A 72,089-nucleotide genomic window follows, 5' to 3' on the forward strand; every position below is an offset into this window, starting at 1 on the left:
TTGGACTCATTGTTACCAGGATAATACTTCTATATAGTTACCAACCTGGCTCTGGAATGAACAATGGGCAATGACAAATGAACTAATTATCACCAGGACTATTCTTGAGCTTTGGCTTTTGTAATTTTTATTTTTGAAATTTTGTAAATAGTTATGATTGTTCACTTGTGAATTTGTTTATTATTTGTTTCCTTAGTCTGGGAGTACTGAATTTCACTAGGGGGGAATGTGGCACCCTAGGAGTCCGGTTGCCACAGTGGCATTGCCTCCCTCACAGGGAGTAATACCATGCCTGGAGGTAAAGAGGGGTCCCTTTACCAGGTGTCAGTAGGAGAGAAGTAGAGCAGAACCTGGAGAGTGGAGCTGTGATTAAACTCGCCCCAGAGCCAGGGCCGGATTTAAGAGGTGGATGGCCCAGTGCCCATTTTAGAGGGAGGCCCATTTTTCAAGGTGTTGCAATATGTAATGCAAAAACACAAAATGAAACGAATGCAAGTTTATTTACAAAAATCATTTATGCAGAGTAATTCAGGTAAAAACATTCATTTTTTACAATCCAGGCACTTTCCTTGATTTTCGTGCTGCAAAATCACTAATGATTAGTAATGAGCGGATATACTTGTTACTCGAGATTTCTTGAGCATTTTTTAGGGCTCGGAGATTTAGTTTTTCTTGCCGCAGCTGAATGATTTACGTCTGTTAGCCAGCTTGATTACATGTGGGAATTCCCTAGCAACCAGGCAACCCCCACATGTACTTATGCTGGCTAACAGATGTAAATCATTCAGCTGCGGCAAGAAAAACTAAATCTCCGAGCACAAAAAAACTCGGAGGACCCCCGAGCATGCTCGAGAAATCTCGAGTAACGAGTATATTCGCTCATCACTACTAATGACGTCACTAAATGCCAATTCATGCAGTATATCTGACTCGATGCTCATGATAGCCAAATTTACAAGTCGTTCCTGCTTCACGGATGTCCTTAATCGGTTTTCAACTAATTTGAGTTTTGGGAAGGAACGCTCACCACTGCACTTTGTTACCATCAAAATTAGATATATCCTTAGAGCTATCTCAATATTTGGGAAAGTGTCCGGCACACCCTTTTCCATGATAAGCTTTTACATGAAAAGTTCAGTGCTGATATCTTTTGGCTCCTCGTCTGTGAATAAATTGGCAAATGTTACAAACTGACACAGTACATCAATAAATGTAATGTCCAAGTCATCTGAATAAGACCTGACGAGTTGCTCTGCTGTGGCTTTAAGCTCGTCTGATGGAGCATCCCCTACACAACAGCGTTGTTTATACTCCATTACTATAGATATTTTGTTTTAATTTTGTCAACATATATGTAGTGAATCAGCATATGAATAGCGGACAATCCAACTATGGATAAGCTATATGCCTGGAGTTTTAAACAGCTTTATTGTCATATGTATGTACTCCTCTCATCGGGCTTAGGTGTGCTCATATTCATCATCTCTAATACTATGCATGTTCGACTTTTGTCTGCTGCTGGTCCCTACATTTATGTGGGCACATTATACAGTCATTTGTTATTTTATCTTTGTGCTGTATTTTGTATTAATCATGCATTTATCCTTATTTAGGTGTTCCACTCGCTATATATGTCTGTCTGGCCATTATCGGTATTTCATCCTTTATGATGCACGTTCCCTTTCCATTTGTCCCTTGGCCTGTTTTCTCCATCCCTCTGCTCGGTATCTCAGGCGCTTGCGCAATGCGACTCATTATTGAGCCGTGCTTGCGCAGGCACCACACATCTCCATGGAGATCGCTGACACTTCCGGTTTGCCCCTCTCCACACACGGCCGACGCGCGCTTTCCTGTCTCCGCCTCCTGCTCCTCGGCGACGCAGCTGTTTGCACACCGGATGACATCTGTTGGTATATAAACGTAAGTTAACCATTATAGCACCCACTTCCCCTGACGAAGTCGCTGCAGCGGCGATACGCGTGGGGCTTTCCCTACTCACCCTATCTTGTCCTTATGCTGGACATTTCAGGCATGGACATCTGCTTGGGACCTTGTGGCTTGATCCTGTGCGGGTTTTAGCTTATCCCTCCTTTGACTCAGCTGAGTATTTTTGGCGCTATGTTACCTCCACGGTTCTTATCGGGATCATATTTCGCCATCTTAGCTATACTTTATATTAGAACAGTGCTATGTGTTTCATACAGATGTCTATAGCACGGGCTTGATATACCTCAGGTTATCCAGGTTCCATTAGGGAGCTCTTTAACCCTGCTGTTCTGTTGGTCAAAAATGACTGACTTTGAACTTCAATATTCTTTAAAATATTCAAGATGCGGCTCTGAAACCCGTGGCCGACTGACCCATCCTCATTTAAGTCAATCAACCACAAGTTTCAGAACCGCATCTTGAACACCCCAAAAAATACCAAAGTTCAAAATAGGTCTCCCCAGACCGAACAGAACAGCAGGGTTAAGTATAGCGTACCTAACTGTGGATTATTGTATCCATGTGGGTTTTGATCACAGCTGGGGCAATTTTGGGGTATTATATTCATTGCTAACCCGACCTATTATGTTCTATATGTTATATTGCCATATGGATCTATATCCTGCAGATACATTTGTATAGGGGTGATTTGTACACAGTGTTGTGTTGTGTTTTAATATGTTCTGTTGTGGTGTTTAAATAAACGTTTTTGCATTTTTCTATGATACATGGTTGTGCGGGCCTTCCTGTAGTCCAATCTTTTCTTTGCTTTGTTTGGTCATTTACATGATTGGACTTGGCTCTGCACACTTTAGATTTATATTTATATACAGCTAGAGTGCACCCTTCTCTATACCTTATGTCCAGACTCTAGCCCTGTGTTCCAGGGCACTTTTCTTAGGGTTGCACACACCTATTTGGGTGGTGCTGTTGTTAATTATATTGTTATATTTTTTTGTTATTTCTCATCCTTGTGTGCATTCTGTTGGTTGTCGCTATGGATTGGGAGGCTAGGGAGGCGGCCTTGTTGGCTAAATCCTCCAGTATGTTTGGGGCTTCTGTGGTTCCTACAGCTAAAATAGATAATGGTTTCTCTGCACTCTGTTCTGATTTGACCAGGGCTCACAAGACATGTGTTAGGCTCTGGTGGAACATGAGGAGTCTAGATGAATATATTAGGTCAGGCTATGTTCCTAGGGGGCTCCGTATATCTATCTTCCCGGCTTGGGAACCCTCTGACACTTTTCAACAGCTGTAAGAACAAGGTTTAACACGATGTTCAACTATTTTGATGAACCTGTTACTCGATCATGATAGGTTGTTGTTTGCCTCCACAAAAACTACAATTAAGGAATTAGAAACGAAACTAGCTACCTTTGAGGAAGGACAAGTTTTGGCTTTCAAAAATAAACTTAAGGACACTAGGTTCTGTAGAAGGACGTAGATCTGGGGATTTATTATGATGGAATATAGGCTGAACTCGATGGACAAATGTCTTTTTTCGGCCTTACTAACTATGTTACTATGTTACTATGTTACTATTGATAAATATGAAATCGAAGTGACCCAGCGTAAATGTAAAAAGTTCCAAAGGGACAAGACTGATTTTGAGCAGAAGATGGCCTACAAATGGAGGCATACGGGCAATGCCCGCCGCCCAAGGGTTCCCAGGGGTAACTCTCCACCACTGGCCACTGCTTCCTCCCACAGAGAAGGGAATTCCAGCGATTTTTTGTTCTCCACCGGGAGCGAGGTGGATCACAGACCCGACGAGGGGGAATGTTGTGAATTCTGTGGCTGAGTTCACTTCTGTGGTCACAAGTGGTATTGCAGTCTCTGGGCTTCCTCCCTCAGGTGTTTTGGTGAGCTCGTTGGCTGCCTTGCTATTTAGCTCCACCTGAGTCTGTCTTCCTTGCTCCTTGTCTATGTTCCAGTGTTGGATCTGAGCTACTGCATCTTTCCTTGGGCCTGCTGCTCTGCTAGATAAGTGCTTCTAGTTTGTTTACTGTTTTTTCTGTCCAGCTTGCTATTATCTTTTGCTGGAAGCTCTGAGAAGCAAGGGGGTGCACCGCCGTGCTGTTAGTTCGGCACGGTGGGTCTTTTTGCCCCTTTGCGTGGTTTTCGTTTTAGGGTTTTTTGTAGACTGCATAGTTCTCTTTGCTATCCTCGCTCTGTCTAGAATATCGGGCCTCACTTTGCTGAATCTATTTCATTCCTACGTTTGTCTTTTCATCTTGCTAACAGTCATTATATGTGGGGGGCTGCCTATTCCTTTGGGGTATTTCTCTGAGGTAAGTCAGGCTTGTATTTCTATCTTCAGGCTAGTCAGCTCCTCAGGCAGTGCCGAGTTGCATAGGTAGTTGATAGGCGCAATCCACTGCTGCTTCCAGTTGTGTGAGGATAGATCAGGTACTGCAGTCTACAGAGATTCCACGTCTCAGAGCTCGTCCTATTGTTTTTGGTTATTGCCAGATCTCTGTATGTGCGCTGATTACTGCACGCTGTGTTGCCTGATTGCCAGCCATAACAGTACAAGGAGCCATCCAATGATTTCCAATAGAGGGAAAAAAGAAATCCTGACATCATTTTTTTTTCTTAGCTCTGTCTTCAGTCTTTTTTTTCCCCTAGACATTAGAGTGCTTCAGGACACAGCTGTGGACATGGATATTCAGGCTCTGTGCTCCTCAATGGATAATCTCGTTGTAAATGTACAAAAGATTCAAGATACTATTGATCAGAAATCGATGCTAGAACCAAGAATTCCGATTCCTGATTTGTTTTTTGGTGACAGAACTAAGTTCCTGAGCTTCAGAAATAATTGTAAGCTATTTTTGGCCTTGAAACCTCATTCTTCTGGTAATCCTATTCAACAGGTTTTGATTATTATTTCTTTTTTGCGCGGCGACCCACAGGACTGGGCATTTTCTCTTGCACCAGGAGATTCTGCATTGAGTAATGTTGATGCATTTTTCCAGGCGCTGGGATTGCTTTACGATGAGCCTAATTCAGTGGATCAAGCTGAGAAAAATCTGCTGGCTTTATGCCAGGGTCAGGATGATGTAGAAGTATATTGTCAGAAATTTAGGAAATGGTCAGTACTCACTCTGTGGAATGAATCTGCACTAGCGGCTTTGTTCAGAAAGGGTCTCTCTGAAGCTCTTAAGGATGTAATGGTGGGATTTCCTATGCCTGCTGGTTTGAATGAGTCTATGTCCTTGGCCATTCAGATCGGTCGTCGCTTGCGCGAGCGTAAATCTGTGCACCATCTGGCGGTATTGTCTGAGAGTAAGCCTGAGCCTATGCAGTGCGACAGGACTATGACTAAAGTAGAACGGCACGAACACAGACGTCTGAACAGACTGTGTTTCTATTGTGGTGATTCTACTCATGCTATTTCTAATTGTCCTAAACGCACTAGGCGGTTCGATAGCTCTGCCGTTATTGGTACTGTACAGTCCAAATTCCTTTTGTCCATTACCTTAATGTGCTCTTTGTCATCATATTCTGTCATGGCGTTTGTGGATTCAGGCGCTGCCCTGAATCTGATGGATTTGGATTATGCTAAACGTTGTGGATTTTTCTTGGAGCCTTTGCAGTGTCCTATTCCGTTGAGAGGAATTGATGCTACACCTTTGGCCAAGAATAAGCCTCAGTACTGGGCCCAGCTGACCATGTGCATGGCTCCTGCACATCAGGAAGTTATTCGCTTTTTGGTACTGCATAATTTGCATGATGTGGTCGTGTTGGGGTTGCCATGGCTACAAACCCATAATCCAGTATTGGATTGGAACTCTATGTCGGTAACCAGCTGGGGTTGTCAGGGAGTACATGGTGATGTTCCATTTTTGTCTATTTCGTCATCCATTCCTTCTGACATCCCAGAGTTCTTGTCGGACTTTCAGGATGTATTTGAAGAGTCCAAGTCTGATGCCCTACCTCCGCATAGGAATTGTGATTGTGCTATCGATTTGATTCCTGGTAGTAAATTCCCTAAGGGTCGTTTATTTAATTTGTCCGTACCTGAACACACCGCTATGCGCAGTTATGTGAAGGAGTCCCTGGAGAAGGGACATATTCGCCCATCGTCGTCACCATTGGGAGCAGGGTTCTTTTTTGTAGCCAAGAAGGATGGTTCGCTAAGACCGTGTATTGATTACCGCCTTCTTAATAAGATCACTGTTAAGTTTCAGTATCCCTTGCCATTGATTTCTGACTTGTTTGCTCGGATTAAGGGGGCTAGTTGGTTTACTAAGATTGATCTTCGTGGTGCGTATAATCTGGTGAGAATCAGGCAGGGAGATGAATGGAAAACGGCATTTAATACGCCCGAGGGTCATTTTGAGTATCTGGTGATGCCGTTCGGACTTGCCAATGCTCCATCTGTTTTTCAGTCTTTTATGCATGACATTTTCCGTGAGTATCTGGATAAATTCTTGATTGTTTACTTGGATGACATTTTGATCTTCTCAGATGATTGGGAGTCTCATGTGAAGCAAGTCAGAATGGTTTTCCAGGTACTGCGTGCTAATTCCTTGTTCGTGAAGGGATCAAAGTGTCTCTTCGGTGTGCAGAAAGTTTCATTTTTGGGGTTCATCTTTTCCCCTTCTACTATCGAGATGGATCCGGTTAAGGTTCAGGCCATCCAGGATTGGACTCAGCCGACATCTCTAAAAAGTCTGCAGAAATTCCTGGGCTTTGCTAATTTTTATCGTCGCTTCATCTGTAATTTTTCTAGCATTGCCAGACCATTGACCGATTTGACCAAGAAGGGTGCTGATTTGGTTAATTGGTCTTCTGCTGCTGTGGAAGCTTTTCAGGAGTTGAAGCGTCGTTTTTGCTGTGCCCCTGTGTTGTGTCAACCTGATGTTTCTCTTCCGTTCCAGGTCGAGGTTGATGCTTCTGAGATTGGTGCAGGGGCGGTTTTGTCACAGAGAGGTTCTGGTTGCTCAGTGTTCAAACCATGTGCTTTCTTTTCCAGGAAATTTTCTGCTGCTGAGCGTAATTATGATGTGGGCAACCGAGAGTTGCTGGCCATGAAGTGGGCATTCGAGGAGTGGCGTCATTGGCTTGAGGGTGCTAAGCATCGCGTGGTGGTTTTGACTGATCATAAGAACCTTACTTATCTTGAGTCTGCCAAGCGCTTGAATCCTAGACAGGCCCGTTGGTCGTTATTTTTTGCTCGTTTTGATTTTGTGATTTCATACCTTCCGGGCTCTAAAAATGTGAAGGCGGATGCTCTGTCTAGGAGTTTTGTGCCCGACTCTCCGGGGTTATCTGAGCCGGCGAGTATCCTCAAGGAAGGAGTCATTGTGTCTGCCATCTCCCCTGATTTGCGGAGAGTGTTGCAGAAATTTCAGGCTAATAAACCTGATCGTTGTCCGGCCGAGAAACTGTTCGTCCCTGATAGGTGGACTAGTAAAGTTATCTCTGAACTTCATTGTTCGGTGCTGGCCGGTCATCCAGGAATCTTTGGTACCAGGGAGTTGGTTGCTAGATCCTTCTGGTGGCCATCTCTGTCACGGGATGTGCGTGCTTTTGTGCAGTCCTGTGGAATTTGTGCTAGGGCTAAGCCCTGCTGTTCACGTGCCAGTGGGTTGCTTTTGCCCTTGCCGATCCCGAAGAGGCCTTGGACACATATTTCGATGGATTTCATTTCTGACCTTCCCGTTTCTCAAAAAATGTCGGTCATTTGGGTGGTCTGTGATCGCTTTTCTAAAATGGTCCATCTGGTGCCCTTGGTTAAATTGCCTTCCTCCTCTGATTTGGTGCCTTTGTTCTTCCAGCATGTGGTTCGTTTACATGGCATTCCTGAGAATATTGTTTCTGACAGAGGTTCCCAGTTTGTCTCGAGGTTCTGGCGAGCCTTTTGTGGTAGGATGGGCATTGACCTATCTTTTTCCTCGGCCTTCCATCCTCAGACTAATGGCCAGACCGAACGAACCAATCAGACCTTGGAAACATATCTGAGATGTTTTGTTTCCGCTGACCAGGATGATTGGGTGTCATTTTTGCCGTTGGCTGAGTTCGCCCTTAATAATCGGGCCAGCTCGGCTACCTTGGTCTCTCCATTTTTCTGCAATTCTGGGTTCCATCCTCGTTTCTCTTCAGGACAGGTTGAGTCTTCGGACTGTCCTGGTGTGGATTATGTGGTGGACAGGTTGCAGCAGATGTGGACTCAGGTAGTGGACAATTTGACCTTGTCCCAGGAGAAGGCTCAGCTTTTCGCTAATCGCAGACGCCGTGTGGGACCCCGACTTCGTGTTGGGGATCTGGTTTGGTTATCTTCTCGTCATATTCCTATGAAGGTTTCCTCTCCTAAATTTAAACCTCGTTTTATTGGTCCGTATAGGATTTCTGAGATTCTCAATCCGGTGTCTTTTCGTCTGACCCTCCCAGACTCCTTTTCCATACATAATGTATTCCATAGGTCGTTGTTGAGGAGATACGTGGCACCTATGGTTCCATCTGTGGAGCCTCCTGCCCCTGTTTTGGTGGAGGGGGAATTGGAGTATATTGTGGAGAAGATTTTGGATTCTCGTGTCTCTAGACGGAAACTCCAGTATCTGGTCAAATGGAAGGGTTATGCTCAGGAAGATAATTCCTGGGTTTTTGCCTCTGATGTCCATGCCCCAGATCTTGTTCGTGCCTTTCATGTGGCTCATCCTGGTCGGCCTGGGGGTTCTGGTGAGGGTTCGGTGACCCCTCCTCAAGGGGGGGGTACTGTTGTGAATTCTGTGGCTGAGTTCACTTCTGTGGTCACAAGTGGTATTGCAGTCTCTGGGCTTCCTCCCTCAGGTGTTTTGGTGAGCTCGTTGGCTGCCTTGCTATTTAGCTCCACCTGAGTCTGTCTTCCTTGCTCCTTGTCTATGTTCCAGTGTTGGATCTGAGCTACTGCATCTTTCCTTGGGCCTGCTGCTCTGCTAGATAAGTGCTTCTAGTTTGTTTACTGTTTTTTCTGTCCAGCTTGCTATTATCTTTTGCTGGAAGCTCTGAGAAGCAAGGGGGTGCACCGCCGTGCTGTTAGTTCGGCACGGTGGGTCTTTTTGCCCCTTTGCGTGGTTTTCGTTTTAGGGTTTTTTGTAGACTGCATAGTTCTCTTTGCTATCCTCGCTCTGTCTAGAATATCGGGCCTCACTTTGCTGAATCTATTTCATTCCTACGTTTGTCTTTTCATCTTGCTAACAGTCATTATATGTGGGGGGCTGCCTATTCCTTTGGGGTATTTCTCTGAGGTAAGTCAAGCTTGTATTTCTATCTTCAGGCTAGTCAGCTCCTCAGGCAGTGCCGAGTTGCATAGGTAGTTGATAGGCGCAATCCACTGCTGCTTCCAGTTGTGTGAGGATAGATCAGGTACTGCAGTCTACAGAGATTCCACGTCTCAGAGCTCGTCCTATTGTTTTTGGTTATTGCCAGATCTCTGTATGTGCGCTGATTACTGCACGCTGTGTTGCCTGATTGCCAGCCATAACAGGGGAAAGCGTAAGAAATGTAAAGAGAAGATTGACACAGCACAAAGGTCACACATCCCCCTTCCGTCACAATTATTCCACCAGGCAGAAGTAGAAGATTCGGGGGCTTCCTATCAAGGTGTACCAGACCATGACGCCGGACCCCTGGCATTACAGGTAGTAAATCTTTCTGATTATAATCTTACACCGGTTGAGCTGTCAGTCCTTCAGAGGGGCTTATCGTTTGTCCCCACACATTTGGCGGATAAATTTACCCTTATAAAGGACCTTTATCTTTTTTGCAGAAAGCTTACCTTCCAGGTCATGTACAGGAGGCCCGATGTCCTACAGACAATGCCTATGGACGAACGTCGTACTTTTCAGGATTTGCTGGAATTATTGGAAGAAAACGAATCTGGATTGAATAGATGGAGGTTTCCACACAGGAACAAATCGCTCAAAACACCATATTTTTCCTTGGTGCCCACCATAAAAATATTCTTGAAGTTGTCAAGCGGGATATCCAGTCTATGCCTATCCGGGTAAGTGGCCCTTCTAATTTAAATGTGGAGGAGAAGCGGGCTTTAACAGCTTTACAAAATAACAGAGAATTTACCATCAAGGAGGCAGACAAAGGGGGCAACGTGGTGTTGTGGTCTACTCAACTCTATGAGGCTGAAGCCAAGAGACAGCTTAACAACACCCAATACTATCAAAAGCTTCCGTCTGACCCCACTTCTCCTTTTCTTTCCAAATATGAACGACTTCTCTGTAGGGCCCTACAGTTTTCCAGAATCACCCCACAAGAAAAACAGTATTTGTGGGTAGCAAACCCGGTTACGGCAACATTCTACATGCTGCCGAAAATACACAAAGACAGCAAGAGACCCCCCGGTAGACCTATCGTCTCCAGTGTCGGCAGCATGTGTGAAAGGGCGGGTGAGTACTTGGACTTTTTCCTTCAATCCATTGCCTCGTCCCTCCCTTCATTTGTCCGTGACTCCTCGCATTTTATTGACATATGTGGTCAGATTGAACTCCCTGGGAATTTTCTCCTAGTAACATGTGATATAGAGTCACTTTATTCTAACATTGGACATAGAGAGGGGACGGAGGTGGTTGCTCACTTTTTGAATAAGAACAGCTCTACAGATAGGGGACATGATTCTTTCCTGCTTGACTTATTGACATTTGTCCTACACCATAATTTTTTTCTTTTTGATAGGGTGTACTATCTACAGCGATCAGGCGTGGTGATGGGTGCGAAATGTGCACCAGCCTATGCGAACACCTTTCTTGGCTGGTGGGAAGAGAAATTTGTTTATCTGTTACCATCATTCGCTGCCCACGTCCACGCCTGGTTTCGCTTTATAGATGATATTTTCATCCTTTGAAATGGAACTGAGGAGGATTGTATTGATTTCTTTAATAATTTAAACTCCAATCCCTATAACATCTACCTCACCTATTCCTTTTCTGCCAGCAAAATCACCTTTTTGGACCTGAGGATTTTTCCACATGGGTACGGTCTGGCGACGAGCCTATTCCGAAAGCCGACAGCAACGAATGCACTCCTGGAATTCTCTAGCTTCCATCCCTGGCATACAAAGGTGGGTGTTCCCACAGGACAGTTTTTACGTGTAAGGCGTAATTGTACTCGCGACTGTGATTTCTCGATCCAGGCTCGGGATCTGTCTGATCGCTTCCACCAGAGGGGTTACCCGAAACGTGTCATCTCTACGGCCTATCAAAGAGCGAGAAGTCAGGATCAGAGATCACTCTTGTCCTCCAGGAGACAGTGTCAGGAGACACAAACCAGATTCATCACTGACTTTAATAGTAGCTGGAAACAGGTCAGTGACATTCTATCCAAACATTGGCAGATCCTTCGAGTAGACTTGCAAACAGCGGAGATTACAAGCGAGAGACCCCTCATGACAGCCAGGCGAGCACCAAATTTAAGGGACCTTCTCACTAGGAGCCATTTTAACAGACCAATGGTGAGATTGAATAGGGGTGTTATTCTCAGGGGCTCATTTCCATGTGGGGATTGTAACATTTGTCCCCACATGGCTTTGATGCGGGATTTCTTTGTTCACCCCACCCGCTCCAGTAGACATCCCCTTAAGGCTTACATTAATTGTAAGTCTAGGGATGTAATTTATGCCCTTATCTGTCCTTGCAAAATGTTATACGTTGGACAGTCCTCACAAGAACTAAGGAAACGGGTCCAGAAGCACATTTCAACGATACATCTAGCGGCTTCGGACTCAAGAAAGGGCAAGGCTCTCACCCCGGTGTCTGAACATTTTTTAGTACATCATGGTGGCTCCTCTGCTAATCTTCAGGTAGTGGGCCTGCAAAAGCTTGCTCCTAATGAAAGAGGAGGGGACAGATGCAAGATCCTTTTACAAATAGAATCCAGATGGATTATTCAACTGCAAACAGTAGCTCCCCTTGAACTGAATGAGGAGCTTCTCTTTACGGGGTTCCTGGGCTGTTGATTCACCAATGGAATGTTTTTTATTTGTTCCCTATTACATACTTTTTTGATATTTATATCATTTAACATATTTTTTACATTGTTTCTCTAGCCTTTATGACGTTGTGATTCGCCCATACGGACATCATATTGACCCCTTCACGGCCTGGAAATTAGGATGGACTAGCAATGGACCTCAATTTTGAACTTGTGGATATAGATGAAGGGCCAACGGTCATCCGGAAATTTATTTCCTTATTCCACAATGAGGACTTAGTCTGTCCACTTGGACACTATATGGCCTAGTGATAGGCTGTAGAATGGACCTTTTTTTGGCCTTCTCTGTACATGACCTGGTGGACACATACTTTCTCTGGTATTGCCATGGAATATGGAGGATCTGACGAAGAACCTTTTGGGACTGGGAATCACGGCTATTTTAGCCTTACCGTATATTTCTTTCAGCGGGCATGTGATGGTGATGGAGCATCCCCTACACGACAGAGTTGTTTATACTCCATTACTATAGATATTTTGTTTTCATTTTTGTCAACATATTTGTAGTGAATCAGCATATAAATAGCAGACAATCCAACTATGGATAAGCTATATGTCTGGAGTTTTAAACAGCTTTATTGTCATATGTATGTACTCCTCTCATCGGGCTTAGGTGTGCTCATAGTCATCATCTCTAATACTATGCATGTTCGACTTTTGTCTGCTGCTGGTCCCTACATTTATGTGGGCACATTATACAGTCATTTGTTATTTTATCTTTGTGCTGTATTTTGTATTAATCATGCAGTTATCCTTATTTAGGTGTTCTACTCGCTATATATGTCTGTCTGGCCATTATCGGTATTTCATCCTTTATGATGCACGTTCCCTTTCCATTTGTCCCTTGGCCTGTTTTCTCCGTCCCTCTGCTCGGTATCTCAGGTGCTTGCGCAATGCGACTCATTATTGAGCCGTGTTTGCGCAGGCGCCACACATCTCCTTGGAGATCGCTGACACTTCCGGTTTGCCCCTCTCCACACACGGCCGGCGCGTGCTTTCCTGTCTCCGCCTCCTGCTTCTCGGCGACGCAGCTGTTTGCACACCGGATGACATCTGTTGGTATATAAACGTAAGTTAACCATCATAGCACCCACTTCCCCTGACGAAGCCGCTGCAGCAGCGATACGCGTGGGGCTTTCCCTACTCACCCTATCTTGTCCTTATGCTGGACATTTCAGGCATGGACATCTGCTTGGGACCTTGTGGCTTGATCCTGTGCAGGTTTTAGCTTATCCCTCCTTTGACTCAGCTGAGTATTTTTGGCGCTATGTTACCTCCACGGTTCTTATAGGGATCATATTTCGCCATCTTAGCTATACTTTATATTAGAACAGTGCTATGTGTTTCATACAGATGTCTATAGCAGGGGCTTGATATACCTCAGGTTATCCAGGTTCCATTAGGGAGCTCTTTAAGTATAGCGTACCTAACTGTGGATTATTGTATCCATGTGGGTTTTGATCACAGCTGGGGCAATTTTGGGGTATTATATTCATTGCTAACCCGACCTATTATGTTCTATATGTTATATTGCCATATGGATCTATATCCTGCAGATACATTTGTATAGGGGTGATTTGTACACAGTGTTGTGTTTTAAGTGTTTTTATATGTTCTGTTTTGGTGTTTAACCCCTTAGTGACCGAGCCAAATTTTTGAAATCTGACCAGTGTCACTTTATGTGGTAATAACTCTGCAATGCTTCAACAAATCCCAGTGATTTTGAGATTGTTTTTTCGTGACACATTATACTTTATGATAATGGTAAATTTAGTTCAACATTTTTTGTGTTTATTTATAAAAAATATAAAAAATTTGAGAAAAAGTTAAAAAATTAGCAATTTTCTAAATTTGAATGATTATCCCTTTAATCCAGATAGTCATACCACAGCAAACCATTAATAAATAACATTTCCCACATGTCTGCTTTACATCAGGACCATTTGTAAAATGTTATTTTATTTTGTTAGCATTTTAGGAGGTTTAAAAATGTAGCAGCAATTTTTCATTTTTTCAAAGAAATTTACCACATTTATTTTTTTAGGGACTTATCCATGTTTGAAGTGACTTTAGGGGTCCCATATATTGGGAAACCCCCAAACGTGATACCATTTTAAAAACAGCACCCCTAAACATATTGAAAACTGCTGTCAAGTAGTTTATTAACCCTTCAGGTGCTTTACAGGAATTAATGCAAAGTGACATGACAGAAATGAAAATGTGTATTTTTACCACCTAAATGTTGCTAACTTCTAAACAGATTACTATAGCCGTCAGACTCTAAGGCCGCTATTTGGTCATGAATTGCCATCGCAAACATCAAGACCACAAAATCATGATCTAAGTGCACCAATTGGGATAAAGAAGAAGCCCCCACACTCTGTTAACCATTTATAATGAAGTAGTCACTATTGACAGCAGCATCTAAGGGGTTAAACAGATTTGGACGGTGCAAATACTGATCATGGCTGATACAGCAAGTTGTCAGCTATAGTGTACAACCAACAGATGCTGGATTGTCATCTGTATGGGGAGGCCATTCTCTTATATGTCAGGTCAGTTAAAAGGCGTATTGGCGGTCATTAAGGGGTTAAATAAACGTTTTTGCATTTTTCTATGATACATGGTTGTGCGGGCCTTCCTGTAGTCCCATCTTTTCTTTGCTTTGTTAAGCTCGTCTGAAGACAATTCTTTCAGATGGCTAACTAAAAAAGCTACAATTGCTTGATATATCTTTATATGCTTGAAGACATTGGTCAAGAGAAGCGATAAACTGATGAATGATAGGTAAGAAAGTTTCTGTTCTGTATTTTTCAGAAGGGCTGAGTTGTACTTCTTCAGTATGGCCATAATCCAATGGATTGAGATACACGTTTCGGCCCTTGTGTCGAGTTATCATCTGAACATACTCAGATGAACCAGACAGCTCATCGCCTTGCTTCTCATAAATTTTGAAGGAGTCACGCTTTGTTGCAACATAGATTTTAAGCTGGTCAGTGACACCACAGCAGATTTGTACTAGTAGCATCTGTTCTTTGCAGGATATCATTCCAGAAGGTGGTGTTAATACCAATTTCAAGCTGATTCATTTGTCTTAACAGTCCTTCTGCTTCACACCGCTGGGCTGTATATGGCTATGTGCACACGTTGCGGATTGGTGTGCGGATTTTTCAGCCCTTTTTTGCAAAATCCGCATGTAAACCGCACTGACGATTACCCGCAGATTTACCGCGGTTTTTGTGCAGTTTTTGTGTGGATTACACCTGCGGCTTTACACCTGCGGATTCCTTTTGAGGAGCAGGTGTAAATCGCTGCAGAACCTGCACAAATAATTGACATGCTGCGGAAAAAACAATGCTGCGTTTCCAAGTGTTTTTTTCTGCAGCATGTGCACTGCGGATTTTGTTTTCCATACGTTTATATGGTACTGTACAAAGCTTGGAAAACAGTTGCAGCAAAATCAGCAACGTGTGCATATAGCCTATATATGAGGGGCTGCTGCTGGGCTGTGTATATATATATATATATGTATATGAGGGGCTGCTGCTGGGCTGTATATATATGAGGGGCTGATGCCTGGCTGTATGCATCAGAGGCTCTTTACCTGTATATATCAGCGGCTGTTGCTGTGCTGGCTGTATATAGAATAGAGGCTGAGGGGCTGTATAAAGTGTATACACATCACTATACTGTAAAGAGGTCCACACTACATACAGTGCCTTGCGAAAGTATTCGGCTCCCTGAAACTTTTCAACCTTTTCCCACATATCATGCATCAAACATAACGATACCAAATGTAAATTTTTGGTGAAGAATCAACAACAAGTGGAACACAATTGTGAAGTTGAACGAGATTTATTGGTTATTTTAAATTTTTGTGGAAATTCAAAAACTAAAAAGTGGGGTGTGCAATATTATTCGGCCCCTTTAACTTAATACTTTCTTGCGCCACCTTTTGCTGCGATTACAGCTGCAAGTCGCTTGGGGTATGTCTCTATCAGTTTTGTACATCGAGAGACTGAAATTCTTGCCCATTCTTCCTTGGCAAACAGCTCGAGCTCAGTGAGGTTTGATGGAGATCGTTTGTGAACAGCAGTTTTCAGCTCTTTCCACAGATTCTCGATTGGACTGAGATCTGGACTTTGACTTGGCCATTCTAACACCTGGATGCGTTTATTTGTGAACCATTCCATTGTAGTTTTTGGTTTATGTTTGGGATCATTGTCTTGTTTGAAGACAAATCTCCATCCCAGTCTCAGGTCTTTTGCAGACTCCAGCAGGTTTTCTTCAAGAATGGTCCAGTATTTGGCTCCATCCATTTTCCCATCAATTTTAACCATCTTCCCTGTCCCTGCTGAAGAAAAGCAGGCCCAAACCATGATGCTGCCACCACCATGTTTGACAGTGGGGATGGTGTGTTCAGGGTGATGAGCTGTGTTGCCTTTACGCCAAACATATCGTTTGGCATTGTTGGCAAAAAGTTCGATTTTGGTTTCATCTGACCAGACCACCCTCTTCCACATGTTTGGTGTGTCTCCCAGGCGGCTTGTTGCATACTTTAAACAACACTTTTTATGGATATCTTTGAGAAATGGCCTTCTTCTTGCCACTCTTCCATAAAGGCCAGATTTGTGCAGTGAATGACTGATTGTTGTCCTATGAACAGACTGTCCCACCTCAGCTGTAGATCTCTGCAGTTCATTCAGAGTGATCATGGGCCTCTTGGCTGCATCTCTGATCAGTCTTCTCCTTGTTTGAGATGAAAGTTTAGAGGGACAGCCGAGTCTTGGTAGATTTGCAGTTGTATGATACTCCTTCCATTTCAATATGATCGCTTGCACAGTGCTCCTTGTGATGTTTAAAGTTTTGGAAATCATTTTGTATCCAAATCCGTCTTTAAACTTCTCCACAATAGTATCACGGACCTGCCTGTTATGTTCCTTGGTCTTCATGATGCTCTCTCTCTTCTGACTGAAGATCCAGAGTGAAGTCCTGCCGCGCTCCGCTGTGGAGAATCTGCTTCTCACGCCGACAATGTGGTTCCGCCTCTTTCCTCGAAGGTAGCTGAACAAACTCTCATCTGATCTAATCTGAGGGAATGATCATAAAGCTGAATAGTTACCCCCTAGAAGATTCTGTTGGGATCGGATCGGAGGCTGTCACATGCCATAAGCTAAGCATTAGGTACAGGGAGGGTACTAAGGAAAGTCTGGCTGAGCTAGTCAGGTCAGTGGATGCTGACGCAGGTCAGGTGCCATGACTCTGCCGCTCTGCGCCAGCCACTGAGATGTAGGACCATAGCCAGGTCCCTACACTTTCAATAGTTTCTCTTTTGTTAAATGTTCCTTATCATTAGAAACGGTTCCCAGAAAAGAGACGTGTATTTTACATGTTTTGAGATATTTATCCCTATATTGATGGGAGGCCCCCGCTTGGTGGGTGGCCCAGGGCCTGGGCCCCTTGGGCCCCCCTAAATCCAGGCCTGCCCAGAGCTGAGCATTAGGAACCAGATACCGGAGTCTGTGGCAGCTAAATCCAGAGGGCAGGGGACTGCAGATCTCGTGGCCTGATCTAATACCCAGCGGCACAGCAGCATACAAGAGCCTGGAGTTGAAACAAAGGAGCAGCACCTGTGATAGGCTCGACCTGCTTGCCATGCCGGCAACGGTTAGGTTTTTTTTTAAATGGAGAGACAGTTAGCAGCAGGAGGGTGAGCTGTTAGGGAGCAAGGGAAAAGGAAGGACAGCGCAGAAGGAAGGCCTCCGTACCTACCTGGCCACATGTATACAAAAATTGCTTTCAGGCTGTCCGGCTCACCATTACGATCTGCTATCAGTACCCTGGTCTGTACAATCAACCATCAAGTAAAGGAAAAGAAAACTACAGCCCTTGTGTCATTCAGTGATCTCTTGCACCCTGAGTCCTGCACCACAAGGTACACGAAGCCTGACATAAACATGACCAGTAGCCCAGGGCCTTGCTCCACCTGTGGGGAGCAGAACCATACCAGCTGCGTCACCATCAGCCTCAACGGTCTCCTTTGGCAGCATCGGCCATCCGTTGCTGAACACCACAGGTGGCATCACATTAAATCCCATATACATATTCCCCATTTTACGGCACAGCCAGGGCCACAAAGTCGGGTCACGGCCCTGTGACTTCTCCAAAGAACTGTCTGACCTGGTTCCAAGTACCACACGGCCCTGGTGGGCATGTCAAACCAGTTCCAAGTACTCCACAGCCCTGGTGGGCATGTCAGTATTGCTATTCATATTTCATATATTTCACAGTGACATGCTTTAGCACTACAGTGTGCAACTTTTTTTGTTTAACCCCTTAGTGACAGAGCCAATTTGGTACTTAATGACCAGGCCAATTTTTGCAATTCTGACCACTGTCACTTTATGAGGTTATAACTCTGGAACGCTTCAACGGATCCCGCTGATTCTGAGATTGTTTTTTCGTGACATATTGTACTTCATGTTAGTGGTAACATTTCTTCGATATTACTTGCGATTATTTATGAAAAAAACGGAAATATGGCGAAAATTTTTAAAATTTTGCAATTTTCAAACTTTGTATTTTTATGCCCTTAAATCAGAGAGATATGTCATAAAAAATAGTTAATAAATAACATTTCCCACATGTCTACTTTACATCAGCACAATTTTGGAAACAAAATTTTTTTTTGTTAGGGAGTTATAAGGGTTAAAAGTTGACCAGCAATTTCTCATTTTTACAACACCATTTTTTTTAGGGACCACATCACATTTGAAGTCATTTTGAGGGGTCTATATGATAGAAAATAATGAAGTGTGACACCATTCTAAAAACTACACCCCTCAAGGTTCTCAAAACCACATTCAAGAAGTTTATTAACCCTTTACGTGCTTCACAGGAACTGAAACAATGTGGAAGGAAAAAATGAACATTTAACTTTTTTTTGCAAACATCTTAATTCAGAACCATTTTTTTTATTTTCACAAGTGTAAAAACAGAAATGTAACCATAAATTTTGTTATGCAATTTCTCCTGAATACGCCAATACCCCATATGTGGGGGTAAACCACTGTTAGGGCGCACCGCAGAACTTAGAAGTGAAGGAGCGCCGTTTGACTTTTTCAATGCAGAATTGGCTGGAATTGAGATCGGACGCCATGTCACGTTTAGAGAGCCCCTGATGTGCCTAAACAGTGGAAACCCCCCACAAGTGACACCATTTTGGAAACTAGACCCCTTAAGGAACTTATCTAGATGTGTGGCGAGCACTTTGAACCCCCAAGTGCTTCACAGAAGTTTATAACGTAGAGCCGTGAAAATAAAAAAATCGCTTTTGTTTACACAAAAATGATCTTTTTGCCCACAAATTCTTATTTTCACAAGGGTAACAGGAGAAATTAGACCACAAAAGTTGTTGTGCGATTTCTCCTGAATACGTCGATACCCCATATGTGAGGGTAAACCACTGTTTGGGCGCACCGCAGAGCTTGGAAGTGAAGGAGCGCCGTTTTACTTTTTCAATGTAGAATTGGCTGGAATTGAGATTGGACGCCATGTCGCGTTTGGAGATCCCCTGATGTGCCTAAACAGTGGAAACCCCCCACAAGTGACACCATTTTGGAAACTAGACCCCTTAAGGAACTTATCTAGATGTGTGGCGAGCACTTTGAACCCCCATGTGCTTCACAGAAGTTTATAACGTAGAGCCGTGAAAAAAAAAAATCGCATTTTTTCTACAAAAATGATCTTTTTGCCCACAAATTTTTATTTTCACAAGGGTAACAGGAGAAATTAGACCACAAAAGTTGTTGTGCAATTTCTCCTGAGTACGCTGATACCCAATATGTGGGGGTAAACCACTGTTAGGGCGCACCGCAGAGCTTGGAAGAGAAGGAGTGCCGTTTTACTTTTTCAATGTAGAATTGGCTGGAATTGAGATCGGACGCCATGTCGCGTTTGGAGAGCCCCTGATGTGCATAAACAGTAGAAATCCCCCACAAGTGACCCCATTTTGGAAACTAGACCCCCCATGGAACTTATCTAGATGTGTGGTGAGAACCTTGAATGCCCAAGTGCTTCACAGAAGTTTATAATGCAGAGCCGTGAAAATAAAAATTATTTTTTTTTTCCACAAAAAAGATATTGTAGCCCCCAAGTTTTTATTTTTACAAGGGTAACAAGAGAAATTGGACCCCAGAAGTTGTTGTCCAATTTGTCTTGAGTATGCTGGTACCCCACATGTGGGGGTAAACCACTGTTTGGGCGCACGGCAGAGCTCGGAAAGAAGGAGCGCCGTTTTGGAATGCAGACTTTGATAGAATGGTCTGCGGGTATTATGTTGCATTTGCAGAGCCCCTGATGTACCTAACCAGTAGAAACCCTCCACAAGTGACCCCATTTTGGAAACTAGACCCCCCAAGGAACTTATCTAGATGTGTGGTGAGAACTTTGAATGCCCAAGTGCTTCACAGAAGTTTAGAATGCAGAGTCGTGAAAATAAAAGATATTTTTTTTTTCACAAAAAAGATTTTGTAGCCCCCAAGTTTTTATTTTCACAAGGGTAACAGGATAAATTGGACTGCAATAGTTGTTGTCCAATTTTTCCCGAGTACGCTGATGTGCCATATGTGGGGGTAAACCACTGTTTGGGCGCACGGCAGAGCTCGGAAGGGAAGGAGCGCCTTTTTGGAATGCAGACTTTGATAGAATGGTCTGTGGGCATTATGTTGCGATTGCAGAGCCCCTGATATACCTAAACTGTAGTAACCCCCCACAAGTGACCCCATTTTGGAAACTAGACCCCCCAAGGAACTTATCTAGATGTGTGGTGAGAACTTTGAATGCCCAAGTGCTTCACAGAAGTTTAGAATGCAGAGTCGTGAAAATAAAAAATATTTTTTTTTTCACAAAAAAGATTTTGTAGCCCCCAAGTTTTTATTTTCACAAGGGTAACAAGAGAAATTGGACCCCAGAAGTTGTTGTCCAATTTATCCCGAGTACGCTGATGCCCCATATGTGGGGGTAACCCACTGTTTGGGCGCACGGCAGAGCTCAGAAGGGAGGGAGCACCATTTGACTTTTTGAGCGCAAAATTGGCTGTCGTGTTTGGAGACCCCCTGATGTACCTAAACAGTGGAAACCCCCCAATTCTAGCTCCAACCCCTAACCCTAATCCCAACCTGATCCATAATCCTAATCACTAACCCTAACCATAATCACAACCCTTACCCCAAAACAACCCTAATATCAACCCTAACCATAACCCTAATCAAAACCCTAAATCCAACACACCCCTAATCCTAATCTCAACCCTAACCTCAAACCTAACCCTAATCCCAATACACCCCTAATCACAACCCTAACCTTAACCCTAATCCCAAACCTAACCCTAATCCCAAGCGTAACCCTAATGCCAACCCTAACCCTAATACCAACCCTAATCCAAACCCTAAACCTAATCCCAGCTCTAACCCTAACTTTTGCCCCAACCCTAGCCCTAACTTTAGCCCCAACCCTAACCCTAGCCCTAAGGCTACTTTCACACTTGCGTTGTTTGGCATTCCGTCGCAATCCGTCGTTTTGGACAAGAAACGGATCCTGCAAATGTGCCCGCAGGATGCGTTTTTTGCCCATAGTATTGCCGACGGATCGTGACGGATGGCCACACGTCGCGTCCGTCGTGCACTGGATCAGTTGTGTTTTGGCGGAGCGTCAGCACAAAAAAACGTTCAATGAAACGTTTTTTTGTACGTCGCATCCGCCATTTCTGACCGCGCATGCGTGGCCGTAACTCCGCCCCCTCCTCCCCAGGACATAGATTGGGCAGCGGATGCGTTGAAAAACTACAGCTGCTGCCCACGTTGTGCACAATTTTCACAACGTGCGTCGGTATGTCGGGCCGACGCATTGCGACGGCCCCGTACCGACGTAAGTGTGAAAGAAGCCTAACCCTAAATTTAGCCCCAACCCTAACCCTAAATTTAGCCCCAACCCTAACCCTAAATTTAGCCCCAACCCTAACCCTAACCTAACCCTACCCCTAACCCTAACCTAACCCTACCCCTAACCTAACCCTAGCCGTAACCCTACCCCTAACCCTAACCTAACCCTACCCCTAACCTAACCCTAGCCGTAACCCTACCCCTAACCTAACCCTAGCCCTAACCCTACCCCTACCCTAACCCTAACCCTACCCCTAACCCTACCCCTACCCCTAACCCTAACCCTACCCCTAACCCTACCCCTAACCTAACCCTAGCCCTAACCCTAACCCTACCCCTACCCTACCCCTAACCCTACCCCTAACCCTAACCCTACCCCTAACCCTAACCCTACCCCTAACCCTAATTTTAGCCCTAACCGCTGTTCTCCTGCCGGCCGGCAGATGGAGACAGATGGCGGGCGCACTGGGCATGCGTCCGCCATGTTCTTCTGCCGGCGGCCAGGAGGAGCAGCAAGAGGATCCAGGGACCTAGGTGAGTATGCTAGGGTCCCCGAATCCCCCTATTTCTCTGTCCTCTGATGTGCGATCACATCAGAGGACAGAGAATTACACTTTACTTTTTTTTTTTTTTTTTTTTTTTTGCGGTCGCCGGTAAACAGTTAATTACCGGCGATCGCAAAACAGGGGTCGCTAAAACCGACCCCCGATCATGCTCTTTGGGGTCTCGGCTACCCCAGGCAGCCGAGACCCCAAAGATTCTCCCGGTGCCGGCCGGCGGGCGCACTGCGCATGCGCCCGCCATTTTGAAGATGGCGGCGCCCACCGGGAGACACGAGGAGCATCGGGGGAGCTAGGTGAGTATTGGGGGGCCACCTGGGACCCCTTTTCTCTGTCCTCCGATGTGCGATCACATCGGAGGACAGAGAAATTAAAAAGAGATCGCTTTTTTTTTTTTTTTTTTTGCGATCGCCGGTAAACGGTTAATTACCGGCGATCGCAAATGCGGGGAGGGTTAAAAACCCCCCGAATCATGTTCTCTGGGGTCTCGGCTACCCTCGGCAGCCGAGACCCCAGAGAAAATCGGCCTGTGGGGGGCGCTATACACTTTTTCCACAGCGCCGTTAATTAACGGCGCTGTGGTTTAAGTACCCTTAGCGGCCGCCGTTAAAAAGCGTATCGGCGGTCGCTAAGGGGTTAAAAGAAAATTTTTGTGAAAGAAAAGTAAATGTTTATTTTTCCTTCCACATTCCAAAAATTCTTGTGAAGCACTTGAAGGGTTAATAAACTTCTTGAGTACCTTAAGGGGTGCAGTTTTTAGAATGGTGTCACTTTTGGGTATTTTCTGTTATATAGGCTCCTTAAAGTCTCTTCAAATGTGATGTGGTCCCTAAAAAAAGATTTAGCTAATTTTGTAGTAAAAATGAGAAATCGCTGTTCAAATTTGAATCCTTATAACTTCCTACAAAAAAAGTTTAAAAAATTGGGCTGATGTAAAGTAGACATTTGGGAAATGTTATTTATTAACTATTTTGTGCAATCTGACTCTCTGATTTAACCCCTTAAGCCCCGAGGGTGGTTTGCACGTTAATGACCGGGCCAATTTTTACAATTCTGACCACTGTCCCTTTATGAGGTTATAACTCTGGAACGCTTCAACTGATCCCAGTGATTCTGAAACTATTTTCTCAGGACATATTGTACTTCATGATAGTAGTAAAAATTCTTTGATAGTACCTGCCTTTGTTTGTGAAAAAAACGTAAATTTGGCGAAAATTATGAAAATTTTGCAATTTTCCAACTTTGAATATTTATGCAATTAAATCAAAAAGATATTTCACACAAAATACTTAATAAGTAACATTTTCCACATGTTTACTTTCCATCAGCACAATTTTGGAACCCAAATTTTTTTTGTTAGGGAGTTATAAGGGTTAAAAGTTGACCAGCAATTTCTCATTTTTACAACACCATTTTTTTTTAGGGACCACATCTCATTTGAAGTCATTTTGAGGGGTCTATATGATAGAAAATACCCAAGTGTGACACCATTCTAAAAACTGCACCACTCAAGGTGCTCAAAACCATGATCAAGAAGTTTATTAACCCTTCTGGTGCTTCACAGGAATTTTTGGAATGTTTAAATAAAAATGAACATTTAACTTTTTTTCACAAAAAATTTACTTCAGCTCCAATTTGTTTTATTTTACCAAGGGTAAAAGGAGAAATGGACCCCAAAAGCTGTTGTACAATTTGTCCTGAGTACACCGATACCCCATATGTGGGGGTAAACTACTGTTTGGGTGCATGACAGAGCTCGGAAGCGAAGGAGCGCCGTTTGACTTTTCAATGCAAAATTGACAGGAATTGAGATGGGACACCATGTTGCGTTTGGAGAGCCACTGATGTGCCTAAACATTGAAACCCCCCACAAGTGACACCATTTTGGAAAGTAGACCCCCTAAGGAACTTATCTAGAGGTGTGGTGAGCACTTTGACCCACCAAGTGTTTCACAGAAGTTTATAATGCAGAACCGTAAAAATAAAAAATCATATTTTTTCACAAAAATTATCTTTTCGCCCCCAATTTTTTATTTTCCCAAGGGTAAGAGAAGAAATTGGACCCCAAAAGTTGTTGTACAATTTGTCCTGAGTACGCTGATACCCCATATGTTGGGGTAAACCCCTGTTTGGGCACACGGGAGAGCTCGTAAGGGAAGGAGCACTGTTTTACTTTTTCAACGCAGAATTGGCTGGAATTGAGATCGGACACCATGTCGCGTTTGGAGAGCCCCTGATGTGCCTAAACAGTGGAAACACCTCAATTATAACTGAAACCCTTATCCAAACACACCCCTAACCCTAATCCCAACAGTAACCCTAACCACACCTCTAACCCTGACACACCCCTAACCCTAATCCCCCCACAAGTGACACCATTTTGGAAAGTAGACCCCCTAAGGAATTTATCTAGATGTGTTTTGAGCGCTTTGACCCACCAAGGGCTTCACAGAAGTTTATAATGCAGAGCCGTAAAAATAAAACAAAAATTTTTTCCCACAAAAATTATCTTTTAGCCCCCAGTTTTGTATTTTCCCGAGGGTAAAAAAAGAAATTCGACCCCAAAAGTTGTTGTCCAATTTGTCCTGAGTGCGCTGATACCCCATATATGGGGGGAACCACTGTTTGGCCGCATGGGAGGGCTCAGAAGGGAAGGAGCGCCATTTGGAATGCAGACTTAGATGGAATGGTCTGCAGGTGTCACATTGCGTTTGCAGAGCCCCTAATGTACCTAAACAGTAGAAACCCCCCACAAGTGACACCATTTTGGAAAGTAGACCCCCTAAGGAACTCATCTAGATGTGTTGTGAGAGCTTTGAACCCCCAAGTGTTTCACTACAGTTTGTAACGCAGAGCCGTAAAAATAAAAATAAAAATTTTCCCCAAAAAATTATTTTTTAGCCCCCAGTTTTGTATTTTCCCGAGGGTAAGAGGAGAAATTCGACCGCAAAAGTTGTTGTCCAATTTGTCCTGAGTGCGCTGATACCCCATATGTGGGGGGGAACCACTGTTTGGCCGCATGGGAGGGCTCGGAAGGGAAGGAGCGCCATTTGGAATGCAGACTTAGATGGAATGGTCTGCAGGTGTCACATTGTGTTTGCAGAGCCCCTAATGTACCTAAACAGTAGAAACCCCCCACAAGTGACCCCATATTGGAACTAGACCCCCCAGGGAACTCATCTAGATGTGTTGTGAGAACTTTGAACCCCCAAGTGTTTCACTACAGTTTATAACGCAGAGCCTTGAAAATAAAAAATCTTTTTTTTCCCACAAAAAATATTTTTTAGCCCCCAGTTTTGTATTTTCCCAAGGATAACAGGAGAAATTGGACCCCAAAAGTTGTTGTCCTATTTGTCCTGAGTACGCTGATACCCCATATGTTGGGGTAAACCCCTGTTTGGGCACACGGGAGAGCTCGGAAGGGAAGGAGCACTGTTTTACTTTTTCAACGCAGAATTGGCTGGAATTGAGATCGGACGCCATGTCGCGTTTGGAGAGCCCCTGATGTGCCTAAACAGTGGAAACCCCTCAGTTATAACTGAAACCCTAATCCAAACACACCCCTAACCCTAATCCCAACAGTAACCCTAACCACACCTCTAACCCTGACACACCCCTAACCCTAATCCCAACCCTATTCCCAACTGTAAATGTAATCTAAACCCTATCCGTAACTTTAGCCCCAACCCTAACCCTAACTTTAGCCCCAACCCTAACTGTGGCCCTAACCCCAGCCCTAGCCCTAACCCTAGCCCTAACCCTAGCCCTAACCCTAGCCCTAGCCCTAACCCTAGCCCTAACCCTAGCCCTAACCCTAGCCCTAGCCCTAACCCTAGCCCTAACCCTAACCCTAGCCCTAACCCTAGCCCTAACCCTAACCCTAGCCCTAACCCTAGCCCTAACCCTAACCCTAGCCCTAACTCTAGCCCTAACCCTAGCCCTAACCCTAACCCTAGCCCTAACTCTAGCCCTAACCCTAGCCCTAACCCTAATGGGAAAATGGAAATAAATACATTTTTTAAATTTTTCCCTAACTAGGGGGGTGATGAAGGGGGGTTTGATTTACTTTTATAGCGGGTTTTTTTAGCAGATTTTTATGATTGGCAGCCGTCACACACTGAAAGACGCTTTTTATTGCAAAAAATATTTTTTGCGTTACCACATTTTGAGAGCTATAATTTTTACATATTTTGGTCCACAGAGTCATGTGAGGTCTTGTTTTTTGCGGGACGAGTTGATGTTTTTATTGGTAACATTTTCGGGCACATGACATTTTTAGATCGCTTTTTATTATGATTTTTGTGAGGCAGAATGACCAAAAACCAGCTATTCATGAATTTCTTTTGGGGGAGGCGTTTATACCGTTCCGCGTTTGGTAAAATTGATAAAGCAGTTTTATTCTTCGGGTCAGTACGATTACAGCGATACCTCATTTAAATCTTTTTTTATGTTTTGGCGCTTTTATACGATAAAAACTATTTTATAGAAAAAAATAATTATTTTTGCATCGCTTTATTCTCAGGACTATAACTTTTTTATTTTTTCGCTGATGATGCTGTGTGGCAGCTCGTTTTTTGCGGGACAAGATGACGCTTTCAGTGGTACCATGGTTATTTATATCTGTCTTTTTGATCGAGTGTTATTCTACTTTTTGTTCGGCGGTATGATAATAAAGCGTTGTTTTTTGCCTCGTTTTTTTTTTTTTCCTTACGGTGTTTATGTGTACTTTTATTGTTTTTTTTATTTAGATAAAGAAATGTATTTATGGGAATAATATATTTTTTTTTTCATTATTTAGGAATTTTTTTTGGATTTTTTTTTACACATTTGGAAAAAATTTTTTAAACTTTTTTTCTTTGTCCCAGGGGGGTACAGTACAGATTGGTGATCTGCCAGTTTGCACAGCATTCTGACAGATCACCGATCTGTCTGAGAGCAGTGCAGCGTTACCAAGTGCCTGCTCTGAGCAGGCACTTGGTAAGCCACCTCCCTCCCTGCAGGACCCGGATGCCGCGGCCATCTTGGATCTGGGTCCAGCAAGGAGGAAGGAGGTAGGAGACCCTCGCAGCAACGCGATCACATCGCGTTGCTGCGGGGGGCTCAGGGAAGTCCGCAGGGAGCCCCCTCCCTGCGCGATGCTTCCCTATACCGCCGGCACATCGCGATCATGTTTGATCGCGGTGTGTCGGGGGTTAATGTGCCGGGGGCGGTCCGTGACCGCTCCTGGCACATAGTGCCGGATGTCAGCTGCGATAGGCAGCTGACACCTGGCCGCGATCGGCCGCGCTCCCCCCGTGAGCGCGGCCGATCGCCTATGACGTACTATCCCGTCGGTTGGAATTAAAGCCCACCCCACCTCGACGGGATAGTACGTCATATGGGATTAAGGGGTTAAGGGCATAAAAACTAAAAGTTTGAAAATGTAGACATTTTATAAATTTTGGCCAAATATCCGTTTTTTTCACAAATAAACGCAAGTCATATCAAAGAAATGTTACCAATAACATAAAGTACAATATGTCACAAGAAAACCATCTCAGAATCAGGGGGATCCATTGAAGCTTTCCAGAGTTATGGCCTCATAAAGTAACAGTGGTCAGAATTGTAAAAATTGTCCTCGTCAGGAAGGTGAAAACAGGCTTCGGGTTAAAGGGGGGGTTAAGAAGCATGCACCTCTTAATGAATTAGGACCATTTGACTTCAACACTCCCCCTTATCAAGACCTGCCTGAAAATTGCCCTTCTTAATTAATCAGTCTTCTCCACATTCTGATGCAGAATCTATGAATATTCCAATATAAATTCTATGTAAAAAAAAAAAAAAGCTACAAAACTGATTCTGACAGCTCTAACCCAGCACTAAGTGCCAGGAGTGGTCCTGCACAGCTCCTGGCACTTTAACCACATAAATGCTGCAATTGAACTCGATCGCAGTATTCCGGGAGCTGGCAGAGGGATGACAGCCCCTCTGCCCTGGTATCCTTGACCCTGCGGTGTGACCCAGGGTCCCGATCATTGTCATGGTGACCTGATGTCATGACGGTCACCAGATCTAGGAAAGGTGCTTGATCATGCGTAGTGTATGATGAGCAACTTTCTCTGTCTTTAAAGAGCTGACAATTTGAATAGTATGGGGATGCTGCTGCATCCCCATTCTGTACAAGTGTTTAGACTGCAAAAAATGATAATCCCATAGTGGGACAAAGTAAAAAAGTTGTAAAAAAAACCTTTAAAAACAACTTTAAAAAAATCAAAAGATATTGTATTTACAAATAAATATTTGGATGAAAAAATATAAAAACAATAAAAGTACACATATTTGGTATCGCCAAGTCCAAAAGGTCCCGACCTATAAAACTGTCCCACTAGTTAACCTCTTTAATGAACACCGTAAAAAAATAAATAAAAAGCAAGCCAAGAAACAATGCTTTTTAATATACTGCCAAACAAAAAGTGAAATAAAACATGATATATTCCCACTGATCAGAAATAATCTTGTTTTTAACTTTTTTCATGTTGTTTGATTTCTGCTATGTGATGAACTTTGACACTATCATGTGCCCGGTTTGACATGCTTTTTTCAAAAAAGCCCGCAAACCTACTCTGAGAGTTGTTATAGGTTATGTCCTAATGAACAGGTCATGTATATGACTTTGAAACGCGTTGACTTGAAAATGTGATCAATAAAGCTTTTTCAAAATACAGTGGAGAAAAAAAGTATTTAGTCAGCCACCAACTGTGCAAGTTCTCCCACTTATGAAGATAAGAGAGGCCTGTAATTGACAGCATAGGTAGACCACTAGGGTTGAGCGAAACGGGTCGAACATTTTCAAAAGTCACCGACTTTAGGCGAAGTCGAGTTTCATGAAACCCGATCCGACCCCTGTGCGTTGTCGGCCATGCGGTACGCGACTTTCGTGCCAAAGTCGCGTTTCAATGACGCGAAAAGCGCCATTTCTCAGCCAATGAAGGTGAACGCAGAGTGTGGGCAGCGTGATGACATAGGTCCTGGTTCCCACCATCTTAGAGAAGGGCATTGCAGTGATTGGCTTGCTGTCTGAGGCGTCACAGGGGCTATAAAGAGGCGTTCCCGCCGACCGCCATCTTACTGCTGCTGATCTGAGCTTAGGGAGAGGTTGCTGCCGCTTCGTCAGAAGCAGGGATAGCGTTAGGCAGGGTCCATTAACCACCAAACTGCTTGTGCTGTAGCGATTTCCACTGCCCAACACCACCTTCGGTGTGCAGGGACAGTGGAAGCTACATTTTTTTTTTCTCAGCGCTGTAGCTCATTGGGCTGCCCTAGAAGGCTCCCTGATAGCTGCATTGCTGTGTGTACGCCGCTGTGCAAAACAACTGCTTTTTTCAAAGCACAAATCCTCTTGTTCCTTCCTTTCTGCACAGCTATCTTTTTTGTTTGTCCACACTTTTTATTTAATTTGTGCATCAGTCCACTCCTTATTGCTGCCTGCCATACCTGGCTGAGATTACTGCAGGGAGATAGTAATTGTAGGACAGTCCCTGTTTTTTTTTTTTTTTTTTTGTGGGAGATTAAGATTGGCATTTCTGCTAGAGTGCCATCCCTGTGTGTGCCATCTCTCAGTCAGTGGGCCATAGAAAGCCTATTTATTTTTTTGCTTGATTTGGGTTATAAAATCTACCTGAAAAAATCACTACATCAATCAGTGGGAGAAAAATATTGGCCTCAGGGCTTGTGTGCCACTCCTGACTCCTGTGTGTGCCATCTCTCAGTCAGTGGGCCATAGAAAGCCTATTTATTTTTTTGCTTGATTTGGGTTCTAAAATCTACCTGAAAAAATCACTACATCAATCAGTGGGAGAAAAATATTGGCCTCAGGGCTTGTGTGCCACTCCTGACTCCTGTGTGTGCCATCTCTCAGTCAGTGGGCCATAGAAAGCCTATTTATTTTTTTGCTTGATTTGGGTTCTAAAATCTACCTGAAAAAATCACTACATCAATCAGTGGGAGAAAAATATTGGCCTCAGGGCTTGTGTGCCACTCCTGACTCCTGTGTGTGCCATCTCTCAGTCAGTGGGCCATAGAAAGCCTATTTATTTTCTTGCTTGATTTGGGTTATAAAATCTACCTGAAAAAATCACTACATCAATCAGTGGGAGAAAAATATTGGCCTCAGGGCTTGTGTGCCACTCCTGACTCCTGTGTGTGCCATCTCTCAGTCAATGGGCCATAGAAAGCCTATTAATTTTTTTGCTTGATTTGGGTTCTAAAATCTACCTGAAAAAATCACTACATCAATTAGTGGGAGAAAAATATTGGCCTCAGGGCTTGTGTGCCACTCCTGACTCCTGTGTGTGCCATCTCTCAGTCAGTGGGCCATAGAAAGCCTATTTATTTTTTTGCTTGATTTGGGTTCTAAAATCTACCTGAAAAAATCACTACATCAATCAGTGGGAGAAAAATATTGGCCTCAGGGCTTGTGTGCCACTCCTGACTCCTGTGTGTGCCATCTGTCACTCAGTGGGGCATAGAAAGCCTTTTTTTATTTGGTTTCTAAATTGTCATTGAAAAAATCATTTTATTTTATTTGGTTTCTAAATTATTCCTGAAAAAATCATTTTATTTTATTTTGTTTATAAAGTCTCCCTGAAAAAAAAAATAGGTGGGAGATTAATATTGCCCTTTCTGCTTGTGTGCCAGTCTTGACTCCTGGGTGTGCCATCTCTCTCTCTCTCTCAAATTGTGGGCCATAGAAAGCCTATTAATTTTTTTGCTTGATTTGGGTTCTAAAATCTACCTGAAAAAATCTCTACATCAATCAGTGGGAGAAAAATATTGGCCTCTGGGCTTGTGGGCCACTCCCGACTCCTGTGTGTGCCATCTGTCACTCAGTGGGGCATAGAAAGCCTTTTTTCATTTGGTTTCTAAATTGTCATTGAAAAAATCATTTTATTTTATTTGGTTTCTAAATTATTCCTGAAAAAATCATTTTATTTTATTTTGTTTATAAAGTCTCCCTGAAAAAAAAAAAATAGGTGGGAGATTAATATTGCCCTTTCTGCTTGTGTGCCAGTCTTGACTCCTGGGTGTGCTATCTCTCCCTCTCTCTCTCAAATTGTGGGCCATAGAAAGCCTATAAATTTTTTTGCTTGATTTGGGTTCTAAAATCTACCTGAAAAAATCACTACATCAATCAGTGGGAGAAAAATATTGGCCTCAGGGCTTGTGTGCCACTCCTGACTCCTGTGTGTGCCATCTGTCACTCAGTGGGGCATAGAAAGCCTTTTTTTTTTTTTTTTTTTTTGGTTTCTAAATTGTCATTGAAAAAATCATTTTATTTTATTTGGTTTCTAAATTATTCCTGAAAAAATCATTTTATTTTATTTTGTTTATAAAGTCTCCCTGAAAAAAAAAAATAAAAAAATTGGGAGATTTATATTGACATTTGTGCTTGAGTGACAGTCCTGCGTGTGTGGCATCTCTGTGATTTGGTGCCACAGAAAACAGAGTGTGTAACATTGTGCCTGATTTTCCTTGTGGTCTCACCAACCTGTAAAGGGATATTGAAATCAAACTGAAGTTATAGCTCACCGTGTAAGTTGTTTGACAGCAATAAATAAAGTTACTTTGGTTAAGTTTTTAAAACAATGAGGAAGTCTGGTGCAAGAGGTCGTGGCCGTGGGCGTTCATTGTCAGCTGGTAATGATGGTAGTGGTAGTGGAGCATCAGGTGGTCGTGGGAAAAAAAATATTTCACCTAAGTCTGGAGCTGTGGAGCCAGGTTCGTCGTCTGGCTACACAAGGCCTCGAACGCTCTCTTTTCTGGGAGTAGGAAAACCGCTTTTAAAGCCGGAGCAGCAACAGCAAGTTTTGGCTTACCTTGCAGACTCAGCCTCTAGCTCTTTTGCCTCCTCTTCTGAAACTGGTAAATGTAAAAGCAGCGCGTCGTTTGTGGATGTTCACGGTCAGGGACAAGTCGCTTCCTTGTCCTCTTCAGCAAAAACAACAAGAGAGAAGGATGCAGCAGGCGACACAACGAGTTACTCCATGGAGCTCTTTACACATACCGTCCCTGGCTTAGAAAGTGAAACAGTTAACAGGCCATGCCCATTACAAGTAGATTCTGACATGGAGTGCACTGATGCACAGCCACAGCCAGACTACTATGCTGGTCCTTTGACTCAGACCACAACATTGCCCTCTCAGGGTACTGATCCACAATCAGACCCTGATGAGACTATGTTGCCCCATCACGAACGCTATACCACCGACCGACACGGTGACACAGACGAAGTTGCACACAAGGTAGAAGAGGAGGTAATAGATGACCCTGTTGTTGACCCCGATTGGCAGCCATTGGGGGAACAGGGTGCAGGCGGCAGTAGTTCTGAAGCGGAGGAGGAGGGGCCGCAGCAGTCATCAACATCGCAACAGGTTCCATCTGCCGGGCCCGTATCTGGCCCAAAACGCGTGGCAAAGCAAAAAACTGTTGGAGGACAGCGTGTCCATCCGGTTAAAGCTCAGTCTGCAATTCCTGAAAAGGGATCCGATGCTAGGAAGAGTGCAGTCTGGCATTTTTTTAAACAACATCCAATTGAGCAGCGCAAAGTCATCTGTCAAAAATGTTCAACTAGCTTAAGCAGAGGTCAGAATCTGAAAAGTCTCAATACAAGTTGCATGCATAGACATTTAACCACCATGCATTTGCAAGCCTGGACTAGCTACCAAACATCCCTTAAGGTTGTAGCACCCTCGGCCAATGAAGCTAGTCAGCAACGCAACATCCCTTCCGTCACTGTAAGGCCACCATTTTCCGCACCACCGGCTGTATCTGAGCAGGTTTCTTTGCCAGGCCAAAGCAGTCAGGGTCAGGGAATCACCAGTTTCGTAGTAGGAAACACTGCATGTAGGGCACCGGCGGAAACAATACCGTCTCCAACCGTCTCTCATTCTGCCATGTCCACCGGCACACCCGCTAGTTCCACGATCTCCAGCTCTCCAGTCCAGCTCACCCTACATGAGACTCTGGTTAGAAAAAGGAAGTACTTATCCTCGCATCCGCGTACACAGGGTTTGAACGCCCACATAGCTAGACTAATCTCGTTAGAGATGATGCCCTGCCGGTTAGTTGAAAGCGAAGCTTTCAAAGCCCTGATGGAGTACGCTGAACCACGCTACGAGCTACCCAGTCGACACTTTTTTTTCCAGAAAAGCCATCCCAGCCCTGCACCAGCATGTTAAACAGCGCATCGTCCATGCACTCAGGCAATCTGTGAGTACAAAGGTGCACCTGACTACAGATGCATGGACCAGTAGGCATGGCCAGGGACGTTACGTGTCCATCACGGCACACTGGGTGAATGTGGTGGATGCAGGGTCCACAGGGGACAGCAATTTCGGGATAGTTGTGCCTAGCCCACGGTCTAGGAAACAGTTGGCTGTAGGCGTTCGCACCCCCTCCTCCTCGTCCTCCTGCAGAAGCGAGAGCTCTTCCACAGACCGCAGTCGCCAAACCACTCCATCGTCAGCTGTCACTGTTGCACACCAGTTGTCCCATTATGGGGCAGCTATTGGCAAGCGTCAGCAGGCTGTATTGGCTATGAAGTGTTTGGGCGACAACAGACACACCGCGGAAGTTCTGTCCGAGTTCTTGCAGGAAGGAGCGCAGTCGTGGCTGGGCACAGTAGATCTTGAGGCAGGCAAGGTAGTGAGTGATAATGGAAGGAATTTCATGGCTGCCATCTCCCTTTCCCAACTGAAACACATTCCTTGCCTGGCTCACACCTTAAACCTGGTGGTGCAGTGCTTATTGAAAACTTATCCTGGTTTCTCCGACCTGCTCCTCAAAGTGCGTGGACTTTGCTCACATATCCGCCGTTCGCCTGTACACTCCAGCCGTATGCAGACCTATCAGCGGTCTTTGAACCTTCCCCAGCATCGCCTAATCATAGACGTTGCAACAAGGTGGAACTCAACACTGCACATGCTTCAGAGACTGTGCGAACAGAGGCGGGCTGTTATGTTTTTGTGGGAGGATACACATACACGGGCAGGCAGTAGGATGGCAGACATGGAGTTGTCGGGTGTGCAGTGGTCGAAGATACAAGACATGTGTCAAGTCCTTCAGTGTTTTGAGGAATGCACACGGCTGGTTAGTGCAGACAACCCCATAATAAGCATGAGCATCCCCCTAATGCGTCTGCTGATGCAAAGTTTGACGCACATAAAGGATCAGGCGTCTGCACCAGAGGAAGAGGAAAGCCTTGATGACAGTCAGCCATTGTCTGGTCAGGGCAGTGTACAGGACGAGGTAGCAGGCGAAGAGGAGGTGGAGGACGAGGAGGATGATGTGGATGAGTATATTTTTAATGAGAAAGCTTTCCCGGGGGCACTGGAAATTGGTGGCGTGGCAAAGGCCGGGTTCTGGTTTTTTGAGGGACACAAGTGACGTAGATTTGCCTGCAACTGCACCTCAACCAAGCACAACCGCAGATTTGACAACTGGAACTTTGGCCCACATGGCGGATTATGCCTTGCGTATCCTCATAAGGGACACACGCATTACTAAAATGATGAACGATGACGATTACTGGTTGGCCTGCCTCCTTGATCCTCGATATAAAGGCAAATTGCAAAATATTATGCCACATGAGAACTTGGAACTATTATTAGCAACAAAACAATCAACTCTTGTTGACCGTTTGCTTCAGGCATTCCCAGCACACAGCGCCCGTGATCGTTCTCACACGAGCTCCAGGGGGCAGCAGACCAGGAGTGTTAGGGGTGCACACATCAGAAGTGGCATTGGACAGAGGGGTTTTCTGACCAGGTTGTGGAGTGATTTTGCTATGACCGCAGACAGGATAGGTACTGCTGCATCAATTGAAAGTGACAGGAGAAAACATTTGTCCAGTATGGTAACAAACTATTTTTCATCCCTTATCGATGTTCTCCCTCAACCCTCATTCCCATTTGATTACTGGGCATCAAAATTAGACACCTGGCCAGAATTGGCTGAATATGCATTGCAGGAGCTTGCTTGCCCGGCAGCTAGTGTCCTATCAGAAAGAGTATTCAGTGCTGCAGGTTCAATATTAACCGAAAAAAGGACTCATCTGGCTACACAAAATGTTGATGGTCTAACATTCATTAAAATGAACCACAACTGGATTTCGAATTCTTTTGCCCCACCTTGCCCGGGCGACACCTAGCTTTCCTATGAAAAGCTCTTGCCTGTGGACTACTGTGAATGATTTTTCAAATGTCTTAATTTGCAGCAGCTGATTGTCCAGCATACGACATGTTTACACCTCCCTAAATGGCCAAACTCCCCACACGAGGCCGTGGTATCGCGACTTGTCGCAAGCACCCGTGAGAGTGCTGTTTGTCTGAAGAGGTGGGTGTGCCCGCTTTTGGTCGACAGCACTGCCACTGGGTCCCTCATAGTACACTAAACTGTCTCTGGCGGTGGTGGTGCGCACCCAACGTCAGACACACTGTTGTAACATGAGGGGCCCTGGGCCTCTACCGCCGTCCACAAGAGAGTTCACCCACCCCCAGGTCAAACATTGCTCTGCCACTTCCACAATTATCTCTCACACTTCCACCAATGTTTAGACTATGCGCTGACATCCTTCCATTCCTGCCACTGACAATACCATTGTGTTGACATGTATAATGGTACTTAACATAGTCAGGGGCAGTGTCCTCTATTTACCAAAGTAAAAACTTTGCGCCAAATTAGTAGGTCAGAAACAACGCAGAGGATCCCACCCCTGTACCTAAATATTGCACCCTTTAGTGTTTTCGCTGGATTTTAATGTGAGACATTCACATTTATGTATTGTTTTGGACTACTAACTGGCAGACACTCATTACAATCATCCTCCGCTGACCAGGCCACTGCTGGCCGTGTTCACCTGGAACCAATTTAAAATTGCCTACAGCCATATGTTATTATGTTTGGCCTTTGATGCCTGTCTGCGGTCACTCCTTCCACTAGGCCTCCACTGACCACACCACTGCTGCCCGTGTACCCCTGGAACCAATTTAAAATTGCCTACAGCCAGCCCAATTTTTTTATGTTAGGCCTTCGAAGCCTGTCTGCGGTCCGTTCTTTCTACTACTACTACACTGACCAGGCCACTGATGCCCGTGTTCCCCTGGAACCAATTTAAAATTGCCTACAGCCATCTGTTATTATGTTAGGCCTTCGATGCCTGTCTGCGGTCACTCCTTCCACTAGGCCTCCACTGACCACACCACTGCTGCCCGTGTTCCCCTGGAACCAATTTAAAATTGCCTACAGCTATCTGTTATTATGTTTGGCCTTTGATGCCTGTCTGCGGTCACTCCTTCCACTAGGCCTCCACTGACCACACCACTGCTGCCCGTGTACCCCTGGAACCAATTTAAAATTGCCTACAGCCAGCCCAATTTTTTTATGTTAGGCCTTCGAAGCCTGTCTGCGGTCCGTTCTTTCTACTACTACTACACTGACCAGGCCACTGCTGCCCGTGTTCCCCTGGAACCAATTTAAAATTGCCTACAGCCATTTGTTATTATGTTAGGCCTTCGATGCCTGTCTGCGGTCACTCATTCCACTAGGCCTCCACTGACCACACCACTGCTGCCCGTGTTCCCCTGGAACCAATTTAAAATTGCCTACAGCCATATGTTATTATGTTTGGCCTTTGATGCCTGTCTGCGGTCACTCCTTCCACTAGGCCTCCACTGACCACACCACTGCTGCCCGTGTACCCCTGGAACCAATTTAAAATTGCCTACAGCCAGCCCAATTTTTTTATGTTAGGCCTTCGAAGCCTGTCTGCGGTCCGTTCTTTCTACTACTACTACACTGACCAGGCCACTGCTGCCCGTGTTCCCCTGGAACCAATTTAAAATTGCCTACAGCCATTTGTTATTATGTTAGGCCTTCGATGCCTGTCTGCGGTCACTCATTCCACTAGGCCTCCACTGACCACACCACTGCTGCCCGTGTTCCCCTGGAACCAATTTAAAATTGCCTACAGCCATATGTTATTATGTTTGGCCTTTGATGCCTGTCTGCGGTCACTCCTTCCACTAGGCCTCCACTGACCACACCACTGCTGCCCGTGTACCCCTGGAACCAATTTAAAATTGCCTACAGCCAGCCCAATTTTTTTATGTTAGGCCTTCGAAGCCTGTCTGCGGTCCGTTCTTTCAACTACTACTACACTGACCAGGCCACTGCTGCCCGTGTTCCCCTGGAACCAATTTAAAATTGCCTACAGCCATCTGTTATTATGTTAGGCCTTCGATGCCTGTTTCTAGTCACTCCTTCCACTAGGCCTCCACTGACCACACCACTGCTGCCGTGTACCCCTGGAACCAATTTAAAATTGCCTACAGCCAGCCCAATTTTTTTATGTTAGGCCTTCGAAGCCTGTCTGTGGTCCGTTCTTTCTACTACTACTACACTGACCAGGCCACTGCTGCCCGTGTTCCCCTGGAACCAATTTAAAATTGCCTACAGCCATCTGTTATTATGTTAGGCCTTCGATGCCTGTCTGCGGTCACTCCTTCCACTAGGCCTCCACTGACCACACCACTGCTGCCCGTGTTCCCCTGGAACCAAATTAAAATTGCCTACAGCCATCTGTTATTATGTTTGGCCTTTGATGCCTGTCTGCGGTCACTCCTTCCACTAGGCCTCCACTGACCACACCACTGCTGCCCGTGTACCCCTGGAACCAATTTAAAATTGCCTACAGCCAGCCCAATTTTTTTATGTTAGGCCTTCGAAGCCTGTCTGCGGTCCGTTCTTTCTACTACTACTACACTGACCAGGCCACTGCTGCCCGTGTTCCCCTGGAACCAATTTAAAATTGCCTACAGCCATCTGTTATTATGTTAGGCCTTCGATGCCTGTCTGCGGTCACTCCTTCCACTAGGCCTCCACTGACCACACCACTGCTGCCCGTGTTCCCCTGGAACCAATTTAAAATTGCCTACAGCCATCTGTTATTATGTTAGGCCTTCGAAGCCTGTCTGCGGTCCTTCCTTCCAATAGTTCTCCACTGACCAGACCAATGCTGGCCGTGTACCCCTGGAACCCAGCTGAAAGTGCATGGAGCCTCCTTTTTTTCTTTGTTTTATATTTAGAAAGCCCAGATGAACTACGCTGTACCACGGTTCAAGCTACCCAGTCGACATTTCTTTTGCGAGAAAAGCCATCCCAGCCCTCCAGCGGCATGAAAAAGTTTGCATTGTCATAGCACTCAGGCAATCAAACAGTAGAAAGGTGCACCTGACAAGAGACGCATGGACCAGTAGGCATGTCCACAAAAAGTTACGTGTCCATTACGGCGCACTGGGTTAATGTGTTGGATGCATGGTCCACAGGGGACAGCCTACAAAGTCTGTCTGCAGTCCCTAATTCAAATTTTCCTCCGCTGACCACACCACTGCTGCCCGTGTACCCCTGGAACCAATTTTACAGTGTCTACAGCCTAATTTTGTTATGTTAGGCCTACTACGCCTGTCTGCGGTCCCTCCTTCCAATACTCGTCCACTGACCAGACCACTGCTGCCCGTGGACCCCTGGAACCTATTTTTAATTGCATAGAGCATCCTTTTTTTAATAGTAGGCGTACAAAGTCTGTCTGCGGTCCACTATTGAAATTGTCCTCCACTGCCCAGAGCAATGCTGCCTGTGTACCCCTGTAACTTTTTTAAGCTGCAGTGAGCCACATTTTTGGGTTAAGTCCTACTACCTGTGTCTGTCTGCGCCACTCAATTCAGCTGTGTTCCTTTGAAAAAAGCTGAGCGTCAATAGTCTTGTTTTCAGCCTCTAGGAATTTTAAAACTGCATTGGGGGTACAACTTTGGTAGGGTCTACTAACGGTGTCTGCCTCCCCAAGGTGTGCCCCAGGTTTCGTCCACATTGCTTCGGTCTTCCGACTCTCGTTTACTAGTTGTAGAAAACTACACTGCATTAGGCCTACAAATTGGGTATGGGGTGTAGAGAGATGGTGTGTTACACTCCAAGGTGTTCTCCAGGTTGCCTTTCCTGAGCTTCTATCTTCAGGGTCTCGTTTAGTAGTTGTTGGAAACTACACTGCATTAGGCCTACAAATTGGGTATGGGGTGTAGAGAGATGGTGTGTTCCACTCCAAGGTGTTCCCCAGGTTTCCTCGCCATTGCTTCGATCTTCATGCTCTCGTTTAGTAGTTGTTGGAAACTGCACTGCATTAGGCCTGCAAATTGGGTATGGGGTGTAGAGAGATGGTGTGTTCCACTCCAAGGTGTTCCCCAGGTTTCCTCGCCAATGCGTCGATCTTCTTGCTCTCGTTTAGTAGTTGTTGGAAACTACACTGCATTAGGCCTACAAATTGGGTATGGGGTGTAGAGAGATGGTGTGTTCCACTCCAAGGTGTTCCCCAGGTTTCCTCGCCAATGCTTCGATCTTCATGCTCTCGTTTAGTAGTTGTTGGAAACTACACTGCATTAGGCCTACAAAATGGGTATGGGGTGTAGAGAGATGGTGTGTTCCACTCCAAGGTGTTCCCCAGGTTTCCTCTCCATTGCTTCGATCTTCATGCTCTCGTTTAGTAGTTGTTGGAAACTACACTGCATTAGGCCTACAAATTGGGTATGGGGTGTAGAGAGATGGTGTGTTCCACTCCAAGGTGTTCCCCAGGTTTTCTCGCCAATGCTTCGATCTTCATGCTCTCGTTTAGTAGTTGTTGGAAACTACACTGCATTAGGCCTACAAATTGGGTATGGGGTGTAGAGAGATGGTGTGTTCCACTCCAAGGTGTTCCCCAGGTTTCCTCGCCAATGCTTCGATCTTCATGCTCTCATTTAGTAGTTGTTGGAAACTACACTGCATTAGGCCTACAAAATGGGTATGGGGTGTAGAGAGATGGTGTGTTCCACTCCAAGCTGTTCCACAGGTTTCCTCTCCATTGCTTCGATCTTCATGCTCTCGTTTAGTAGTTGTTGGAAACTACACTGCATTAGGCCTACAAATTGGGTATGGGGTGTAGAGAGATGGTGTGTTCCACTCCAAGGTGTTCCCCAGGTTTCCTCGCCAATGCTTCGATCTTCATGCTCTCGTTTAGTAGTTGTTGGAAACTACACTGCTTTAGGCCTACAAATTGGGTATGGGGTGTAGAGAGATGGTGTGTTCCACTCCAAGGTGTTCCCCAGGTTTCCTCGCCAATGCTTCGATCTTCATGCTCTCGTTTAGTAGTTGTTGGAAACTACACTGCATTAGGCTTACAAAATGGGTATGGGGTGTAGAGAGATGGTGTGTTCCACTCCAAGGTGTTCCCCAGGTTTCCTCTCCATTGCTTCGATCTTCATGCTCTTGTTTAGTAGTTGTTGGAAACTACACAGCATTAGGCCTACAAATTGGGTATGGGGTGTAGAGAGATGGTGTGTTCCACTCCAAGGTGTTCCCCAGGTTTCCTCGCCAATGCTTCGATCTTCATGCTCTCGTTTAGTAGTTGTTGGAAACTACACTGCATTAGGCCTACAAATTGGGTATGGGGTGTAGAGAGATGGTGTGTTCCACTCCAAGGTGTTCCCCAGGTTTCCTCGCCAATGCTTCGATCTTCATGCTCTCGTTTAGTAGTTGTTGGAAACTACACTGCATTAGGCCTACAAAATGGGTATGGGGTGTAGAGAGATGGTGTGTTCCACTCCAAGGTGTTCCCCAGGTTTCCTCTCCATTGCTTCGATCTTCATGCTCTCGTTTAGTAGTTGTTGGAAACTACACTGCATTAGGCCTACAAATTAGGTATGGGGTGTAGAGAGATGGTGTGTTCCACTCCAAGGTGTTCTCCAGGTTTCCTCTCCATTGCTTCGATCTTCATGCTCTCGTTTAGTAGTTGTTGGAAACTACACTGCATTAGGCCTACAAATTGGGTATGGGGTGTAGAGAGATGGTGTGTTCCACTCCAAGGTGTTCCCCAGGTTTCCTCGCCAATGCTTCGATCTTCATGCTCTCGTTTAGTAGTTGTTGGAAACTACACTGCATTAGGCCTACAAAATGGGTATGGGGTGTAGAGAGATGGTGTGTTCCACTCCAAGGTGTTCCCCAGGTTTCCTCTCCATTGCTTCGATCTTCATGCTCTCGTTTAGTAGTTGTTGGAAACTGCACTGCATTAGGCCTACAAATTGGGTATGGGGTGTAGAGAGATGGTGTTTTCCACTCCAAGGTGTTCCCCAGGTTTCCTCGCCAATGCTTCGATCTTCATGCTCTCGTTTAGTAGTTGTTGGAAACTACACTGCATTAGGCCTACAAATTGGGTATGGGGTGTAGAGAGATGGTGTGTTCCACTCCAAGGTGTTCCCCAGGTTTCCTCGCCAATGCTTCGATCTTCATGCTCTCGTTTAGTAGTTGTTGGAAACTACACTGCATTAGGCCGACAAATTGGGTATGGGGTGTAGAGAGATGATGTGTTCCACTCCAAGGTGTTCCCCAGGTTTCCTCTCCATTGCTTCGATCTTCATGCTCTCGCTTAGTAGTTGTTGGAAACTACACTGCATTAGGCCTACAAATTGGGTATGGGGTGTAGAGAGATGGTGTGTTCCACTCCAAGGTGTTCCCCAGGTTTCCTCGACAATGCTTCGATCTTCATGCTCTCGTTTAGTAGTTGTTGGAAACTACACTGCATTAGGCCTACAAATTGGGTATGGGGTGTAGAGAGATGGTGTGTTCCACTCCAAGGTGTTCCCCAGGTTTCCTCGCCAATGCTTCGATCTTCATGCTCTCGTTTAGTAGTTGTTGGAAACTACACTGCATTAGGCCTACAAAATGGGTATGGGGTGTAGAGAGATGGTGTGTTCCACTCCAAAGTGTTCCCCAGGTTTCCTCTCCATTGCTTCGATCTTCATGCTCTCGTTTAGTAGTTGTTGGAAACTACACTGCATTAGGCCTACAAATTGGGTATGGGGTGTAGAGAGATGGTGTGTTCCACTCCAAGGTGTTCCAAAGGTTTCCTCGCCAATGCTTCGATCTTCATGCTCTCGTTTAGTAGTTGTTGGAAACTACACTGCATTAGGCCTACAAAATGGGTATGGGGTGTAGAGAGATGGTGTGTTCCACTCCAAGGTGTTCCCCAGGTTTCCTCTCCATTGCTTCGATCTTCATGCTCTCGTTTAGTACTTGTTGGAAACTAAGCTGCATTAGGCCTACAAATTGGGTATGACGTGTAGAGAGATGGTGTGTTCCACTCCAAGGTGTTCCCCAGGTTTCCTCGCCATTGCTTCGATCTTCATGCTCTCGTTTAGTAGTTGTTGGAAACTACACTGCATTAGGCCTACAAACTGGGTATGGGGTGTAGAGAGATGGTGTGTTACACTCCAAGGTGTTCTCCAGGTTGCCTTTCCTGAACTTCTATCTTCAGGCTCTTGTTAAATAGTGGTTAAATGGAACAACTGCATTTGGCGTACTAGTGGGTTTGGGGCCTACAAACAGTGTCTGCCGCTCCTTGCTGTTCTCCTCCACTGAACAAAGCTGTGCCGCCTGTTTACTACGGTTGCCAATTTTGAACTGCATTTCGACTACTTACTGATTTGGGCCTACTCTCCGTGTCAGCCTCTCATTCCAGTTGTCCTCCACTGCAATGCCCCCTGGTTAGTCCTGTGTTACCAATTTTGAACTGCATTTAGCCCACTTTATTCTTTGGGCCTATATCTGTGCTTCCTCCTCATCCTGCCCATTGCCCAGCCAGTGATAGATGAGTCTGCTGGTACATTGACCCATAACGCAAAATTCCCTGTGCACGCTACACAGCAAGATTGTGACCCTGCTGAAAGTCAGGTTCCTCTTCCCGCATACCATACCACCTTACACGGGGACAAAGAGGAAGGTGCAGATGAAAGTGCAGGTTCCTTCATCAGGTGGGGGGAGGAATACTAGTTGGCGACGTCACTGGCACAGGGCCTCTCATAGTACGCAAAAGTGTTGCTGCCGGTGGGAGGCGCCCCCGCCGTGCAAACACACCGCTGTACTTTGAGGGGCCCTGTGCCAGTGCCAATGCCAACTAGTGGCCCCCCCCTGCTTGCTCAGGATCACAGCACTTGCAAAGTTGAAATACTTACCTCTCCCTGCTCCACTGCCGTGACGTGTTCCAGATTTCCTGGGCTCACTAATTACTTGAACCAGCCCTACCCCCCACAACTTTAGCCAAATGACCCCCAATTTCAAATGCCTTCAAATTATTATAAGCTAAATTACGATTGACAAGCTTCAGTAACAAGAATGGATGTTTTTGCCATTAAAATGGGCAGTGTAGATGTTTTCCTGGCCTCCACTCACTGCCGACTATGCTCCCCCATTGACTTGCATTGGGTTTCGTGTTTCGGGCGATACCCGACTTTTCGCGATAATCGGCCGATTCCACTCGACTCGACTTCTAAGATAGTCGGGTTTCGCGAAACATGGCTCGACTCCAAAAAGGTCAAGGTCGCTCAACCCTATTGACCACAACTATGAGAGGCAAAATGAGAAAAAAAAATCCAGAAAATCACATTGTCTGATTTGGCAAGATTTATTTTGCAAATTATGGTGGAAAATAAGAATTTGGCCATTATCAAAATTTCATCTCAATATTTTGCTATATATCCTTTGTTTTTAATGACAAAGGTCAAATGTTTTCTGTAAGTCTTCACAAGCTTGGCACCCACAGTTGGTGGTATGTTGGCCCATTCCTCCTTGCATATCTCCTCTAGAGCAGTGATGTTTTAGCCTGTCGCTGGGCAACATGGACTTTCAACTCCATCCAAAGGTTTTCTATGGGTTTGAGATCTGGAGAGTGGCTAGGCCACTTCAGGACCTTCAAATGCTTCTTATGAAGCCAATTCTTCATTGCCTGGTGGTGTGCTTGGGATTATTATCATGTTGAAAGACCCATCCACCTTTCATTGCCAATGCCCTTGCTGATGGAAGGAGGTTTGCACTCAAAATCTCACGATTAGTGTTGAGCGATACCGTCCGATACTTGAAAGTATCGGTATCGGATAGTATCGGCCGATACCCAAAAAGTATCGGATATCGCCGATACCGATATCCGATACCAATACAAGTCAATGGGACACCAAGTATCGGAAGGTATCATGATGGTTCCCAGGGTCTGAAGATGAGGAAACTCTCCTTCAGGCCCTGGGATCCATATTAATGTGTAAAATAAAGAATTAAAATAAAAAATATTGATATATTCACCTCTCCGGCGGCCCCTGGACATCACCGCGGGTAACCGGCAGGCTTCTTTGTTTAAAATGAGCGCGTTTAGGACCTGAGAATGACGTCGCGGCTTCTGATTGGTCGCGTGCCACTCATGTGACCGCCACGCGACCAATCAGAAGCCGCGACGTCATTCGCAGGTCCTAAATTCCTAGAATGAGGAGTTTAGTGCCTGAGAATGACGTTGCGGCTTGTGATTGGTCGCGTGGCGGTCACATGAGCGGCACGCAACCAATCAGAAGCCGCGATGTCATTCTCAGGTCCTAAACGTGCTCATTTTAAACAAAGAAGCCTGCCGGTTACCAGCGGTGATGTCCAGGGGCCGCCGGAGAGGTGAATTTATCAATATTTTTTATTTTAATTCTTTATTTTACACATCACTATGGATCCGATACCAATTCCCGATACCACAAAAGTATCGGAACTCGGTATCGGAATTCCGATACCGCAAGTATCGGCCGATACCCGATACTTGCGGTATCGGAATGCTCAACACTACTCCCGATACATGGCCCCATTCATTCTTTCATGTACAGGGATCAGTCGTCCTGGTCCCTTTGCAGAGGAACAGCCCCAAAGCATGATGTTTCCACCCCCATGCTTCACAGTAGGAATGGTGTTCTTTGGATACAACTCAGCATTCTGTTTCCTCCAAATATGACGAGTTTTGTTTCCACCTAATAGTTCTACTTTGGTTTCATCAGACAATATGAAATTATCCCAATACTCTTCTGAATAATCCAAATACTCTCTAGCAAACTTCAGACCCAGACAGGGACTGGCTTAAGCAGGGGGACACGTCAGGCACTGCAGGATCTGAGTCCCTGGTGGTGTAGTTTGCTACTGATGGTAGCCTTTTTTATGATAGTCCCAGCTCTATTCAGGTCAACCCCCATGTGGTTCTGGGATTTTTGCTCCTCATTCTTGGGATCATTTTGACCCCACAGGGTGAGGTCTTGTGTGGAGCCTAGATCATGGGAGGTGATCAGTGGTCTTGTATGTCTTCCATTTTCTTTTTATTGCTCTCACAGTTGATTTCATCAAACAAAGCTGCTTGCCTATTGCAGATTCAGTCTTCTCAGCCTGGTGCAGGGCTACAATTTTGTCTCTGGTGTCCTTCGACAGCTCTTTGGTCTTCACCATAGTGGAGTTTGGAGTGTGACTGTTTGAGGTTGTGAACAGGTGTCTTTTATATTGATAACAAGTTCAAACAGGTGCCATTACTACAGGTAATGAGAGGAGGACAGAGGAGCCTCTTAACCCCTTTCTGACCTCGGATGGGATAGTACGTCCGAGGTCAGAACCCCCGCGGTCAGAACCCTCGCTTTGATGCGGGCTCCAGCGGTGAACCCACATCAAAGCCGGGACATGTCATCTGTTTTGTACAGCTGACATGTGCCCGCAATAACGGCGGGTAGAATTGCGATCCGCCCACCACTATTAACTAGTTAAATGTCACTATCAAACGCTGACAGCGGCATTTAACTAGTGCTTCCGGTCATCTGGCCAGAAATGTGCGCATCGCTGACCCCGTCACATGATTGGGGGTCAGCGATGCATCAGAATGACAACCAGAGGTCTATTAAAGACCTATATGGTTGTTGATGCCAGATTGCTGTGAGCGCCACCCTGTGGTCGCCGCTCATAGCAATGCAGTAAATCTACTACATAGGAGCAATCTGAGCATCGCTCCTATGTAGCAGATGCGATTAGGCTACTCCAGCTTCTATTAAAAAATATGAAAAAAATAAAAAATATATAAAAGTTTAAATCACCCCCCTTTTTGCCCCATTCAAAATAAAACAATAAAAAAAATCTAATATACACATATTTGGTATCACTGCTTTCAGAATTGCCCGATCTATTAATGAAAAAAAGGATTAACCTGATCGCTAAACGGCGTAGTGGTAAAAAAATTAGAAATGCCAGAATTATGCTTTTTTGGTCACTGCGACATTGCATTAAAATGCAATAACAGGCAATCAAAACAATGTATCTGCACCAATATGGTATCATTAAAAACACCAGCTCGGCACGCAAAAAATAAGCCCTCAACCGACCCCAGATCACGAAAAATGGAGATTTTTTTTTTTAGCAAAGTTTGGATTTTTTTTTCACCACTTAGATAAAAAATAACCTAGTCATGTTAGGTGTCTATGAACTCGCACTGACCTGGAGAATCATAATGGCAGGTCAGTTTTAGCATTTAGTGAACCTAGCAAAAAAGCCAAACAAAAAACAAATGTGGCAATACACTTTTTTGCAATTTCACCGCACTTGGAATTTTTTCCCCGTTTTCTAGTACACAACATGGTAAAACCAATGATGTCGTTCAAAAGTACAACTTATCCAGCAAAAAATAATCAACTCCGTACACTTTGCACACACGGCTCCGTTCCGTACACCTCGTACACACACGGCTCCGCTCTGTACACCTTGCACACACGGCTCCGATCCATACACCTCGTACACACACGGCTCCAACCCATACACCTCGTCCACACATGGCTCCACTCCGTACACCTTGCACACACGGCTCTGCTATGTACACCTCATACACACACGGCTCCACTCCGTACACCTCGTACACACCCGGCTCCGCTCCGTACACCTCATACACACCCAGCTCCGCTCCGTACACCTCATACACACACGGCTCCACTCCGTAACCTCGCACACACCCGGCTCCGCTCCGTACACCTCATACACACCCGACTCCGCCCTGTACACATCATACACACACGGCTCCGCTCTGTACACCTCATACACATACGGCTCAGCTCAGTACACTTTCTACACACCCGGCTCCGTTCCGCACACCTTATACACACACGGCTCCGCTCCATGCACCTCGTACACACACGGCTCTGCTACATCCACACTGTAAACCCTTCCTGACTCCACACATAAGCTTACCCCCATCCTGCACCATGACAGCACAGCAAAGTCCTGCAATACACGGAGGCCCTTGATCATGTGACTCCTCCCCTCCTGTGACCTCATTACAGGTCCCGTGCGCAAAGAGCAGCAGCAACCATACATGTGGTGTGCAGCTCTTTACTCTGTGGGTGGAGGGATGTGGCTCTGCAGTGCGGGACCACGGGGAACTCTAAAAATTGGGACTGCCCCGCGGGATAAGGGATGGTTGGGAGGTGTGGTACCAGATCGCGGCTCTGAATCTCCCCGGTTCGGGGAACCGGCTGCTTTTTTAACAAGCAGTTCCATCTAACGGGGGAGAACTAGCCAAATCAGACAAGGTGATTTTCTGGATTTGTTTTCTCATTTTAACTCTCATAGTTGTGGTCTACCTATGATGTCAATTACAGGCCTCTCTTATCTTTTTAAGTGGGAGAAATTGCACAATTGGTGGCTGACTAAATACTTTTTTCCCCACTGTATATCGATTATCTGACTACATTCGTCTGCAAATCTGTACGTTTCTGTCCCTTTGGATCTGTGTGTTGCACTGACTGATGTATGCTGACCATGTTGCATGAATGCAAATCTACCAGGTGAGCAGTTTCCTTTTCTGCATTATTGTGATGTTTTACCAGTTAAAACCCTATTACGCTCTATTTGTTCTCCAAGTTTTTCCACGTTTTCCAGTCGGTCATGGCACCTGCAAACCATAACAGTAAAATCTGGCGCTCCTTGCCTTCTGAGCTGTGCACAGTGCCTGAAAAATATTTCCCGATTACATGTTGTGTATTGGCGCACTCAGGAAAAAATGGACCTCAGTTTATTGTAAAAAAAATTCCAATTAGCCCTTCTGTGAATTAATTGGGGAGTGCAGTTTGTAAATTGAGTTGACATGTAGGGGGCTTCTGTTGTTCTGGCTTCTCATGGGGTCTGCTACTGTGACATGGCAGCCTCAAAGCATTCCAGCAAAATCTGTCTTTTTTGTCTGAAGATTTAAAATGGATTGGTCCTTCAAGAGTCCAGTAAGAGAAAAGTAACTAAATTTTAGTCAACTTTATGCAACACAGGTTATCAAGGTGCTGAACACATTGTAGCATCATGTATGGAATGCAAAGCATAGCAGTAATTGAAAAACAGCTTTGATCATCAATTAAGAATTCATGGACCATTGCAAAAGCCATTCAATCATTTATATATAGTAGAGTACAAGCACAATAAGGTTTAGGCATAATAACAGACGCGGATTCTTTACTGTAAGAGCAGTGAGACTATGGAACTCTCTGCCGTACGATGTTGTAATGAGTGATTCATTACTTAAATTTAAGAGGGGACTGGATGCCTTTCTTGAAAAGTATAATGTTACAGGGTATATACTCTAGATTCCTTGATAGGGCGTTGATCCAGGGAACTAGTCTGATTGCCGTATGTGGAGTCGGGAAGGAATTTTTTCCCCAAAGTGGAGCTTACTATTTGCCACATGGGGTTTTTTTGCCTTCCTCTGGATCAACATGTTAGGGCATGTTAGGTTAGGCTATGGGTTGAACTAGATGGACTTAAAGTCTTCCTTCAACCTTAATAACTATGTAACTATGTTATATTTCTCTGAGCACTATGTAGCAACCTGATAAATACCTATGTTCATTACATTGAATACTTCAATACTTTTCATTTAATACAGAAATATAGAATAGCAATCATTTTATTCGCTACATAGTATTCAGTCAATATCGCAATAGGGAACAGGGGCATAGCTACAGAAGTATAGGGCACACCAGGACCATGTTATCAGATGGGGCCCCAACTGGTCCGTCTGCCGCATAAAATGCCACTATAAAGGCCTCATACTTGTTTGGGACTTGTAAAAGATTTTCCACTGGAAAATTGATGCCTTTACTAAGAAGTTAAGCATAAAAAACACAGCATTTTTAGAAGCTAATGACCAGAATCCTTCATACAACTAAAACTTGGCAAATTGATCACCACCTGTCTGATAGTCACATAAGCTGCCCATACACCCTAGGTAACTGTCAGCTAAATGCTTATTTGGCTGACAGCTATTGCTTCAGACTCCCCCATACACATGCTCACTCAGGAGAGCACCCATATGTTATCTATGAAGAGAAGAGTATAAGCTGCTACCATACACCTCCCACTTATCTCCCATAGGAACGAAAGGATCTGTGCTGCTCTATAATAATATTAGAAAATTATTAATTGGCTAGATAAGCAGTAAGTGACAAATCTGCTTCTGACTCTCTCCAACCATAAAACTACATAATACTGCAGCAGATTTTATACATTGTGTCACATGTGTATAGCCTGGAAAGGACTCGATGATAATAATAATTATCCTAATGAAATCCAAGTTTGATATCAATTGTAGCTGGCACTTATTGGATTGGTTGTGATCATCTTGCTTATACATTAAAGGAAATCTATGATGTACTTTGGACTTGTAATGTTTTGTCTTTATTTTCATCTTTCCCTGAAAATTATTTCTGACAATAATTATTTGTTGGGATTCCTCATGTTTTACAGGTTTGAGAAATCAGATTTTTCTTGAATTTATTGTGTCACTGAAAATAGAACATTGATTTAGATAGGGCTTAGACACATTACATTTTTTAATTTGAGCAAAATACTGTATTTAAACCCAAAATATGTATGATAATATTAGTCTGTATAGGCAAATTTAAAAAAATTGGAATCTGTAGAGGCCTATGATCACATTCTTTCAAATAATTATTCTTCTTTGCTGTACATCTTTATGAACATTTCCTTCACAATACAAAGCATTTTTCACACATAATTTCCATTCCTTCCTCTTTACTCGTTTGTTTCACTATCTTCAATGTTCCTCTCTACTTCACTACAACCCTTCCTTGATAGGGCGTTGATCCAGGGAACTAGTCTGATTGCCGTATGGGGAGTCGGGAAGGAATTTTTTCCCCAATGTGGAGATTACTCTTTGCCACATGGTTTTTTTTGCCTTCCTCTGGATCAACATGTTAGGGCATGTTAGGTTAGGCTATGGGTTGAGCTAGATGGACTTATAGTCTTCCTTCAACCTTAATAACTATGTAACTATATGTAACAACCCAGCTCAGTACTACAGTCCACTTAGCAGGAGTCCTATTCTCAACCTGTGGTTCCCCATCTTCTTTCCCCTCTAGGGAACTATGTTGCCAATATGGCCGGTAGTTAACTTCTCTGCTACTGACGCTCTGTATTGCTCGCCCAGGGGCACTCTCTTCGTCTCATATACTTTGTCCAGTCTTGGCCAGTTACATCTCCGAGTTATAAACTCTGGGCTTAACTTCTAGGCATCCTCTCCCAGGATCCATCTCCGATTGATCACCACTTCTCTGCTTTTCACCAGGATCTTGCTATCCTCTGTCACGGTCTCCTCTCATGTTAGGGACACTCACAAAATGTGACACTGCTCACTGACCAGATGTTGAGTCTGTTCTCTATTTACACTGAGCCCTATCTTAAATCCTAGCAGGAAACTGTCTCTGTCTCCTCAGCTTACCTCTTTTCACTTTGAGCTAGTCCCGACTGTTAACCCTAACTTTCCCTACTGTTGGGCAACATGCAACATTAACTTCATTAACACATGTCAAAGTTCACATCACACAATACAATATTGCTGTTGTTCTTCAAGTGTGAATGTGGGTAATATATCCATCTCCCTACAAGTATATTTGAGTTTCGTATGCATGCTTGTCAATCGGTATTGACTATTTGTTGCAAGTAAATGTTGGTTGATATCTAAGTGCACTTATTAACATTAGAGGAAATTCAATTGAACCTCTCCATTTTGGTAGGACTAGCTGACCATCGGATGTGTATGGAGGCTTTTTGGCATTTTCTTAATATAATATCAAGTGAAATACCAATTACACATTTTGAATTTTGAACACACATTCATTTTCTTTTTGTTCTCCCATCTCGACATTGAAAACATAACATCTGGCCTAATGGGGTCTAGAAATTATAGCTGTCTATTTGTTTTACTTGCATATATAACATCATTCATTCCACAGCATTTTACAAACATCAGCACTGTCCTCATTGGGGCTCACAATCTAGATTCCCTATTAGTATGTCTTTGGAGTGTAGGAAGAAACTGGAAAACTGGCTGGAAAACCACGCAAACACAGGGAGAGCATACAAATTTCTTGCAGCTGTTGTCCTTGGTGGTATTTGAACTCAAGATCTCAGCGCTGCAAAGCAACAGTGCTTAAACAAAACTAGAACTAAAAAAACTCTCTCTTTTAGATTTTTGATGTGTGCGGCTCGCGGTGACTTTTCATGCGGCCCGGGGGCAGGTCCCCGTAGTCCGCAATGCTCGGGTGGCAGCCGTATCCTTCCAGCTGCTGGCCCTTTAACCCCAAAGTGCACGCAGCATTCATTATTGAACGCTGCCTGCAAATGAATGATGATGTCTTCGGGGTGGGCGAGGTTAGTGCCCAGTGCTCTCCCGTCCTCCTGTCCCAGAAGAGGAGCTGCTGCCAAAGAGTGCAGAGCGATCTCTGTGCCGGCAGCTCAGAGCCTGTCTGCTGGTGATTTCTGTGACTTTCTGCTGGTAATCTCTGCCCCTCAGCTATGTGCCCCCCCCCCCCCCCTGTGATCTCTGTGCCCTCAGCTATGTGCCCCAATATAATCTCTGTGCCCCCAACTATATGCCTCCCTGTGATCTCTGTGCCTCCCAGCTATGTGCCCCATGTGATCTCTGTGCCCCATTGTGATCTCTGTGGCCCCAGCTTTGTGCCCCCCCCATGATCTCTGTGCTCAATAGCTATATGTCCCGGGGTGTGGCTTAGGCACCATCAATAGAGGAAGCTTCTTCCAGGAGCTCCTGATCTCCAGCCTGGAAATCAACATCCACCGGCCACACTGCTGCTGTAAATCATCTTGTCTTACCATCCAAGCCTCCATGAGAGTGTGCTGCTGCATCTGGTGGACCACAAGAAAATAGCTTTTACAGAGTGTGAAGGGATTTCTGGAGCCTGAGCCTCGAGGCCTGGTGAGTGTAACAGGCCAGTGCTTCCCCTGTGGAGGAGGGCCTGTAATTTGCTCTCTGCACCTCTCGCTTCCCAAACATCTAAGGGTACTGTCACACAGTGGCACTTTCATCGCTAGGACAGCACGATCCGTGACGTTCCAGCGATATCGTTACGATCTCGCTGTGTCTGACACGCTACTGCGATCAGGGACCCCGCTGAGAATCGTACGTCGTAGCAGATCGTCTGAAACTTTATTTCGTCGCTGGATCTCCCGCTGTCATCGCTGAATCGGCGTGTGTGACGCCGATTCAGCGATGTCTTCACTGGTAACCAGGGTAAACATCGGGTTACTAAGCGCAGGGCCGCGCTTAGTAACCCGATGTTTACCCTGGTTACCAGCGTAAACGTAAAAAAACAAACACTACTTACTTACCTTCCGTGTCTGTCCTCCGGCGCTGTGCTTCTCTGCACTGGCTGTGAGCGCCGGCCAGCCGGAAAGCACAGCAGTGACGTTACCGCTCTGCTTTACGGCTGACCGGCGCTGGCAGTGCAGAGGAAAGCACAGCGCCGGAGGACAGACACGGAATGTAAGTATGTAGTGTTTGTTTTTTTTATGTTTACGCTGGTAACCAGGGTAAACATCGGGTTACTAAGCGTAGCCCTGCGCTTAGTAACCCGATGTTTACCCTGGTTACCAGGGGACTTCGGGATCGTTGGTCGCTGGAGAGCTGTCTGTGTGACAGCTCTCCAGCGACCACACAGCGACGAAACAGCGACGCTGCAGCGATCAGCATCGTTGTCGTATCGCTGCAGCGTCGTTTCAGTGTGACGGTACACTAACAGCAGAAACACAAGCACTTTTATCATCTTCCAAAGGTTTCCTTAATCCTTCTCTGCCCACAGTCAGATCTATTAGGAGATTCCCCCTGAGCAGAGCAGTGATTACAGCCTGCACATGCTTGCAATAGCCCTGTTCTCATAGTGGGGGGGCCAGGACAGATCCTCCTCTGCTGAGCAAACACGACTCCAGTGTGAGAGATAAGGGAGGCTGACAATATCCCTTCTAGTCAACAGAAGCTGATCATCTACCACTGTCACTCTCCTCCATAGGAGAAGATAAACTACTTCTTTGGAATCCCATCCCTTTTCCAGCAGCAGCACCCAGGAGAACAATAAAGGCCCCGTCACACTTAGCGACGCTAAAGCGATCCCGACAACGATACGACCTGTCAGGGATCGTTGCTGCGTCGCTATGTGGTCGCTGGTGAGATGTCAAACAGTGAGATCTTCCCAACGATGCAGCAGCGATGCGGCGACCTGTAGCGACCTGTACAACGATGTCGTTGGTCGTTGTGACCCTGTCACATGGCAGCTATTATGACGATTCAGACCTCGATGAGGGACGTCCTGTGTGACGATGTAGTCACACAGGCGTGCATTTACGTTGCCTTTTCCGTGCCCATTCAGTTCCGATTGGTGGTCGCTACTGCGTTCTGATTGGTGGCGGCCTTGCCTTATGAGGCGACACAATAGCCCCTCCGTCCTTTGTTCCTGACCGCGTGGTGGTTTGCAGATTGTTGTAGAGTTCTCCGGCCTGCGACTCCTCTTTGATTTATCTATTCTTCAACGGTTCTTCTGACACCTAGGATGGAGGCGCTACTATGTCGCCTTCTGTTGAAGGCATGACCGCCAATCAGAACGCAGTAGCGACCACCAATCGGAGCGGAGGGGTGCGGAAAAGGCAACGCAAATGCACGCCTATGTGTCGGTGTCTGAGTCGTCAATGAGGTCGTTGGTAAGGTGTCAAACACAGCGATGTATGCTACCCAGCGGGACCTCAACGATCAAAAAAAGGTCCAGGCCATTCCGACACGACCAGCGATCTCACAGCAGGGGCCTGGTCGCTGCTACGTGTCAAACATAGCGAGATCGCTACTGAGGTCGCTGTTGCGTCACAAAACTTGTGACTCAGCAGCGATCTCGCTAGCGACCTCGCTTAGTGTGAAGGTACCTTAAGACATATATCAGAGACAGTGTGCTTCCTGTATGTTTTTCCTCTGCTTCTACAATATCATCAATGAGTTGTACCCTCAAGTACACTGTCCTGGGCTTGTCCCACACCTAACCTTGTCATGCTGGACCTAAAATGCGGTGACAAGCTCTGGCACCACCAGACATAACGCGGTTCATACCGCCTTTCACTGACTCTCCTGACCGCTGAGGCGCTTACTGCTAGCACCGCAGCACGACTGGGCACATGATGACCCGAGGCAGATCTCATAAGCAGGCCTCTCCTCCTCGCCTGCCAGACTTCTTTCCGCGGTCTCAAACCGCACATGCCGCAGGGAAAATGGCGACGACTTCTCCCTCCAGATCATCACACTCCTCCCGCGGCTCCCAGGATTCAGAAAGAGGTGAGACCTCAGCGGGAGCACAATATATCTGCTCTGCACCTATGACCAGGGGGGATATGAAAGAATTCCTCACATCTATACGCGCCTCATTAAAAGAGGATATGCAGGACATGTTGAAGGAGATAAGAGGAGACATTAACTCCTTAGAGGCCCGCACGGATCATTTGGAAAACAAAATGTCTGAATATGTCTCTGTAATTAACGCTCTGGTGGATGAAAACCAAGCTATAAAAGTAAAGTTAGCAGGGGCATTTGATAAATTGCATAACTTAGAGGACAGATCCAGGAGGAACAATATTCATGTGAGAGGAATCCCTGAGAATGTTGCAGATAAAGATTTAGCTGCTTTGCTCCAGAATTTTATGCAGGCTGTCCTGCCCTCACTTTCCTCAAGAGATCTACTGGCGGACAGGGTACATAGAACACCCAAGCCCAAGCATCTAGACCCATCTCTTCCTACAGATATCCTTGCACGGATTCATTTGTACACTACTAAAGAGACATTCCTGCGGCAGATAAGGAGCCCCCCTGACCTACCCCCTGAATTCCGGGATCTCCAGGTCTTCCCGAATTTGTCAGCTGCTACCCTGGCCAAAAGGAGAGAATACGCCTATGTCTGTAAAGCATTGAGGGACATCAACATACGTTACCGATGGGGGTTTAATCCTGTGCGTTTGATTATCACTTATGAAGGACGCACCTGCCCCTCGCCTAAACAGGCAGAGGAGAGGCTTACGGTCTGGAAAATACCCTTTGCTCCCAGACCTGCGGATACAGGAAAGAAAATAGCCTCAGACTGGTCTACGGTTTGACAGTGCCACACGGACGGTGTCTCGATTGCTGAGCTCTCCTACTGCACCCCTGGGCCTTTGGATTGTGAAGCTCTCACTTCCACCCCTCCACGCAGATTCTGTTCTGCGGACTGTCTGGACTGTTCCGGACGTTCCTACGAGGATTCCTCGTATATTGACCTATTTTAGGGGTTTTTTTGCCTTTTTTTTTACTTCTTTTTATTTTTTGGTTCTTTTTACTACATACTTGCCCTTCCCCTTTCTTCCCTCCAGGTTTTTTCTCTCCAAATCCCTGGGCATTCTCTGTCTATTGATTTTTGATTGTTATTATGGAACTGGCAGTTATTTGCATATACGTTTAGGTACACCGCCAGTGGGGTCACTGGGTAATACCAGCAGTATAGACTTTAGTATAATGGTACCATGACTTTACAAATTCTTTCTTTGAATGTCAGGGGTTTAAACTCCCCTGAGAAGAGATCTATGATGTGGAGGGAGGTGAAGCGGTCGAGGGCAGATATTATCTGCTTGCAGGAGGCCCATTTGTTGGTCGAGGATAATTTTAGGCTTCGTCATTCCCTCTTCCCACACATTCTATTTGCTAATGGCCCAACCAAAAAGGCTGGTGTGTGCATCATGGTGAAAAATACAATCGCTTTTAAATTGATAGCGCAAAATAATGACCCCACGGGTAGGTGCTTAACTATCACGTGCTTATTGAATGATGAGTTACACACGTTGACAAATCTTTATGCTCCCAATGAGGGACAACATAAATTCCTGAGAACAACCCTTCATGAGGTCTCTGAGAATGTGAAGGGCAGCAATATAATATGTGGTGACTTTAATCTCCCCATGCATGTGGACCTTGATTGCTCTTCTGGTAGCAGACGACCTAGAGGGGACTTGACTCTCCTCACAGGCGAATTTCACCTGCATGATTATTGGAGATATTCGCATGCATCTGAGAGGGATTATACCTTTTACTCTTTTACTCCCGTATTGATTATTTTCTAAGAGACAGTGCAACCTTGTCCAGATTTAGATCCGCAACTATAGGCTTAATAATGTGGTCTGATCACGCTCCCATCACTCTAACTCTTACTTTAGCACACTAATCTAACCCAGCCTTTAGGTGGCGATTAAACGACGCATTACTGTTGAATGGGGAGGTGTTAGATAGAATCTCTTCGGAGTTGGAACACTACTTTCAGATAAATGATAATGGAGAGGTTTCTGATGAGTCCTTATGGTTGGCGCATAAAGTAGTGATTAGAGGTGTGCTTCTCCAACAAGCTTCCTACCTGAAAAAGAAGAGGGAGAGTGGCAGAGAGGTATTACTTTCCCACCTGCAATATTTAGACAATATCAACAAGTCTGCTCCCACACCTTCTATCTCTGAGGAGATATATCAGATTAGGTTTAAATTGAGAGAAAATCTCCTGGCCAGATATGCACATAACATAAAGAAATTCAAGACTAATCTATATGCCGCAGGTGATAGGGCAGGTGCACTCCTGGCGCGCAGAGTACGTAAGAGGGAAGCTAAATCAAGAGTGGACCATATCTTAGATAAAAATGGGAAGGCCCTCAGGAACCCTCAGGACATAGTCCAAGCTTTTGCAGAATATTATACCGGCTTGTATAATTTAAAAGATGACCCTTCTACTCCCCAACCGGATCACCAATCTATTTATAAATATCTAGACTCTATAAAATTACCCCGTATTACATCTGAGCAGCTAAACTACCTTAATTCTCCCTTCACAGATGTAGAAATTAACTCGACGATTAAACAAACTAAGGGTATGTGCACACGTCAGGATTTCTTGCAGAAATTTTCCTGACAAAAACCGGACATTTCTGCCAGAAATCCACATGCGTTTTTACTGCGATTTTACCGCGTTTTTGACGCGTTTTTGGTGTGTTTTTTGTAAGTTTTTCACAAATGCATAGAATTGCGGGAAAAACGCAGAAAATCCGCAAAAATAATGAACATGCTCATTTTTTTTACCGCGATGCGTTTTTTTCGCGGAAAAAAACGCATCCATGTGCACAAAACATGCAGAATGCATTCTAAATGACAGAATGCATAATGTATGCGTTTTTAATGAATTTTTATAGCATTTTTAGCGCGAAAAAACACGGAAAAAAAAGTGAAAAAACCTGTACGTGTGCACATAGCCTAAATCTCATAAGGCCTCAGGCCCAGACGGGCTGACGAATGACTATTATAAATCCTTTTATCTGTTGCTGACTCCATATTTGCAGAGATTATTCTCGGTGTGGAGAGACTCGGGTACTGTGACGGCTCCTGGTTTGGAAGCTACCATATCTACCATACCCAAGCCTGGGAAACCCCTCACACACCCTGGTGACTTTAGACCCATTGCTCTGCTCAATTCGGATGTCAACATATTCACGAAAATTATAGCATCCAGACTAAGGCTTATTATCCCAACTATAATTTCACCGGACCAAGTGGGTTTTGTGGTTGGACGAGAGACGAAAGATGGGGTGCGGCGCATGCTGAATCTGATTAAAATAGCCGAGCTGTCTGGCCTACCCAGTGCATTCCTGTTGCTTGATGCTGAGAAGGCTTTTGACAGGGTGCACTGGGGGTATCTTCGGGCAGTATTGGAAAGGTTTGGACTGTCGGGCCCAATATTGTGAGCAATCTGTGCTTTGTACTCGACTCCTCGTGCCAGGGTCTTGACGTCCGTTTTTTTATCTGGTCCGTTTCAGATCACGAATGGCACTCGTCAAGGTTGCCCACTCTCTCCTATTATTTTCGCACTGTGCATGGAGCCGCTCGCTGAACGCATAAGAACCTCTATTAATATCACCGGCATCAGGGTTGGACAGATGGAGCACAGAATTGGCTTGTATGCTGATGATTTTATTCTATCCTGTGTCAACTTGGAGACATCCTTGACAGCTATTACCTTGGAACTCGGAGAATTCAGTAATGTGTCATACTACAGGTTGAATCCCACGAAGTCCTTGTTGTTTCCGGTGGCGGTTCCATGCACGGCCAAGTCAAAAATAGAGGCTGAGTTTCCATTTAAATGGATGACAGAGGGTATCCCGTACTTGGGAGTTATATTGACGGGTTCTGAACAGATTGTCGAAAAGAATTTCTCTAAATTGATCACACAGGTTAGGGCACAACTTGACCATTTTCACAAAGTTATGACATCCTGGATTGCCAGGATTAATGTTTTCAAAATGATGATCCTGCCTAAAATACTGTATCTCCTTAGGTGTATCCCATTAAAAATCCCCAAACGGTTGATTTTGAAATTACACACTATGACATACGATTATATTTGGTCACACAAAAAATCTAGAATCTCTAGGACCTTGATGTACTATCCGTACAAACGGGGAGGGCTGGGAATGCCGAACCTCATGCTGTACCATAGAGCGGACATACTAACTGGACTTAGAGACTGATGGCAGGGGGACAAAGACCATAGATGGCTCCAAATAGAAAACTACTATGCAAAACTAGATCTACCCGCACGATTCTTGAGGCTGAATCTATTGCAATCACTGATTATTCCCCTCCCTTACCATGAAAATCGCGCTCCACTATTGGAGGACACTGGTCCCTTCCTTGATTAAATTATCTCATGACTCCCTATCCTTAAAAGCCCTTGAGACACACATCCCATTTATTAATGTCCAGCCTTGGGTTGATGCTGGAATCGTAACATTATGGCAGATATTGGGTGCCGCTGGCCTTGTCCCCTTTGACCGCTTGGCCTCCAGCTTCCCGAATGTCCGGAGATATTTCTATCAATATTTGTAGATACGTCATCTACTTCATAATTCCCCAATCTCGCCTTTCTTCAACTCCCATTTAAATAACAGGGCCAATGGTTATTTCTTGTTGCCTGACTCTGGCCCAAAGGGAATTTCAATATTATATAAAGCCTTAAACGACCCAGTAGAAGATGTTAAACTGCCATATATGATCAAGTGGGAACAGGATCTGGACTTCCTATATGACCCGATAGATTGGGAGGAGGGACTGGGTGAAGTATTACGGGTATCTGCCTGCGTCAATCATCTCGAACAATTGAAAAAAGTACACCTTAGATGGTATCAATATCTGGTTCAGGTGGCTCACTATAACCGTGCTGGGTCGGACAAATGCTGGAGGGGGTGCGGTCACAGGGGAACTCTGGAACACACCTGGTGGTCGTGTCCAATTCTTCAGCCCTGGTGGAGAGATATGGACCTTTTAATTGCACAGGTCTTGGGGATCCAGCTGACTCTGTCACCTAGGCAGGCCATTCTTCACATCGTCCTGGAGGACATTCCACACATACTTCGAGGTACACTATCACATATTCTAATAGCTGCCAGGTTATTAGTCGCCTCAAGATGGAAAGACACTAATTCTCCCAATATTAGTGAATTAATTAATAAACTTAATGTCCACTGCCAATATGAACTCGCCTTGGCTCACTCCATGACTGCCAAAACCAAAAGACAAAATATTTGGCACCCTTGGTTACTTAGTGGTCATTCCTCTATTGACCCGCACCACCTTGTTTGATCGTTTACTTGAGTGGGAATAAGTAAGCATAATTGACATGTCTGTTTTTGTGTTTGTAATATTCTTATTCTGCCATAGTTTGCCAGGACCCCTTGTCTATAACTGAATTGCTAGATAATGTCTTGTGAATGCCTATACTCCTTTCCTCCCCCCCTATTCCCCCTACCGTACCTATCCCCCTCCCCTCCACCCCCCACCCCGCCCCCCGCCGCTTCAGTCCCCTACTTCTTCCTTTCTGATTGGTTTGGTTTTTCTCCTTACTTATTTCTGGTCATTTTTAGTTGATCTCTGTAACTGTTATTACTGTTTGACTGCACTGTCACTGTATTGTTTTGGAAATCTTCAATAAACACTAATTGATAAAAAAAATAGCTATATATCCCACTGTGATCCCTGTGCCCCCCCCAGCTATGTGCCCCTTCAACTATGTGCCCCCTGTGATTTCTGTGCCCTAGCTATATGCCCTCCTGTGATCTCTGTTCCCCAGTGATTTCTCTGCCTCCCAGCTATATGCCCCCTGTGATTTATATGCCCACCAGCTATATGCCCCCTGTGATCTCTGTGCCCCCAGCTATATGCCCCCCTGTGATTTATATGCCCACCAGCTATATGCCCCCTGTGATCCCTGTACCCATAAGCTATATGCCCCCTGTGATCTCTGTACCCCCAGCACGGTGCCTCAGTGGTGGGCAGAACGGTGGATCAGTGGTTAGCACTGTAGCCTTGCAGCACTCGATTTCTGGGCTCAAATCCCACCAAGGACAACATCTGCAAGGGTTTTGTATGTTCTACTCATGGATTTCCTCCGGGTTCTCCGGTTTCCTCTCACATTCCAAAGACATACTGATAGGGAAAATAGAATTTGAGCCCCATTGGGGACAGCGATGATAATGTGTGCAAACTGTAAATCACTGCGGAATATGTTAGTGCTATATAAAAATAAAGATCATTATTATTTTTATATGCCCCCTGTGATTTATGTGCCCACCAGCTATATGCCCCCTGTGATCTCTGTGGCTGCCAGCTTTCTGCTCCCTGTGATCCCTGTGCCCCACTGCTATGTACCCCCCTGTGATATTTGTGCTCCCATCAGTAGCATAGCTACCGGGGGGCAGAGGGTGCGGGCGCCCTGGGCCCGGTGCTCAGAGGGGGTCCACCCAGAGCTATGCTACTGTAACTGTATCGACGTGCGCAGCACGCCGATACAGTTACCTTCTGCGGCAGTGAAGGGAGAATCGATCTCCCTGCTCTGCTGTCGGCCGCTATGGGACCCCTAAGCCCGTGGGGGGGCCCAGGTGCCAGCAGTGGGTCCCCCTCCTGTCATCGCAAGGTCAGCTGTACCGGCGCATTTAGCCGATACAGCTGACCGCAGTGATGAGGGAAGGAGTGCTGCGCTCCTTCCCCCATCATCCCCCTGTCAGCGTCTGATGTTGGCAACGCTGACAGTGGGCGCGATGACTTCACTGCCCGGCGCCTGCTGTCAGGAGATGAGCAGGCACTCAGAGCAGCACAGGAACCAGGAAGAAGAGAGGTGAGTATTTATTTTTTATGGGGTGCTGCCTAATACTACAGGATCTGCCTATGGGGGTCTGCCTTATACTACAGGGTCTGCCTATGGGGGTCTGCCTTATACTACAGGATCTGCCTATGGAGGGTCTGCCTAATACTACAGGGTCTGCCTATGGGGGATCTGTCTTATACTACGGGGTCTGCCTATGGGGGTCTGCCCAATACTACAGGGTCTTCCTATGGGGGTTCTGCCTTATATTACAGGGTCTGCCTATGGGGTACTGTCTTATACTACAGGGTCTGCCTATAGGGGTACTGTCTTATACTACAGGGTCTGCCTATGGGGGTGCTGCCTTATAGTACAGGGTCTGCCTATGGGGGTGCTGCTTTATAGGTCAGGGTCTCCCTATGGGGTGCTGTCTTATACTACAGGGTCTGCCTAAGGGGTGCTGCCTTATAGTACAGGGTCTGCCTATGGGGGTGCTGCCTTATAGTACAGGGTCTGCCTATGGGGGTCTTCCTTATACTACAGGATCTGCCTATGGAGGGTCTGCCTTATACTACAGGTCTGCCTATGGGGGTACTGTCTTATACTACAGGGTCTGCCTATAGGGGTACTGTCTTATACTACAGGGTCTGCCTATGGGGGTGCTGCCTTATACTACTACACTACTGAGCATCATCTCCTTGTCTTGAGGCTTTTCCACTGAAGTTGGATCAGCCTGTAACTTCATTTTCCACTTTGATTTTGAGCATCATTCCAACTCCAGAACTCCGTGGGATATTAGTTATGATTTACTTTGATCATTTTTAGGTTTTATTGTTCTCAACACATTCTACTATGTAATGAATAAAGATTTACAACTGGAATATCTCATTGAGTGATATCTAGGGTGTGGGATTTTCGCGTTCCCTTTATTTTTTTGAGCAGTGTATAATTATATATATATATATATATATATATATATATATATATATATATATATATACAAAACAATTCAGATGCAGTTGAAGTTCAGCCTTTCAGCTTTCATTTGAGGGTTTCCACATTAAAATTGGATGAAGGGTATAGGAGTTTCAGCTCCTTAACATGTGCCAACCTGTTTTTAACGGGACCAAAAGTAACTGGACTGATTAAATAATTTAAAATAAAATGTTCATTTCTAATACTTGGAAAACCCTTTGTTGGCAATGACTGCCTGAAGTCTTGAACTCATGGACATCACCAGACGCTGTGTTTCCTCCTTTTTGATGCTCTGCCAGGCCTTCACTGCAGTGGTTTTCAGTTGCTGCTTGTTTGTGGGCCTTTCTGTCTGAAGTTTAGTCTTTAACAAGTGAAATGCATGCTCAATTGGGTTGAGATCAGGTGACTGACTTGGCCATTGAAGAATTTTCCACTTCTTTGCTTTAATAAACTCCTGGGTTGCTTTGGCTTTATGTTTTGTGTCATTGTCCATCTGTACTATGAAACGACGACCAATCAGTTTGGCTGCATTTGGCTGGATCTGAGCACACATTATGGCTCTGAATACCTCAGAATTCATTTGGCTGCTTCTGTCCTGTGTCACATGATCAATAAATACTAGTGACCCAGTGCCACTGGCAGCCATGCATGCCCAAGCCATCACACCTGCCTCCGCCGTGTTTTACAGATGATGTGGTATGCTTTGGATCATGAGCTGTACCACGCCTTCACCATACTTTTCTCTTTCCATCATTCTGGTAGAGGTTGATCTTGGTTTCATCTGTCCAAAGAATGTTCTTCCAAAACTCTGCTGGCTTTTTTAGATGTTTTTTAGCAAAGTACAGTCTAGCCTTTTTATTTTTGATGCTTATGAGTGGCTTGCACCGTGTAGTGAACCCTCTGTATTTACTTTCATGTAATCTTCTCTTTATGGTAGATTTGGATATTGATATGCCTACCTCCTGGAGAGTGTTGTTCACTTGGATTGCTGATGCGAAGGGGTTTCTCTTCACCATGGAGATTATTCTGCGATCATCCACCACTGTTATCTTCCGTGGTTACCCAGGTCTTTTTGCATTGATGAGTTCAGAAGTGCTTTCTTTCCTTCTCAGGATGTACCAAATTGTAGATTTTGCCACTCCTAAAGTTTTAGCAATTTCTCGGATGGTTTTTTTCTGTTTTCGCAGCTTAAGGATGGCTTGTTTCACCTGCATGGAGAGCTCCTTTGACAGCATTTTTACTTCACAGCAAAACCTTCCAAATGCAAGCACCACACCTCAAATCAACTCCAGGCCTTTTATCTGCTTAATTGAGAATGACATAACGAAGGGATTGCCCAGGCCTGTCCATGAAATAGCTTTGGAGTCAATTGTCCAATTACTTTTGGTCCTGTTAAATCAGGGTGGCACATGTTAAAGAGCTGAAACTCCTAAACCCTTCATCCAATTTTAATGTGGATACCATCAAATGAAAGCTGAATGTCTGAAATTCAACTGCATCTGAATTGTTTTGCTTAAAATTCATTATGGTAATGTCTATAACCAAACTTAGAAAAATGTTGTCTCTGTCCAAATATATATGGACTTAACTGTATATATATATATATATATATATATATATATATATATATATATATATATATATCTGTAGCTTTGTCGTCATAAAAGTTGGATTACCCAGACATATTTTTTGCACAGGGGCCCCTAGATGTCAGTATTCACCCCTGTGCTGAACTATTGGTTGGGGTTTAGCATTATATGGCCAAAATAGTTCAATTCTGAAGTGTCTTTACAATTACCATGCCAACACAAAAATTCAGTAGTTTTGCAAATATGACAGAATTTCTTTGCCATAGGATAAAATTATAAGTTGCAGAAATGCTGTGATTATACTTCAATTTCAGACAACAAAAGCTGCCGTACCCTAAGTACAATGCTCTTAACCCCTTTACCCCCAAGGGTGGTTTGCACGTTAATGACCGGGCCAATTTTTACAATTCTGACCACTGTCCCTTTATGAGGTTATAACTCTGGAACGCTTCAATGGATTCCAGTGATTCTGACATTGTTTTCTCGTGACATATTGTACTTCATGACAATGGTAAAAATTCTTTGATAGTACTTGCATTTATTTGTGAAAAAAACGGAAATTTGGCGAAAATTATGAAAATTTCGCAATTTTCCAACTTTGAATTTTTATGCAATTAAATCACAGATATATGTCCCACAAAATACTTAATAAGTAACATTTCCCACATGTTTACTTTACATCAGCACAATTTTGGAACCAAAATTTTTTTTTGTTAGGGAGTTATAAGGGTTAAAAGTTGACCAGCAATTTCTCATTTTTACAACACCATTTTTTTTTAGGGACCACATCTCATTTGAAGTCATTTTGAGGGGTCTATATGATAGAAAATACCCAAGTGTGACACCATTTTAAAAACTGCACCCCTCATGGTGCTCAAAACCATATTCAAGAAGTTTATTAACCCTTCTGGTGCTTCACAGGAATTTTTGGAATGTTTAAATAAAAATGAACATTTAACTTTTTTTCACAAAAAATTTAATTCAGCTCCAATTTGTTTTATTTTACCAAGGGTAACAGGAGAAAATGGACCGCAAAAGTTGTTGTACAATTTGTCCTGAGTACACCGATACCCCATATGTGGGGGTAAACCACTGTTTGGGCGCATGACAGAGCTCGGAAGCGAAGGAGCGCCATTTGACTTTTCAATGCAAAATTGACTGGAATCGAGATGGGACACCATGTTGCGTTTGGAGAGCCCATGATGTGCCTAAACATTGAAACCCCCCACAAGTGACAACATTTTGGAAAGTAGACCCCCTAAGGAACTTATCTAGAGGTGTGGTGAGCACTTTGACCCACCAAGTGCTTCACAGAAGTTTATAATGCAGAGCCGTAAAAATAAAACAAACATTTTTTCCCACAAAAATTATCTTTTCGCCCCCAATTTTTTATTTTCCCAAGGGTAAGAGAAGAAATTGGACCCCAAAATTTGTTGTACAATTTGTCCTGAGTACGCTGATACCCCATATGTGGGGGTAAACCACTGTTTGGGCGCATGGGAGAGCTCGGAAGGGAAGGAGCGCCATTTGACTTTTCAATGCAAAATTGACAGGAATTGAGATGGGACGCCATGTTGCGTTTGGAGAGCCACTGATGTGCCTAAACATTGAAACCCCCCACAAGTGACACCATTTTGGAAAGTAGACCCCCTAAGGAACTTATCTAGATGTGTGGTGAGCGCTTTGACCCACCAAGGGCTTCACAGAAGTTTATAATGCAGAGCCGTAAAAATAAAACAAACATTTTTTCCCACAAAAATTATTTTTTAGCCCCCAGTTTTGTATTTTCCCGAGGGTAACAGGAGAAATTGGACCCCAAAATTTGTTGTCCAATTTGTCGTGAGTGCGCTGATACCCCATAAGTGGGGGGGAACCACTGTTTGGGCGCATGGGAGGGCTCGGAAGGGAAGGAGCTCCATTTGGAATGCAGACTTAGATGGAATGGTCTGCAGGTGTCACATTGCGTTTGCAGAGCCCCTAATGTACCTAAACAGTAGAAACCCCCCACAAGTGACACCATTTTGGAAAGTAGACCCCCTAAGGAACCTATCTAGATGTGTGGTGAGCGCTTTGACCCACCAAGGGCTTCACAGAAGTTTATAATGCAGAGCCGTAAAAATAAAACAAAACATTTTTCCCACAAAAATTATTTTTTAGCCCCCAGTTTTGTATTTTCCCGAGGGTAAGAGGAGAAATTCGACCCCAAAAGTTGTTGTCCAATTTGTCCTGAGTACGCTGATACCCCATATGTGGAGGGAACCACCGTTTGGGAGCATGGGAGGGCTCGGAAGGGAAGGAGTGCCATTTGGAATGCAGACTTAGATGGAATAGTCTGCAGGTGTCACATTGCGTTTGCAGAGCCCCTAATGTATCTAAACAATAGAAACCCCCCACAAGTGACCCCATATTGGAAACTAGACCCCCCAGGGAACTCATCTAGATGTGTTGGGAGAACTTTGAACCCCCAAGTGTTTCACTACAGTTTATAACGCAGAGCCGTGAAAATGAAAAATCTTTTTTTTTTCCCACAAAAATTATTTTTTAGCCCCTATTTTGTTTTTTCCCAAGGGTAACAGGAGAAATTGGACCCCAAAAGTTGTTGTCCTATTTGTCCTGAGTACGCTGATACCCCATATGTTGGGGCAAACCCCTGTTTGGGCACACGGGAGAGCTCGGAAGGGAAGGAGCACTGTTTTACTTTTTCAACGCAGAATTGGCTGGAATTGAGATCGGACGCCATGTCGTGTTTGGAGAGCCCCTGATGTGCCTAAACAGTGGAAACCCTCCAATTATAACTGAAGCCCTAATCCAAACACACCCCTAACCCTAATTCCAACGGTAACCCTAACCACACCCCTAACCCTGACACACCCCTAATCCCATTCCTATTCCCAACTGTAAATGTAATCTAAACCCTAACCCTAACTTTAGCCCCAACCCTAACTGTAGCCCCAACCCTAACTGTAGCCCCAACCCTAACCCTAACCCTAGCCCTAACCCTAACCTTAGCCCTAACCCTAACCCTAGCCCTAGCCCTAGCCCTAACCCTAACCCTAGCCCTAACCCTAACCCTAGCCCTAACCCTAGCCCTAACGGGAAAATGGATATAAATACATTTTTTTTAATTTTTCCCTAACTAAGGGGGTGATGAAGGGGGGTTTGATTTACTTTTATAGCGGGTTTTTTAGTGGATTTTTATGATTGGCAGCCGTCACACACTGAAAGACGCTTTTTATTGCAAAAAATATTTTTTGCGTTACCACATTTTGAGAGCTATAATTTTTCCATATTTTGGTCCACAGTCATGTGAGGTCTTGTTTTTTGCGGGACGAGTTGACGATTTTATTGGTAACATATTCAGGCACGTGACATTTTTTGATCGCTTTTTATTCCGATTTTTGTGAGGAAGAATGACCAAAAAACAGCTATTCATGAATTTCTTTTGGGGGAGGCGTTTATACCGTTCCGCGTTTGGTAAAATTGATAAAGCAGTTTTATTCTTCGGGTCAGTACGATTACAGCGACACCTCATTTATATCATTTTTTTATGTTTTGGCGCTTTTATACGATAAAAACTATTTTACGGAAAAAATAATTATTTTTGCATCGCTTTATTCTCAGGACTATAACTTTTTTATGTTTTTGCTGATGATGCTGTATGGCAGCTCGTTTTTTGCGGGACAAGATGACGCTTTCAGCGGTACCATGGTTATTATATCCATCTTTTTGATCGCGTGTTATTCCACTTTTTGTTCGGCGGTATGATAATAAAGCGTTGTTTTTTGCCTCGTTTTTTTTTTTTTTTCTTACGGTGTTTACTGAAGGGGTTAACTAGTGGGCCAGTTTTATAGGTCGGGCCGTTACGGACGCGGCGATACTAAATATGTGTACTTTTATTGTTTTGTTTTTTTTATTTAGATAAAGAAATGTATTTTTGGGAATAATATTATTTTTTTTTCATTATTTTGGAATATTTTTTTTAATTTTTTTTTACACATTTGAAAAATTTTTTTTTTACTTTTTTACTTTGTGCCAGGGGGGGACATCACAGATCAGTGATCTGACAGTTTGCACAGCACTCTGTCAGATCACCGATCTGATAGGAGTGCAGGCTGCTTCACAGTGCCTGCTCTGAGCAGGCTCTGTGAAGCCACCTCCCTCCCTGCAGGACCCGGATCCGCGGCCATCTTGGATCCGGGCCTGGAGCAGGGAGGGAGGGAGGTAAGACCCTCGCAGCAACGCAATCACATCGCGTTGCTGCGGGGGGCTCAGGGAAGCCCGCAGGGAGCCCCCTCCCTGCGCGGTGCTTCCCTGCACCGCCGGCACATCGCGATCATCTTTGATCGTGGTGTGCCGGGGGTTAATGTGCCGGGGGCGGTCTTTGACCGCTCCTGGCACATAGTGCCGGATGTCAGCTGCGATAGGCAGCTGACACCCGGCCGAGATCGGCGGCGCTCCCCCCGTGAGCGCTGCCGATCGCATATGACGTACTATTGCGTCCTTGGGAAGTAAAGCCCACCCCAATAGTACGTCTAATGGCAGAAAGGGGTTAATATACAGCATATTGGTGCCATTTGGTTGATGCCTTTCCCTGTATTATTTTTTTAGATCTTGTATTGATATTAAAAATGCCAGTTTTTTTTTTTAGAATTCATTTGAATTCATGCTGCATGAGATCAAGTGAAACAATAGAATGGATGCTGCAAGCATATCAACTAACTCAATACAGCCATGATGTATTGATGTCTGATATTTATTTGTTTTTCAAAGTCTGTCCTGTACACAATGAAAACGCTAGATGAACAGATGTGCAATGGGAGGCCCAATGGGAAAATATATAATCCACGTAAACATGTGCATCCGGAAATTAATCACGAATCAAATTTCTACCACACTGTGAAGACAAAGGAAGGCATATGTTATAAGCACATAATGGATAATTTTCGTTAATATACATTAAAATGAGATCAAGTTAAAATATTGTCACAAAATAAATAGCACAGATGTGTGTCAGCTCGGATTGCTTTCAATTTATTATAATTTGTATTTACATAATAACACTTTATGTCTTTAACGTTGTCTATTTTTCACTATAATATGTGACTAATAATGTCTAATACACTAATAAAGGGGTTATCCAAAATTTTTTCTATGGGGCAAAGAACTTAAAGGCTGGTAGTTGCTATCTAACAGCATGTCTGCACTGCCGTTCTCTCCCATTGGAGGCAACAATGGGCCTGCTTGCTTTGACCTCAGATTCATAGAGCAGCTTTTTCTCTATCGATATCTCCTCTTTCAATATGGTGTCACTGCCGACCTCATGCTGATTGACCGTTGGCTCCCTGCAGTTAGGAAGCAGAGAGCTGGCTGTCAATTAGCATGACATGCACAGTGATGCCCCATCCTCAGAGCAGAGCAGAAGAGAAGCAACTGAAGGTTACAGAAAGAAGTCGTTGTGGACATGGCTGAAATTGTGTGGGAGGTATTTAGTGCAGCTGGAGATTCGCATATGACACAGGATTTTGCCTGTTAACGTTAGGACAATACATTGCTTGTTACTCAGACAATTATTGGCACTGTAGCTGCTATTAAATGAGAGTGCATTCCAGATTACCTTGTCCACAAAGCACATTGTTAATGGGCACAGACTTGGACTGGCCCACAGGGGGACAGGTGTATCCTCCAGTGGTGGCATTACTAGAGTCTCATGGGCCCTGGTGCAAAATTTGGAACAGGGCCTTACCATCCTGAATATATACATATCGCATATATATATCCTCCATCTTGAAATATATGTTCTTCTTCCTGGTGTATATGGCCCTCTTCCTGGTATATGCCCCTCATCTAGGCCCTATTCTGGTATATGTCCCTTAGCCTTGTCTACATCCTGTTATATCTCTTTCATCCTTGTATATTTTCCCCATTCTGTCGCTGTTCTTTAATATACAGTATAAAAGCAAATAAACCATTATATTCACCAGGGGCATGCATAGAAGTCATGGGGCCCCATAGCAGAAGTACAGTTGTGCTAAAAAGTTTACAAACCCCAACAGAATTTTTGCTTGCTTGGCCTTTTTTCAGAGAATATGAATGATAACAACAAAACCTTTTCTCCACTCATGGTTAGTCATTGGGTGAAGCCATTGATTGTCAAACTACTGTGTTTTCTCTTTTTAAATCGTAATGACTACCCAAAACATCCATATGACCGTGATCACAAGTTTACGTACTCCATTTTTTAATACCGTGTATTGCCCCCTCTAATATCAATGACGGATTGAAGTCTTTTGTGGTAGTTGTGGATAAGGTTCTTTATTTTCCCAGATGGTAAAGCTGCCCACTCTTCTTGACAAAAAGCCTCCGGTTCCTCTAAATTCCTGTGCTGTCTAGCATGAACTGCACGCTTGAGATCTCCCTAGAGTGGTTCAATGATATTGAGGTCTGGAGATTGAGATGGCCACTCCAGAACCTTCACTTTGTTCTGCTGTAGCTAATGATCAGGTCCACTTGGCATTGTGTTTTGGATCATTGTCATGTTGGAACGTCCAAGTATGTCCCATGTGCAGCTTCTGGGCTGATGAGTACAAATTTGCCTCTAATATTTGCTGATAACGTGCTGCATTCATCTTTCCTTCAACTTTGACCAAGTTTCCTGTGCCTTTGTAGCTTACACATCCCCAAATTATCAGCAATCCACCTCCGTGCTGTGCAGTAGGAATGGTGTTCCTTTTATTATAGGCCTTGTTGGCGTCTCTCCAGATGTAACATTTATGGTTGTAACCAAAAGTTCAATTTTGGTCTCATTACTCCAAATTACCTTGTTCCAGAAGTTTTGAGGCTTGTCTCTGTGCTGTTTTGAGTATTGTAGGTGAGATACTTTGTGGCATTTGTGCAGTAATGGTGTCAGGAGCCTTGCTTACAGCAGGAGTCTGTGCACGTGTTACAGAAGGACAGAGAGAGAGAGTAAAGAGCGCTGCAGTGAGCTTATCTGCCAGAGCACAGAACCTGAAGCACGTGACCTCCAGGGAAGTGGATGGAGGCGAGCCAGACGCAGAGTAGCCAGTAGAGTACCAGTGAAGCCGGTAGAGTAGTCTGAACGTGCCGAGGTCAAACCGGGAGGTCAATGAAGTGCCACAAGAGTGAGACGTAAGAGTGGTCGAGACATAGCAAAAAGGTCGAGGAGCCGAAGATACAGAACAGGGCAGACAGGAGGGAAGTAGGAGTACCAAGCCGAAGGTCAGAGCCAGAAACAGACAATAAGCACGGATTCACAAGGCAAAGAAAACAGGCTGAGTCATACGCAAGAAAGCAATCAGACTAAACAGTATACAAGCACACCAGGGGGTCAGACACACAGCAAAGACAGATGTATCACTGACAAGGATGCCCAGATGAAGGCGGGTAAATATAGCCCTGCCCAAACCAAAAGGAGGCTATAGAATTTAACCCCGAGAGGACAGGGAAGGAACCCTGTCCACAACCATGACAATGGCTTCCTTCTGGCGACTCAACCATGCAGCCCATTTTTCTTCAAATGCCTCCATATTGTGCTTTTTGAAACAGCCACACTGCTGGTTTTAGAGAGACCTGTATTTCAGCCAATGTTATTTGTAGGTTTTTCCTTGCAATGCAAACAATTTT

Source organism: Ranitomeya imitator, chromosome 3 (assembly GCF_032444005.1).
Source record: "Ranitomeya imitator isolate aRanImi1 chromosome 3, aRanImi1.pri, whole genome shotgun sequence".
Taxonomy (NCBI): Eukaryota; Metazoa; Chordata; class Amphibia; order Anura; family Dendrobatidae; genus Ranitomeya; species Ranitomeya imitator.